This window comes from Porites lutea, chromosome 2, assembly GCF_958299795.1.
Source record: "Porites lutea chromosome 2, jaPorLute2.1, whole genome shotgun sequence".
Lineage (NCBI taxonomy): Eukaryota > Metazoa > Cnidaria > Anthozoa > Scleractinia > Poritidae > Porites > Porites lutea.
The window spans coordinates 30,551,498-30,611,497 of record NC_133202.1 but is presented as its reverse complement, the minus strand read 5'-3'; the positions used below and the strand labels follow the sequence as shown (position 1 = coordinate 30,611,497).

Below are 60,000 nucleotides of genomic sequence, written 5' to 3'. Positions count from 1 at the left end.
GAGTAAATATCAAGTTTACAGATATTTGTGTCAGTTTTGCTCCCCATAGTAAATTTGGTGTTTAGATTCAAATTTGCCGCCATTTTGTTCTCTGTGTAAAAATCGAACGTCAAACATGAATGTTTGCTTGATATTTTCTGGCATAGCAAAGTTACTGTGTAAATGTATGGTTACTAGAGGCGTAAATTTAAGCAAAATATGATCAAAGAACTATCTTTACGACCACTTTAACCAACGTTTGCACATTTAGCAAACTTCACAGTGTTATTTCACGCAAGTTTTGATTTTCCATTGCCCCGTTTCAATCACCATCACATTCTCCTCAAAGTTTATCATATTACAGCTGGTTATTTCGGGTAACGCTATCCCCCCTTTTTTTTCGTTTAGCGTCGAATGCGTTTCCTGATGTTGGGTCGGTGGCTCGGAAAAAAACTAAATATCACAAGAAGTCTCGGAATAGGAGGCCCTGGTACCCCAGGAGGACGTAAAACGTTACCATTTACAATTTGGGTGAACAAAATGCACAATATGTGAAAGGTTTGCACCCAGGAGTCATTTCAATAGTAGATTGCAGAGTTTCATCGTCCGGGTGAATGTAGTCCTGAATGCACTTTTCTCTTCTCCATCGCAAGATCAGCCGCCATGTTTGTTGTTTCCCAGGCTTCCACGTGACTTTGGCACGCGCGATTTGATTTACATTGTCACGTGCGGCTTTTGAACCAATAAAATAGTGTAAAATAAACTTTCGTTGAATAGTTCAAATTCACGCGGACTTCACAAGCAATACAGCGTTGCAAACGAGTAGTTTTGTTATTTTCGGATAATAGAAAGCCTGTCTTTCTATTCAGCTGTTCTATTACGATTTATACCTTTGTTATTTTCGAGAGACAGTGATCAGTTGCGATATTCTTCAAATAACGCCTGTTTCCAAGTCAACAACTCAGCCGGATTGCAGAAAGGTATGTTCTTCTTGATATCGTGGTTCGTTTACTTACTGTGGTTTTCTAATAACTTTGCGTAAGCTTAAAACCTCAAAGATAAATCTTAAAATTTAAGATGCATGCACAGATATGCCATTGATTGATTCCTTTTTTGTTTACTGCAGAAATAACTGTACTCTTTGTTGCGTATCGTCTTCATTAATGGAATAATCTTAAGTAGCCAGATCTTGAGCTGTGCAGGCAAACATTTCTTTTACACCAATATAAGTCGGTGATGTGACCTTAGCATGTCCATAATTCAGTAATTTGGCTTGTTGTACAGCTGAGTTAATATGTTAGATCTTTGGGGTTACTGTACTTTTCAGGTGACAGCACTTGACAAAGCCGTGGTCACTATAATTTATTATTTAATATTCTACTACATTTCAAATGACAAATGATTTTCCTTCTGAAATTTTTACAGTCAAAAACTCTTGTTTTACATCTATACATAATTATGGTTCAGTGATATTGTGAAATCTTACTTTGGTCCATTTTGCAAGTGACGGCATAAGTTTGCCAGATCTTGAAGCATATGTGTCATTCTGAGTGACCATTGTATTTATTGTTCCACATTTAAATGACAAATGATTCTTATTTCATAAATTGTACCATCCAAAACTCTTATGGTTTATACATATGGTTCAGTGATACTGTGAGATCTTAATTTTGGTTCATTTTGCGAGTGACGGCATTTGCCAGATCTTGAAGCCTACAGTATGTGTCATTCTGAGTGACCACCGTATTATTTTTCCACATTTAAATGACAAGTGATTCTTCTTTCATAAATTGTACCATCCAAAACTCTCATGGTTTATACATATGGTTCAGTGATATAGTGAGATCTTAATTTTGGTTCATTTTGTGAGTGACAGCACTTGCCAGATCTTGAAGCCTATGTGTCCCTCTGGGTGACCACCGTATTATTGTTCCACATTTAAATGACAATTGATTCTTCTTTCATAAATTGTACCATCCAAAACTCTTATGGTTTATACATATAGTTCAGTGATATTGTGAGATCTTGATTTTGGTTCATTTTGCACGTGACAGCGTATGCCAGATCTTGAAGCCTATGTATCATTCTGAGTGAGCACCGTATTATTGTCCCACATTTAAATGACAAGTGGTTTTTCTTTCATAAATTGTACCATCCAAAACTCTTATGGTTTATACATAAAGTTCAGTGATATTGTGAGATCTTAATTTTGGTTCATTTTGGGAGTGACGGCATTTTTTTCATTTTGCGAGTGAAGCCTATGTGTCATTCTGAGTGACCACTGTATTATTGTTCCACATTTAAATGACAAGTGATTCTTCTTTCATAAATTGTACCATCCAAAACTCTTATGGTGTATACATATGGTTCAGTGATATTGTGAGATCTTAATTTTGGTTCATTTTGCGAGTGACAGCATATGCCAGATCTTGAAGCCTACGTGTCCTTCTGAGTGACCACCATATTTTTGTTCCACATTTAAATGACAATTGGTTCTTCTTTCATAAATTGTACCATCCAAAACTCTTATGGTTTTTACATATGGTTCAGTGACATTGGGAGATCTTAATTTTGGTTCATTTTGCGAGTGACGGCGTATGCCAGATCTTGAAGCCTGTGTCATTCTGAGTGACCACCGTATTATTGTTCCACATTTCAATGATAAGTGATTCTTCCTTCATAAATTGTACAATCCAAAACTTTTATGGTTTATACATTATGGTTCAGTGATATTGTGAGATCTTAATTTTGGCTCATTTTGAGAGTGACGGCATACGCCAGATCTTGAAGCCTATGTGTCATTCTGAGTGACCACCGTATTATTGTTCCACATTTAAATGACAAGTGATTCTTCTTTCATAAATTGTACCATCCAAAACTCTTATGGTTTATACATATGGTTCAGTGACATTGTGAGATCTGAATTTTGGTTCATTTTGCGAGTGACGGCGTATGCCAGATCTTGAAGCCTGTGTCATTCTGAGTAACCACCGTATTATTGTTCCACATTTCAATGACAAGTAATTCTTCTTTCATAAATTGTACCATCCAAAACTGTTATGGTTTAGACATTATGGTTCAGTGATATTGTGAGATCTTAATTTTGGCTCATTTTGCGAGTGACGGCATACGCCAGATCTTGAAGCCTATGTGTCATTCTGAGTGACCACCGTATTATTGTTCCACATTTAAATGACAAGTGATTCTTCTTTCATAAATTGTACCATCCAAAACTCTTATGGTTTATACATATGGTTCAGTGATATTGTGAGATCTTAATTTTGGTTCATTTTGCGAGTGACAGCATATGCCAGATCTTGAAGCCTATGTGTCATTCTGAGTGACCACCGTATTATTGTTCCACATTTAAATGACAAGTGATTCTTCTTTCATAAATTGTACCATCCAAAACTCTTATGGTTTATACATATGGTTCAGTGATATTGTGAGATCTTAATTTTGGTTCATTTTGCGAGTGACAGCATATGCCAGATCTTGAAGCCTATGTGTCATTCTGAGTGACCACTGTATTATTGTTCCACATTTAAATGACAAGTGATTCTTCTTTCATAAATTGTACCATCCAAAACTCATATGGTTTATAAATATGGTTCAGTGATATTGTAAGATCTTTATTTTGGCTCATTTTGCAAATGACGGCACTTGCCAGATCTTGAAGCATAAGTGTCATTCCAAGTGACCACTGTATTACTGTTCCACACTTTAAATGACAATACCTCATTATTTATACCTTTTGTACAGCTCAATGATGTTGAGGGATCTTTGTTAGTTCATTTTGCGAGTAAATGCTTTGGCTTTATCATGCCAAATAACCACAATTAATTAATTATTGTTCTAAGCAACATGTGGGTTGCCTTAATGTTACGTTTCTCAGGTTCTGACCGGTTTTATGGTTTATGTGTACAGTTGAGTCATGGCTGTGCTCTGTTAGAGCCTGGTGACCTGTGGGACACTATCAGTTCTGCTCTTGAATGACAGGGGAATTAATTTATTTCAGTTTTTATTTACACTTAAAAGAGTCTTAATGAAACAAATGCAGATTCAACAGAAAGAGGCATTTCTGCTCTCTACTTTAACACCTGTTCCAAAAAACATATTATATATTTAATGAAAAAGTTAGTAGGAATAAAATGCAGGAAATTTTTCTCACAAGTATCCTCAAACTGTTCCTTTGATTAAGAGAGTGTTTTCAGCTTTTAGCATTGTGTCATTGTTCTGCAACCCAATCATTTACACTGAGAAGGAGCAGTACATGCTTTTTTACCAACTGTGGGTTACTTGTTGGCTGCTAAATCATGGCTCTTCATCTTTCTTTCAGAAAAAAAATTGAAGGGCCAATATGCTCTGAGGGAGTCAACTAGCAGCAGTTAGTCAGACAAGGACAAGTACCTCGCATGTATGTCCGTTGCATATATGTCACCAGAGGCGTCTTTGTCTGAAACAGCTGTATCAGAGTGGCATGAAGGTAATTCATCAGGTTCAGATGAGGACCTCCCAAACAGGGAAAATCTCTGTGTAAGGCCACTTTCCTGGCAGAGCATTGACGTTAATGGTTTAATGGCCCAGTTCGACCGCAAAGTTACATGGTGTCAAAGCCAATGAAGTGAAAATAATGGTAATAGAGCACACAGTGAGACCAGCATCAAACCAAGGAGCACCAGATGATGCTCCTGAGTTTGCTCTGGCACCCACCATTCACAATAGAAAAATGAACTTGATCATAAGCATAACACAGATAATTTTTTGAAGAACATTCAGAAAAGAAGACATTTTAGATAAAAATGTACAAAATAATAGTAACACTCAAGTTGAAGTTGACATGCATCATGATTCAGTTCCTTTTCAGTTAAGTTCCTAGAACCATATTTACTCAGTAGACAATTGCACAATTGTTTGAGTTTTGATGAAGACCTACAATGTAGTAAGTGAATATCCTTTGACACCCATGGGAAGGAGCCACGTTGAAACTAGGTAAATTACCAAATCTCAAAGTGATTTGTCGCAATCCAATGAAGATCTTGCCTGTGTTGCAGACACTCTAAACCTTCTGTATAGAGCATGCCGTCTGAGAGTTAGTGCACAATATCATGTTTGAATCCCATAAAGTCACAAAGACATGCATGTATATCAGCGTTTTGTGATTGGCTAGGTTCTTATGCTGTTTGTGATTAGTCCGATTTGAAATTAATTGTTGACACAAAGTCACATAATCTCAATGACCTTTGTATGGTATGGTGGAGCCACAAACTTTCCCTTACCAGACAAATGTCTGCAAAATTTGCCATCTTTGCAGAGCTGTCCATGTTAGTTTGCACCGAATTACTCTGTAACTTGGCAACTTTACTGAATTTTAAAAACCTTCCTTCTAGTAGCCTGTAAATGCAGCTGTATTTTCAGTTGTCGTGTCCATTCACCCAACATATGTAATTGGAGATACATCTGCATCCACTTTCCGCAGTGGTGATAGATCCTAGGGCTACCCTAAGCACTGCCTTAAAAAGTGCCACTCCGAGGACTAAATCTAGCCAATACACCCCATGGTAGAGTAATTACTGGACTCCAAATGCCATGATCCTATTTTGTTCTTGGCATATTTTATGAAAAAAGAGTGCAATTATGTTTTATGCAAAAAAAAATAGTGTGTGTGATAACAGTTTTTTGATAAGCCTGGCTTAAATTTTAATCACCTGCATGCCAATAATAATAATGATGATGATGAATTAAAGAAGTTCTACAGAGCTTTCATAGTGTATAGATTGTGTGTAGCCACGAGAGACTGCGAGTTTTTCGTGTTCTTTATTTTTTCATGTTTTGCGTTGCGTAAAGTTAGTTTAATTAGTGCCTTTGTTATCGTGCTTGGAGTAGTCTTTTGTTAGCCTTTTTTCATATGCGTATTCTTTCTGTATTCTAGTCTCGGCGTTGCGTTACGTAATCGTTATTGTCAATTTTTGTAAGTTCGTTAGGTTCATTATTTTCAGTCCAGTTTAGTATAAAGTTTTATTTTTTGTTCATGTAAATCAGTCGCTTAATTGTATCCGGAGTTGCCGTACAGATCTTGTAAGTATAGTTTTCCTGTAATTTTTGCTCGTTTTCTTAGTCATTTGTTGTACCTTAAGTTATCGTTTTTGTAAGGCTTTCGGTCCGCGTTTATTAATTCTGTATTTTCTTTTTTGCTGTAATTGTTCTAGTGAATCGAGAAGTAAAAGTCGTATTCAAAGTGTACGAGAGTGTTTTCTACATGCATTCAAAGATCTGTTAGTGGATGTCATGTGTTCCGGAGTTGATCGGGAGTGGCAAAGAAGACGCCGTTTTCATTCTGAAGATGCTTTAGACAGTCTGCGACTGAAAAATTCAAGAGCTGGGTACTTGTCGAGAATAACCAAGTTGTACCGAGAAACTGAAGAACTCTTAAATGACTCAAAGAATGTCAATGAAGTTTCGGAGAAATTATTGGACATTGACGAAGCCTTTGCTCGCTTCGAGAAGGCGCATTACGATTACATTGCCACTTTATCTGGAAACTTAGAAGAATGGGAAGGCGAAGCACGTTATTTTAAAGAACATTGCAACCGAAAGATGAATTTTGAATCAAGAATTGAACAATGGATTCATAGCGTAAAGGTGCCAGTTGTAACTCACGAAGATATAGACACACAGCCTGAAGATGTCGTCAGCACCGCGCATTTATCTATTAGACAGCTGAAGGCCAAGCAAGCGTTAGCTCATTTAAAGCTGAAACAGTTAACGCAAAAGCAAGAATTATTACGTCAGGAGGAAGAGACTAAATTAAAGTTAGAAGTCTTGGAGGCACAGTATGAAGTCCAAAAAACAGATCTGCAAGTTAAGTTGTTGCAAGATGAAGATATCAATTACCCTAATCTTACGGAGGTGTTTAAAGAGCTGAATCCGTTTGATAAAGAAGTTGAAGGACGAGCTACAGGCGGCTATATGCAGGAAGACCCTGAGCCCAGAGGCGGACAGAAATCAATTCAATCCAAACGTTCACAGTCACAGTTGAATCCCAATGCGCTAGAATTCAAAGGTCTACTAGACAGAACCAGCACAGCCTCCTCTGTTTCAGAAAACGAATATATTTTGCCTGAAGAACTTATAGGCAAGATGGCGTTAACCATAAAGCAGGGGTTTGCGTTGCCGAAGAAGGAGTTGGCAATCTTTGATGGTGATCCCCTCGAGTACTGGAATTTTATTAAATCGTTTGAAACAAGCATCGTCTCTAATGCAGCTAGCGAAAGCGAGAAGCTGATGTACCTTCTTCAGTACACATCGGGTGTAGCAAAGGACACGATCAAATGTTGTTTGTACAAGGATCCTTCCCTAGGATATCAAGCTGCAAGAAAGCTACTTGAAGAACGGTTCGGACATCCCTTCAGAATTGCCTCGCAGTACGTGACCAAGCTAACAGAAGGTCCTCCTCTGAAGCCTTCAGATCGTACAGGATTATTAGCATTTGCTGACCAGTTAAAGGATTGCGAAAATACACTTGAATCTATTGGCTACCTGGATGAAATCAATAGTGCCGACAACCTAAGAAGAATTGTTCAGAGGCTGCCGTTTCATCTCAGGACTAAATTTGTGGAAGTAGCAGATCAAATCCAGGAAGCAGGTCAAAGAACGAACATTAGTCACATTGCAGAATTTGTCAAAATCAAGGCGAGAGCTGCAAATAACCCTGTGTTTGGTTGCGTGATAGACGACGCACGAGGCAGATCGGATAGTCAGAGACGTAAGCCTAATCCTAAAAGAGCTACATTGCCCGATGAGCGCGGTAACGCATTCAGTACTCAAGAGATCGATTTCAGAGAAGGACGGTTGAGTTCACCTGGTCACAAAGAAGCCCCTTCTACGAGATATGCAGTCTGCCCGGTATGCAATGCAGCTCACCCCTTAGCGAAATGCAAGGTTTTTATAGAGAAGAATTTCGGAGAACGTCTACAAGTGATGAGGAAAGCTCAGTTATGCCATAATTGCTTCAAGTACGGCCACATTGCAGTGGGATGCTTAGCAAGGAGTACATGTGAAGTCCAAGGTTGTAAGAGACGACACCATACTTTACTTCACCCTCCGCCCTCACAGCAATCAGTTGAAGAGAGAACGAGAGTCTCGGTTGAACAAGGAACCCAAGTAAGCAGTGGCACGCCGTTATCAAGTGGACAGACAAACAGTACCTCAACAGGAGGGGGAAAGGTTTGCCTGAGGGTGGTCCCTGTGAAAGTCCGAAGTCGCGATGCAGACAAGGTAGTGGAAACGTACGCACTTCTAGACAGCGGTTCAGATATCTCCTTATGCGACAAGACGCTAGCGAGGGAGCTTGGAGTTCAAGGGCAAGAAAAAACATTCTCCCTGACAACTCAAGAAAGAGAAGACAGCCCAAGAGTTGGTCGTGAGATCAGCCTAACTGTGGAGTCACTTGATGGTACTGACAAGGTTGAAATTAAAAGACTATGGACTGTTGATAGACTGAACGCCTCACGCCGAAGTATCCCATCAGAGCAAGATACAAGACAGTGGCCTCACCTTGAAGACATAAAGTTACAAAGTATTAGCGAGAAAGAAGTCCGATTAATCGTAGGCACTAACGCACCAGAGGCCTTCTGGGTATTAGAAGAAAGGCGTGGTAATAGAGGAGAGCCATATGCCATTCGAACACCTCTTGGTTGGACACTCATGGGCCCAGTGGGACGCATCGATTGCCGAGAACGCCATCTGAATGTTAACTTTGTTCGCTTAGTGGAGTCCGCGAGAAAAGATTGTCTCATGCAGCAAGTCGAAAGGTTCTGGGCCATAGAGAATTACGGCTTGGCGGCTGACTCTAACGTGTGCATGTCAGTGGAAGACAAGAAAGCTCTTGCAATCATGGAACGATCTGTGAAACTTGATCAAGGTCATTATCAAGTGGCGCTTCCCTGGAGACAGTACCCACCATTCCTGCCTTATAATCGGCCCATGGCAGAACAAAGGCTTCAAGTACTGAAGAGAAGGTTTCTACAAGATGAGAAACTCTTTGAAAGTTACAAGACCACCATGGAGGAGTACATTGCTAAGGGACACGCAAGAAAGGTACCGTGTAACGAGGTTCATGTAGACGACAAGCGGCCGCTGTGGTATTTACCTCACCACCCTGTGCTCAACAAGCCTGGAAAAACCAGAGTAGTCTTCGACTGTGCAGCCAAGTACGGAGGAACATCTCTTAACGATCAGCTTCTTACTGGACCGGACTTGACCAATTCTATAGTTGGCGTGTTGATGAGATTCCGGGAAGAACGAGTCGCGTTATTAGCTGACATCGAGTGCATGTTCCATCAAGTTAGAGTACCACCAGACGACCAAGACACGTTTAGATTCCTCTGGTGGCCGGATGGTGACTTGAATCAGCAACCAGTCGATCATCGTATGGAAGTTCATTTGTTTGGTGCAACGTCGTCACCGAGTTGTTGCAACTTCGCTTTGAAAAGGACAGCAGAAGATAACAAAGGCGAATTCCCGGAAGAAGTGGTCAGGACAGTCAAAAGAAACTTTTACGTCGATGACTGCCTCAAGTCGGTTAAATCTGCAAAAAACGGTGTGGAATTTGTGCATCAGCTAAGAAGCATTCTGTCCAAAGGAGGATTTCGATTAACCAAATGGTTGAGTAACAGTTCAGAGGTCTTGGACTGCATTCCGCGAGTTGAGAGAGCCCCGTCAGTACTTGACCTTGACCTGGACAAAGTAAACCCACCGATTCAACGGACGCTGGGGCTCAAGTGGGATTTAGAGAAAGACGAGTTTACTTTCAAGGTTACCCTAAGAGACAGACCAAATACCCGTCGGGGAATACTCAGCATGATGAGCTCCGTTTATGATCCACTTGGGTTGGTCGCTCCAGTTGTTCTAACGGCAAAGAAGTTGTTGCAAGATCTTTGTAAAAAGAAAATTGGATGGGACGACCCAATCAGTGATGAAGATGGTGAAAGATGGGAGAAATGGAAGAGTCAATTACCCAGTCTCTCTCGGATCTCTCTTGGAAGATGCATTAAGCCGTTGTACTTTGGAGACTTGAAATTTGCCGAGTTGCACAACTTCGCAGACGCGTCGCAGATAGCATATGGAGCGGTCTCGTATCTCAGAATGGTAGACGTTGAAGATAGAATCCATTGCACATTTCTTATTGGAAAATCTCGCCTAGCACACCTGAAACCTATGACTGTACCGAGATTGGAACTGTCCGCGGCAGTCTTAGCTGTTCAGTTAGACAAGTCTGTTCGAGAGGAATTGGACGTTCCGATTACACAATCAACATATTGGTCAGACTCCACCTGCGTGTTGCAGTACATCAGAAATCAGTCGAAGAGATTTCACACGTTTGTTGCAAACAGACTCTCAGTTATTCACGAGAACTCAGCCCCCCACCAGTGGAGACACATAAGTTCCGATCTCAACCCGGCTGATGAAGTTAGTAGAGGTCTCACAGTAGAAGAGATGTGTGCAAACAGCAAGTGGCTAAATGGTCCTCAGTTTCTAACCAGGAGAGATGAATTTTGGCCTCGTGATCCTACACTTCATGAACCGGAGTTATCCGATGACGATCCAGAGATCAAACGTGCTCAGTCTAACAGCCAATCATCGTCTGGCCATCAAAGTGGAGATGTTCTTTCAAGTTTGATCGAGCGCCATTCATCATGGGAAAGATTAAAGAGGGCAGTGGCCTGGTTACATAGATTTAGAACGTGGTTCATTGAGCGATACAGTCAAAGTCCGATCAGTTCCAAAGTTAAGAGTAGTGTAAATAGAAGAGTCCTGTCGGTAGACGAAATGAAAGAAGCTGAAAAGGAGATTATCAAGCACACACAGAGAATTTCATTTCCCGAAGTCATCCAGGCCTTGCAAAGGATTGGTTCATTACAGCACTCGCGTCAGGCAACTTCAGAGCTGAAGAACCTAAAGATGGCTGGGCATATACGCAAACTTCATCCGTTGCTGGACGAGATGGGAATTCTAAGAGTTGGAGGACGACTGGAAAACGCTCTAATCGACTACGATGCAAAGCATCCAATCATTCTGCCTTACCGAGATCACGTGACAGACTTAATCATCTCGCAGCATCATCAGAAAGCCGGTCATCTGGGTCAAGAGTACGTTTTGTCCAGCCTGCGCCACCAGTATTGGGTTATTAAAGGACGATCAGCTGTGCGTCGTGTGATCAGCGGCTGTTTTCTGTGCAAGAAACTTGGTGCCGTGCGTGGGGAACAGCTGATGGGTGATCTTCCAAAGGAAAGACTGATGTCCGAAGAACCGCCGTTTACTCATGTGGGGGTGGATTATTTTGGTCCTATTTATGTGCGCCAAGGACGTTCAAACGTGAAACGTTATGGTTGCCTTTTCACCTGCCTTGCTGTTAGAGCCGTCCACATCGAAGTTGTACATTCCCTTGACACCGACGGCTTTATAAACGCCTTGCGAAGATTTGTCAGTTTGAGGGGATGTCCAACTACCATCTTCAGTGACAATGGCACAAACTTTCGTGCAGGGGAGAAAGAGCTCCGAGAGTCGTTAAGTGAATGGAATCAAACAACGATTTATGACTTTCTTCGCCAGAAAAAGATCATCTGGAAATTTAATCCCCCTGGAGCATCACATATGGGTGGAGCGTGGGAAAGGATCATTAGATCAATTCGTAAAATCCTTAAAGCCTTGCTGGGACAACAACTCGTCACTGATGAAATGCTGCGAACCCTCATGGCGGAAGTTGCAGGTATTTTGAACAGCCGACCTTTGACACCAGTGAGTAGCGACCCTAAGGACCTAGAACCTCTCACGCCGAATCATCTGCTGTTATTGAGATCGAACCCAAGTTTGCCCGTTGGGTCCTTTGGCAAGGAAGATAGTTACAGCAAGCGCCGATGGCGACAGGTGCAGTACATCTCAGACGTATTCTGGAAGCGCTGGCTAAAGGAGTATTTGCCAACCCTACAAGAAAGAGCAAAGTGGATGAAGCCTCGTCGTAGCTTGGAGATCGGAGATCTAGTATTGATTGCAGATGAAAATGTCCATCGCGGAAAATGGCCGTTAGGCAAAGTTGTTGATGTCTTTCGCGGAAAAGACGGATATGTCAGATCAGCAAAGGTTAAGACGAGTCTAACCGTTCTTACAAGGCCAGTAACAAAGTTATGCTTCCTTGAAGGACAGAGAGCGTCACATTGAATTTAGAAAAAAAAAAACGAACCCCTTTTTTTTTCTCCAGAAGCTGTGATAAAGGAATTTATTTCATCACTACTAAGAATTCTATTTAAGGATCGCGGACTTACGCTCGTGCCTAGGTAGTGACTCTATTAATGAACTGTAAAGAGACTTGGATAGTTCATTGGGGCGGGCATGTAGCCACGAGAGACTGCGAGTTTTTCGTGTTCTTTATTTTTTCATGTTTTGCGTTGCGTAAAGTTAGTTTAATTAGTGCCTTTGTTATCGCACTTGGAGTAGTCTTTTGTTAGCCTTTTTTCATATGCGTATTCTTTCTGTATTCTAGTCTCGGCGTTGCGTTACGTAATCGTTATTGTCAATTTTTGTAAGTTCGTTAGGTTCATTATTTTCAGTCCAGTTTAGTATAAAGTTTTATTTTTTGTTCATGTAAATCAGTCGCTTAATTGTATCCGGAGTTGCCGTACAGATCTTGTAAGTATAGTTTTCCTGTAATTTTTGCTCGTTTTCTTAGTCATTTGTTGTACCTTAAGTTATCGTTTTTGTAAGGCTTTCGGTCCGCGTTTATTAATTCTGTATTTTCTTTTTTGCTGTAATTGTTCTAGTGAATCGAGAAGTAAAAGTCGTATTCAAAGTGTACGAGAGTGTTTTCTACATTGTGTTTGGATAATTTTGATGTTTAATCAGTCCAATACTGCAAGCAAAACAGCTGATCATGTGAATCAGAAAAAAATTGCTCAAATTTTTAGCAAATAATTTGATTTTAGTAAAAAAAAATAAATGTAATAAGTTATTTATGGTCATATAATAATACAAAAGTTTCACCAAATCATATTATTTACAGTGATATAATAATAATAATAATAATAATAATAATAATAATAATAACAATAATAATAATACAAGTATTTAACCAAATCAGTGGAGAGCAGATTTGTTTTCATAACTTGAAATGCTTTTGGCTACCTATAGGATGAGAGTAAAATTGGGGTGTCATTTCATGCTAGTTTTAGAAGTTTAGCAGTAAATGAAGCACCTGTAAAATAAAATACATGTCCATGCTGAAAAGATGACTAAATTAACCTTATAAGGGTTTACTGCTGGGTAAAAATATATCGAAGTTGTACCCAAATCATAGAAATGCACAGAGCTTTCGCATAGTAACACATTTTATTTACAAGAAATATTTTTATATAACTGATTTGGTTAAAAATGAATCATACAGATGTATCTCCGCTTGGGGTAAGTGAATAGCACTAGGTACACTATATAATATTATTCACTGCCTATTTTGGGTAGTGGATAATATTTATCAGATGAAAACAAGTTCTTATAAATAATAATTAGAGGAATATCGCTTATCATAATAATTTGAGGCTAATTTTATTTCCTGTGGTTGATGTTCTGTCCATTAGTAAGGATGTCACATCTACATTGGGAGTGATGTGTACGTGTTGTCATCGTATAACCATTTGAATCTAGAAAGAGTATATTTGAAGTATACCACTCAAATGGAGTTACGTTTTACCCGTACCAACCTTAGATAATTATGAACCAGCTAGTGTTGACTTGCACTTTCAAACCCAATGTACATTCTTATACACTTGTGAATTTAGATAGTTTCACATTGTATGTGCTTTTTATTTAAAGGCATATATTTTGTGGTACATGCAGTGCCCTGCAGAGGCCAATGGAACTTTCTTTTAATTTATCTTGCTTTTTATTGTACAGTGTATATTAAAGATAATAAAGTCATTTTACTCTTGAAATTTTGTTTGGTGTCTAAATTGTTTGTAAGTCATTTATGGTACCAAATAAAAATAAGAAACATGTGGATAATGGTGTTTTGATCAAATTTTCTATCTTGAGCGAAAGTGTAAAAAAGTGATATTTTAATCAACTTTGTTTACCTTACATAAAGTATGGAAAACTGCTATCATGGCAATATTTGCCATCCTGAGCAAAAATACAGAAGAACTGATCAACTTTGCTACAATGGGGAAAAGTATGGGAAACTACTGTTTTGATCATATCTGCCATCCTGAGCAAAATTGAGAATAAAGTGGTATTTGGCCAAATTTGCTACCCTGAGCAAAACAGTGGCAAACGCCTATTTTGATCATATTTTCCACACTGAGCGAAGATACGGAAGAAGTGATAATTTGACCTCATTTACTACAATGGGCGATACACAAATAAGGTGAATTTTTGCTCAGATTTACTATCCTGGGCAAAACTGTTGAAAAATGAGTTTTGGTCACTTTTGCTACATTGAGCAAAAATGTGGGAAATTACTACTTTGACCGAATTTGCTATAAAGAGCAAAAGCATTCAAAAATTCATCTTCGATTGCTTTTGCCCATTTGGGCAAAAACCTGACAAATGTCAGTTTTGCTATCAAGTTTGACACCCCTGTAAATGCCTTGATAAAGTAAAGGTTATCCTTGTTTTTACACACGGGGCAAATTTGAGGCAAATTCGGCATTTACCACCTTTGCCACTAAAGCAAAATTATGGCAAAGTAGGTCCAATGTCATGTGGCAAAATTGAGCAAAATTAAGCAAATGTGGCATTTGCAGATGATTTGCTCCAAATTTGCTATAGAGGTAAATCCGTTTTTTCGTCCAGTGTTATAAATTAAGCAATTTCACCTTTTTCTACACATCTCTCCTCTATACGAATAATCAATTAGAAGGAATGTCTTGATTAAGCTTTATTTTTCTTTTCTTTAATTTTATTGTAATCTTGCTCATGCAGTCACATTGCTTGATTTATCTATAATATCAACACCTACACTGATATAACTGGAACAGTCAAGCAAGACCTTTTTCCTTTTGGCCTGAGAGGTAAGGAATCTGCTCTAAAGTTCAGCACGTATATGTACCTGTTCTCTTTCGTCTTCTTTTTGTCTCATCACAAAAATAAATAGAGGTTTTTAGAGCCTGTTTAAAAAACCCTGAACACCACAGGTATTCCTGACAAATTAACTGCCAGGTACCAAACAGTGCATCAGTAAAAGGCGATTCAATCCTGATTTTTTTTAAATGAAACAGAAATATTGACTCAGGGCCTATAAAAATTTGGACTTATTTTCAATGCAGTTACTGATAAATTAGAGATCAATGTTTAAATTGCAATTGAATGTATTTTTTCTCATGATAGGACCAACACGCAGAAGAGCTTCAGGTTCAGACGAAGTTGCAAATTGCTGGTATCTCTTGCAGTCTACAAGTGACCAAACGTGCATGCTGCCATTTTTGAACCATTCCTTTGAAGAGGTAATATTGCTAACAAAGGAAGGCTTATTCACCTAATTTTCTTAACAGTTCAAATCAAAATAACAATAGACAAATATTAACCATAATTTACTTACTCCCTTACTCTCCCTTTGTTATTTATTACAGTTAGCTGGCAGGCACATGAAGACTGCAAGGGAATGATTGTTATCCTGATAAACAAAAAGAAAAGGATTGATGAGAAGAGAAGAGATTTGTTGAAAGCCCTTATGGTCACTCTGCTGTCTTATGAGCTTATTAATAAAAAAGCCAATCAAAGAAAGACTATCGTCAACTCGTGGGTACGTTGTTTAGAAAATAATCAATTAGTTATCACCTCTGGTTTTCCCACAGTGAATTTTAGGAAATGATAGAAATTCATATTATGAATATACTATCCTTGTTCTGGAAACACAATACTTTTCTTGCTGTTTATTGCACTTTAGTAACAGTTATTTAAGCATATATTTAAAAACAAAAAAAAAACAGCAAAACAAATAAGCAAACAAGACAAAACAAAAAAGAAAAAAAAAGGAAGAAGGGAAAAGATGGTTCTTAGCAGGATTAGAACCCGGTACCTTCAGTGTGACCCGACCTCACATAGCCACTACGCCATTGAGGATGGTCACATGATTTGGCGAAAAGTCTCAAATTTAATGCCTTTTCCATGGAACTTCCGCCGGCAAACAACCGGGGCAAACGATCGAGCCATAAAAACGACTCGAAGCAATGGGATGAAATTAAGGCTAATTGAAACCAGGCAATCAGGCTACTGACAGTAAAAAACAATGTAAACGCATTTCATGGCAATGAAAGAACATATGCGGTACAAAGCTGACACAACTCCTCCGCGAAGTAGGACGCACAACATTAGCTTATGTTTTCTTATCTCGATTTCCGCTGTTATTTTAAAAAGGAAATGCTCAAACTCACATCCATTTCCCCCCGTGATCCTGGGGAGTCCTTAAGAAGAAGAAGAAGAAGAAGTGCCTTTATTTACCATACATTTCACCAGTCCGTATTTTATACCCAGTCCGCAGTCCGTAGTCCGCAGTCCGTGTTTTATACTGGCCACCATAAATTCATTCATACACATAACCTACTACAGTATTACAAGGTAGGAGATCAAGCCAGCGTCGTTGAAGGAGTCGAAGAGCAAATGCTCATCTTCTTGTCAAGTTTAACGCCTGGATGGGTCAAAGGCTTTTGAATCGTACTAATTTGAAAGATTCCTTCCTGTCGTAAATTTGGGAAGACCTCTATCCTAACCGTGCTGTAGCGCACGGTGCACGCTCGCACCGAGGAATTTGATGCTACCGAACTTCGGCGAGCGCGTGCTTCTTTGGAAACGATAGATCTTCGCACTCTCGAGTTCGGACCCGATTAATTACGAAGTGCGTCTACTACGAGTGAGTGAGTGACTCATTTGCATATCTCAGTCCCTGCAATAACTCGTGGTACGCTCGCGCGTACCCACGAGTTAAAAACGGTTACAAGACCTGATAGTTGGCTGAATGTGACTTTTTTTTACCTTTTCTTGCAGGAACAAATGTGCAATTTCGAGCTCGATTCAAGCCCAACAGGTGAGGGAGGTTTAAAAGTACATCAGTAGAAATGCACTCACAATTTAATTGTACTACTCACTGATACATTGTTGATTTCACATCGGGATAACTCTTAATAATTCACCTCTTAAGTTTATACAAAACCCTTTTGATTTTAAAGCAACATAAAATAGGCTGAATGTTGTTTTGCTTTGTTTATTATTTCTTAACAAGGTAAGGCAGATGAGACGCCAGAGAATAATGCGCCCGACCAAAGAAGGCTGCAAAGTTATAGCGCAGGATGTGGTTCAGGGCCGCCCAACAATGTCCCGCATATTCAGTGAAACTGTCTTCTATCAGGTACAAAACAAGCAATAATATTGTAAAAAGAGTTCGTAGATCACGTGGGTAGAACCCCTGCCCGGCGTTTGGGAGATCATAGGTTTGAATCCTGTAAGGGACTCAGATTTTTCTTTGTCCCACGCTAATGAGATGCTGATCATTTCATTTTCACAGTATTGTTATACTTTTCAATAGGCAACATCTCGAGTAAAAGACAGCATTTTCTTTAAGTTTTGAAATCGATGAAGTGTTTTAATAAAATAGCCATTTAAGAGCACCGAAAGCATCATATCCGTAACTGGATACCGAAAAAGCCATTCATTTCCCTAATAACTTGCAGTATGTGTTGAGAGAGGCAGCGAAAATAGTAAGTCTGTGGAAAACTGCACCCCTCTTAAATACCCCACAAGTCCATGGAAACGTTTATTTTGAAGGTACAGGTTAAAGCAAGTAAAACTAGTTAAAATGTTTTTTATCCAAGAACTGAAACCGACGCTTAACAAACAGTGCGATTCAATTCGCGCCAAATTATTTCTTTAGAGTAGTTCTTGTTAACATTGTTTTATTTCCATTGTTTTTTGACTTTATAAATATTTTTAGCACTTTTTACATTTTTACATATTTTATCACATTTTAGCGTTCACCACATTTATTCACCACTTATTTATGCTAATTTAGAGAACTTTTATACTCTTGAAAATGACCTCGGAGAGGTCGAAACGTCGTGATTTCTTATCGCTAATATTTATCTCAAAATCGATTTCTAAGAAACTACTTATTAATCACCATCTTCTACTTATAATAACACAAAAACATCTCATGTATTTATTGCACACATAAGATCATATGTATACATGTATATTGCACTACCATTACTACACGACATTATAATAATGTTGATTGCTACACTTTGCCACTTACCTGTTCAGTTAACAGTGTATACACATGTAGCGTTGGTCTATTTTGCAGGTGGTAACAGCAGCATGTTACTTTTCTTTTAATTGGAAAGTATATATAGATACATGCTAATAGCATCAGTAAAGCAGGATGTAATTAAAATTAGTTTTACCACAGGTCACAAATGCACTACCACAGCTCATTCTGCTTGACTTGCTACAAGTCGACCTCTTGGCGGGCAGAATGAGCCTTTTTAGGCCGTGAAGTGGCTGACCGAGCGACAAAGTCGTGAGAGGTCGACTTGTCTCATTTGAGGGATTTACATATGCTTACATGTAAGTTTTCTGCCAAACATGGGGAGTGGCTTGACTGGCCTTTGGGGTTTCAGGTTGCATTTGCTAGTCTCAGACTTAATTAGCAGAATGTAGTATTTCCACTACAAAAAAACAATTGAACCCATGTGCCGTTCTCCAACATCAAAAGAGCAAATTTACGTACTTTGTGTTAAAGTCGTCACAAACAAAGATTTTAAGTCAATGAAACGGAAATGCGCGCTTCAGATCTTGATACTGGCGAGTAAAAAAATCACTGCAAGGAATTGAAAGGGCTCTGTTTGTAGCACATGATCTTCTTTCTAATCGACTGACAGTTTGATTGCGGTGCTGTTATGCAGTGATGCAACAACACTATTCTCACTGGGGCCATCTCGTACAAACGCCCCAAATCCCTTCGGGATCCAAGGATAAAAATTCCCGCACGCTCATAGTCTCCTGGGTGTTCTGTTTCACACAGGTTTCGTATAAATAGGCCTGTTTTGGCCTGTTTAACTGTCTTTTCGTTAAACGTTCGCAAGTCGTTAGCTTGGCGTTCTTTTTCTCTTGCCCGGTCATCGCTGCCCCATCTTCGAAGATTATCTTCGTTTTTCGTCCTCCATGCCGGACCTAGTCCCTGTTGTTCCTGCGGATGGGGCTGTTGCAGCTGTTGACCCTCCAGCCGATGCTGCTGGTGACAACAACGCACAGAACGCTAACGACAACGTGGTTAGTGTTTTCTCTTGCCCATGTATTCGTTTTCCTTCGCGCGTTTTTCGGGCTAGGCGTTGTTGGTCTTTTAGCTTGGTTCTCACTTCTGTTATTAGTTTTAGTTTTCGCGTTTGTGCGACTAGTTTAGTTTTCACATCTGTGTACAAGTTTACAATTTTCGCGTCTGTGTTACTATTTTCTTTTCAAGTCTGTGTTACAACTTTAGTTTTAGCGTCTGTGTGCAAATTTAGTTCTCGCGTCTGTGTACAACTTTAGTTTTCCGTCTGTGTGGCAAGTTTAGTTTTCGCGTCTGTTACCTATTTAGTTTTCACATCTTTGTGTCAACTTAGTTTTCCGTCCGTGTGACAACTTAAGTTTTCCGTCTGTGTGGCAAGTCTGTGTGACATATTTAATTTTTGCGTCTGTGTTACAACTTGAGTTTTTCCGTCTGTGTGACAAATTTAGTTTTTGCGTCTGTGTGACAAGTTTGGGTTTCGCGTCTGTGTGACAAATTTAGTTTTCGCGTCTGTGTAACAACTTAAGTTTTCCGTCTGTGCGACAAGTCTGTTTGATATATTTAATTTTCGCGTCTGTGTGACCAATTTTGTTTTCCGTCTGTGTGACAAGTCTGTGTGACAAATTTAGTTTTCGCGTCTGTGTGACAAATTTAGTTTTCGCGTCTGTGTGACAAGTTTAGTTTTCCGTCTGTGTTACAAGTTTGGGTTTCGCGTCTGTGTGACAGCCTTAGTTTTCGCGTCTGTGTGACAACTTTTGTTTTCCGTTTGTGTGACAAGTTAGTTTTCGCGTCTGTGACAAATTTAGTTCCCGCGTCTGTGTGTCAACTTTGGTTTCCTGTCCATGCGACAAGTCTGTGTGACAAGTTTAGTTTTTTCCCGTCTGTGTTACAAATTCAGTTTTCCCGTCTGTGTACAAATTGTGTAATCTCCTCTGTGTTACAAACTTAGTTTTCTCGTCTGTGTGTCAGATTTAGTTTTCTCGTCTGTGTGACGAATTTAGTTTTCTCGTCAGTGTGACAAATGTTATGTATCTGGGTGTGATCGGGGTCTGTGTGACCAATTTACTTTTCACTTTTGCGTGTTTTATGATCGGTACTCTCTCTTAAGATTTCGCTCGTTACGATTTCCACCCAGTTCAGATATCGCTTTATACTATCCAATGGTGCAATCGGGAAGGGGAAAAGTCTCACGTTGCAGTCCCTCTCACTCCGCCTTCAATAGCGATCACGGTGAATTTACGATCTTTACGCCAGTTTTCCCATGAGGTTATTTTACTTGTCTCTCCGGTTTTTTTTGTTTTTTTTTAGTATCGTGCTAGGACTTTCAAGAGTTGTCAATAATAAACCTTTTCTTTGAGTTTTGGGGAGAGTTACGTGTTTCTGGTTTATTGTGGTAGTTTGCACTAGCTTTCGGGAGCAGCAGCCGTAGGGCTCGCTTCTTCCCATATCTTATCCTTGCCTGGGGCGTTTGGGAGTAAGGGTTCCCAGTGGGAATTTATTACTATTCTCACTGGGGACATCTCGTACAATACAAACGCCCCAAATCCCTTCGGGATCCAAGGATAAAAATTCCTGCGCGCTCTGTTTCACACAGGTTTCGTATAAATAGGCCTGTTTTGGCCTGTTTAATTGTCTTTTCGTTAAACGTTCGCCAGTCGTTAGCTTGGCGTCCCTCCCTCTTCCCCGCAGCGATGACCATTGTTGCCATCCTTGCTAGCTCCTGCTCCTTTTCGCCTCTGGGCTCGCTTCTTTCCATATCTTATCCTTGCCTGGAGCGTTTGGGAGTGAGGGCTCCCAGTGGGAATTTATTACAAGTGGATTTCAGGAATTTTCATAAGAAGCGAGTACTCTAGTTTCTCTTCAGATTTCAAAATACCCTCTAGCTGTATTAGCAATCATCTCCAATGCAATGGGAATTGCGTTTTGAGACCTGATCTTTGAGCAATCAGTAGAACAATCACCAAGACGATGGCATTGCAATCCTCGCCAAAATGGTCAAAAACAATGAAGCCAGCTCAAAAGTCAGACTTTTCCCAAGTCCAGTTAAAGCAGACACATTATGTAAATATTATGCTTCAATTGCTTCCTCTGTCTGTCACCACGGGAGCATCTACTTTTGCAATGGACAAGTCACGTTTTAATGCACTTAATTACCTGTGAGTGACAACTTTATCCCCAAGGGTCCCAAATAGTTACTTTGATTGGTCTAAGAGCAGTGACCCGTTTTTGGGTCGCTAAAACTGGCGCCAATCAAGTATGAAAAGTCCTTCATCCCGCGCCATATTAAATCCAATAAGGGACTTTTTTGAAAGTCTACTCAACTGCCAGAATGGGAAGAAGAGCATAAGGGAAAGGTTTTCGCAAATGTTGACTTATCGTACGAATCATCTGAAAAATACAAAGTACTGGAAATGATCAGAAAAGGTAGCACAACTCTCTTTGGACGGTGACCAAATTTAGTTATCAGCTCATGTGTTGCTCAGTTTTCAGTCAATTGTGGTTTGTCACTTTGCAACTGTACATTGATGGCTGAATTTGGAATTTAGCGATTTTATTTTATAATGATGCTCAGATCAGCTAGTCAATTTCTCACATTCCAAATTCTAGTCCCTACTAATCCATCGCACTTCTTTATTTGCTGTTCATCGATATTGAAAGAAAAGTCCTGTTCAGTACTTTTTAACAGAAACAGTTAAAATTTGCTAGGATTTGCCATCAGGCCATTCTTCCTGAACCATTAGTTCTACTGTATCGCCTCCCTTAACTTGTGGTCTAGACTTGCATACAAGGCTGCATGATCACTGTCTGTGCCAGCTGTACTTAAGGTACTTTAATGTTTGTTTTCCTAACTTAGAAAATATGGAATAGTTCGATCAACAAGGCACAGTGCTGAAGATCTCCAGTACACAATACAAACACGGCTAAGATCTATGGTCGTCCGAACGTTTCAAAATTTGCTAAACTTAAATTCGTTGTCGCTAAATTTAAATTCGTTGTCGCTAAACTTAAATTCGTTATCGCTATCTTCAATTTGTTGTCGCTAAATTTAAATTCGTTGTCGCTAAATTTAAATTCGTTGTCGCTAAACTTAAATTTGTTGTCGCTATCTTGAATTTGTTGTCGCTAAATTCAAATTCGTGAACATGAAGTCGTTGTCGCTAAATTTTATTTCGTTGTCGCTAACTTGAAGTCGTTGTTGCTAAATTTTATTTCGTTGTCGCTAACTTGAAGTCGTTGTCGCCAAAATTAAACTCGTTGTCACCAACTTCAAGTTGTTGTCGCTAACATTAAATTTTTCATTGCGCTAACATGAAGTCGTTGTCGCGAACTATCAAGGTGCTAAACTTAATTCGTTGTCGCTAACTATGAAGTCGTTGTCGCTAAAATTAAGTGAACTCGGTATCGCTAACTATACCAAGGCGCTAACATTTACTAAGGGAGCGGAGAGAAGGGATTTGAAGGTTCCCGTATGAATCCGAGGAGGCCTAGGAACAAGTCAATTTTTCGTTTTTGGGCTTCCTATGTTTGGGAGCAAACATGGCGGCCTGGGCAGTACTTCGGGCAAGATTGGATAGGGCATGATAGTTCTTCCCACGTGCTTTTTCCAAAATGGCGGACGAGGCCATAGTTAACAAGGTATGAACTTCATATGATGAAAGCCTTTCTTTTATAAACATACATTGATTTGATTTTACAACAAACATTTTTTTCTTACATTTTTCCCTCTTCTCCAGGGATGCAACATTCTTAAGGCGAATGGTATCGCTAACAATATTGTCCATTCCATTCGCAATGAGAAGGTAAGTTGTTCTCCAGTGTCATTGCAGTGTTTGCAGCAAAATACAAATTTATTATTGGACTTGCTGTTAGTGGAATTTGTTTTTGGTGTCCAGTGTCATAAATTAAATTGTTTCTGTGCTATCTAGGTAACACTGTCCATGATATGTCGCGGAGAATTAACAGATGACGACTTGAAGCGACTGGGGGCAAATACAATTGGGGATCGGCTGAATATCAAAAGAATAAGTAGAGAAGCTTCGCATATGTTTATATATCAAACTATTTAGGCTCATACATAAGACAAAAATTAATTTACGAGAGCATTTGCTTGACATTTTTCAGGTTTATGACATGGCTCTTCTGGGGTACCAAGGAGAAGGGAATGAGGGCAGGGAAGGGGTGGGGGCGGGGGGGCTTTTAAGCACCCTCGATGATAAGAGGCCGTTGAATAATAGGTAATTGGGCAGAATAGTTCATCCATATGATGCATTTAGGCTTCCCTTCCTCTCCCCTTTCTTTTTCCTGTATTAAATTTGCAATTTGCATTATTTTAGGCAATGTCTGCATCATGTAGCATAACAGTTTAAGCAATCTTTTTTAAAATATTGTTATTACTGGTTGTACAAGAAATGGACAGCATGCTGTACCAAGTTAAGTTCAACACTGAAATCATTTTCTATGGTCTGCAGAGGATGTTGTCCAGGAGGAGCTGAGGAGGGTTTTTTTTAGCCCTACACAGTCTAGTACATCAATTGCATCGTCTGTCACATCAGCAAGAAATATCCTTGCATCTTTGCAGTCCAGTCAATCTACTGTGAATCCAAATATGCATTCCTCTACCAATGTAGCATCTGTCCAGCCACAGTTCAATGCTCAGACAGATAAGTTAAACCGAAAAAGAGCTGGCTCAAAAAGAAGTTTTTACAAGGGCAAAATGCCACAAGTACAAGTAAAAGAAGAGCTTAGAAGATTGGTAGCACTGGAATACCCAGGAGCAGATGTCCCAGAAGTTGACCAATTCAAAGATGAGATGGTGGTCTTTGATGGTCTAGTCAGATATAGCACGGTTGATCCAGAGAATGCCATCAGAGAAAGAATCACTGCAAAGTTAAGAGAGCGAAGGGTTTCACATATTGATTTGTCACAATGTGATAAAAATGATTTTGAATTTGTGAAAGTGGTTAACAAAAAAGTTCGTGTTCCAGATGGAGATGAGATGTTCAATGCTCGTACTTTGGGAGGTATTTACAAACATGGAGCATTGTATGTTAGGATGACAAAAGATTTTTCTTCTACTGTCAAAGAGGTAAGATATGTTTGCATGACCTATATGTTTTACTGTAGAATCAATTGGTTCCACATCGTACCTTTACCAAGTTACAAGCTTAGGTATCTGTTAACAGAAGTTTGTTGAGAAGTTGCTTCATATTTCTGTTTTTACTACTAGCATTTTCAGTCTAAATACCATACTAGCGAGTCCTACATTGAATCATTGCCATTTGTGTGACAAAATAGCACATTATCTGATCCCATAGCGCATGGACTGCTTTCTTATTGCTCATAGTCTTCATTTAGCGTACATGATAATAAAGTCAGACTGGCTTTGCACAGCCCAAGATATACATGTAAACTTCGTTTCATGGTTAGTGGAAACCATGCATGATAATAACCAAGTTAGAAACAACAATAAGTTTAGTTTACATAATTTACATTTTTTGTCTTCTATAACCTGCACTAAATGAATCTTGGAATTGTGGTAGGCATGACAGGACAGAAATACGAAAGGGCAGCTCTTTTCATGATTTAAAGATTTAACTTGAAGTGATTTTCCAAACTTTGAAGCGTATCATTTGTCTCTATTGTTATCCTAACTATTGAAAAAAATTCTGTTGAATTGAATTAAAGCTGCTTGGACATATTCATGAAAATGTCAGATTTTTTGCTGATCAAAATAGCACCTCCCCCAAAGTACAAGGCCGTATTTCTCAAAGTCGCATTCAATGAAAAAAAGTCATTTAATATTGTTCTTTGGCCCCAAAAGAGCATATTTACAAAATTTTGAGCTTATATATGCAAAGGTGTCCTTATTTGGAGAGGCAAAACATTCTCTGTCCTGTCCGTAGATCTTACATTTTTGCATCCACAGAAATAAGGAAGTACACAACAAAGGCAATTTTAGCTTGTCCCTGTTTAACCATAGTTAATACTGGGAGTTCATGCCATAATGCAAACTGTGCTTTAATCATGCAGGAAGCTGAGTTAATCCATGTAAGTGACAATGAAAGTGTCATTGGAGATGAAGACTTGATGAAATCAGCTTTTGCCCCAAATTCAAGCAGTGGTACTGAACAACCTAGTTGCAGTGCAAGCTCTGCAAGTTCTTCAGGTGTTGGGTTGATTGACAGGCTGAAGGAAATGTTTCCAGATGTCGAAAACTCCATTTTAACTAGTGTTGCCCAGGTATCATCTTCACTTGATGAGGCAGTTGAATAAATTTTGGGAGCACAAAGAGCACAAAGAAGTGCCTACCAAGTTGACGTGAACATACAAGAAACAGAAGGCAAGATGGGATCTTACATAGAAATAAAGTCCTGTGTGAGATCCTTAAGTACTCCTATGTAATTAGATCCTAATTAGGATCCTGTTCTCATGATCTTTTTTAGGATCTTATTCCTAAACAGGATCCAACTGGGTCCTTGGTGTAGAATTTGAACAGGTATAGCAACTCTGCTGATTGTCAATGACTGGTGCCAGGAAGGCCGATCATGTCAAGTTGATTTTGAAGTGCTTGCACTGGCTGCCAATTAAAGCCATGTAAGTAAGATTCTTCCATAGAGTTACATAGTGCTCAATTCTTTATTTCCAATATACAGAATGGAACTGCTTGTTCAATATAAACCTCTATATTGAGATGATGATGATATATATGATGATTTTCATTGTTTCTTGGCTAATATCCATAAATTATGATATCATATGTTTTATAGTCAAGAGTACTACACTTACTAGTAGAGAAATTGATGATGCATTTTTTGACTTTTTACAACACTATAATGTTTCAGAGAACAATACATTCTCGGAAATACATGAGAATCTTACGAGGCAAGTCAATGGCAAGATAGTCAGGCTGACAGTCACTGAGGAAACAGCTGTTGAAGATGCTCTGGCCTACTATAAACACCCTGATTTTGATGTAAGGTGCCCAATACGAATCACATTTGAGAAGCAGTCAGCAGTAGATACAGGTGGCCCAAGAAGACAATTTTATTCTATGGTATTTAGTGCTCTGGAAGATTCCCAGCAATATAAGCTGTTTGAGGGACCACCAGGGTGACTAATGCCAGTGTATTCCGCAAGTCATGTTTTTTCGAGGCTGCCGAAAATACTTGGCAAGATGTTGGCACACTCTATAGTTCAGTGTGGGGTGGGCATGCCAGTATTTTCGCCAGTATTGTACTGGTATATCATTTCAGGTGATGTGTCAAGGTCATTATCATATGCAAACCCAGAGGACATCAGGGATGAAGGTGCAGTAAGCGTAATTGACAAGGTTTGTCATTAAAAGGGAATGCTCTGTATTTTACTGGGATATTTTTAGTTTTTTCCCTGGAAAGTTGACATTCAAAGCAGCTTCTTTTCTAAAGGTCTAATCCTTTTTAGCCTTATTTAGTATATAGGCTGGTTGAGCAGCATAGATCCCATCTTTATGCAAGCAGAGAGTGGGAATTTGATAAAATCCTTTTAAAATATTCGAAAAGCTCAGGGGCTGGAGAAGGTTTAAAGAAAAAAAATTGTCAACTAAATAGCAGGATTACTTATCTAATTCCCAACCCCAGGGCACATGTTTGCTATTGAATCCCCATATTTTGCCCCCTATTTTTTCTTTGATAGCAGTCCCACAAGTCATTCAATTAAAGTGCAAGAGCTAACCCATGTGTATGCTGATGATTTCTCGGACTCTCTCATAGAATTCAATGCCATAGTTATTAGCTGGCTGAAGAGGATTGATCTGAGCTATTTGATCCAGTTGTTGCTGAGTCAAATCATCTAGTTCTGTAGGTGGGAATTCCACATCTAATAGGTCAAACTCATTTGATTCTGGGCCATCGGGGTCTATTCCAAAGAATTCTATATTGACATCTTGGTTGTCGCTGGTATAGAAATCTTGCACAGCTGTTTCTCTGGCATGTTCTGATGACAGGATACCATTGGTCCAGATCATTAATGGTGTCCAATGATGTTCTGTACGCAGGCTGTGGTTGTTGTAAGCATCTTGAAACTGTTTAAGAGCTTTGTTGATTAATGGTACAAAAACGAAGTGCAATGCATATAGGTCGGTATCTAGTTCACAATCCAGCAGTCCATTATCTTCAAGAAAATAAAAGAGAGAATAGTATAGTTGTAACACATGAGAAAATACATCTCTCCACAGCCTCTCAATCCTTTGAATGTGTACACTCGTTCCTGTGATGTGACTTCCTCGATTAAGCCCCCGATTTTCAATCATGAATTTGGCCACATCAATGTTTTCTCTTCCACGGTCAGAGCGAACCCGTGATGGAACTCCATATTTGGCAATGGCTTCTTGAAATAAAGTGAAGACAGTATCTGCCTGGTTATTTGTACTACAATGGAGATAAGTAATGAGCCTTGAAAAGCCATCAATCCCGCCATGTACTACAATCCTCCATCTGATTAGGCTGTGGTGGCCATCAATGTGCCACAAAGCATTTGGGCCAGGAACACTATATGAACGCCGTTGTATAACCCTCATTCGCCTCATGCACACGTTAATAGGATCCACTCTAATCATGGATAATCGAGCCCTTTCCCGTTGGACAATGATTCCTAGTCTTTTGAGGTGACCCCTTAGTAAGGTCAAACCTGAGTTAGGATACGCTGCAACCATATCACGCATGATTGCATCGAGCTCCTCATCACTTATTTCGGAATATTGTTGACTACAGGTAAGACCTAATTGATGACATCTACGCCATAGCGTTGACCTTGAGATACACAGCATGACAGATATTGCATCCCAAGTAAAGCCAATGTTGCGTAGGCATTCAATCTGTTCTCCACTCACATTTAACTGGGGCCGTCCTACCTTTCCTTGTGTCTCTTCCTCATCAGGGGCAACACGATTATTAACAGTATGGGACACAGAACAATAGTGATTTGTTCTCCAAGCACGATTCTGCCAACTTTCGAGGAAAACTAACAAGTGCTGGTATAAAGACGACAAAGCTGTATAGTTACTTGTTGATCGGTGCATCAGTTGATTCGTGGTATCACTCGCACACTGGAGGCGACTTATCATGCTGTCAATGACATCAGGATTTTGGGTTTCACTGAGTCTTTCCATATCATTTAGTAATGATTCGATCGAACCGATAAATACATTTGTGGCCGCCATGCTTGCTCCCAAACATAGGAAGCCCAAAAACGAAAAATTGACTTGTTCCTAGGCCTCCTCGCTTTCATACGGGAACCTTCAAATCCCTTCTCTCCACTCCCTTAGTAAATTTTGGCGCCTTGGTATAGTTAGCAATACCGAGTTCACTTAATTTTAGTGACAACGACTTCATAGTTAGCGACAACGAATTAAGTTTAGCGCCTTGATAGTTAGCGACAACGACTTCATGTTAGCGACAACGAAAAATTTAATGTTAGCGACAACAACTTGAAGTTGGTGACAACGAGTTTAATTTTAGCAACAACGACTTCAAGTTAGCGACAACGAAATAAAATTTAGCAACAACGACTTCAAGTTAGCGACAACGAAATAAAATTTAGCGACAACGACTTCATGTTAGCGACAACGAATTTGAATTTAGCGACAACGAATTTAAGTTTAGCGACAACGAATTTAAATTTAGCGACAACGAATTTACATTTAGCGACAACGAATTCAAGATAGCGACAACGAATTTAAGTTTAGCGACAACGAATTTAAATTTAGCGACAACGAATTTAAGTTTAGCAAATTTTGAAACGTTCGGACGACCATAGATCTTAGCCGTGTTTGTATTGTGTACTGGAGATCTTCAGCACTGTGCCTTGTTGATCGAACTATTCCATATTTTCTAAGTTAGGAAAACAAACATTGAAAGTACCTTAAGTACAGCTGGCACAGACAGTGATCATGCAGCCTTGTATGCAAGTCTAGACTTAAGCGAGGCGATACAGTAGTACTAATGGTTCAGGAAGAATGGCCTGATGGCAAATCCTAGCAAATTTCAACTGTTTCTGTTAAAAAGTACTGAACAGGACTTTTCTTTCAATATGGATGAACAGCAAATAAAGAAGTGCGATGGATTAGTAGGGACTAGAATTTGGAATGTGAGAAATTGACTAGCTGATCTGAGCATCATTATAAACGAAATAAAATTTAGCGACAACGAAACAAAATTTAGTGACAACGACTTCAAGTTAGCGACAATGAATTTGAATTTAGCGACAACGAATTCAAGATAACGACAACGAATTTAAGTTAAGCGACAACGAATTTAAATTTAGCGACAACGAATTCAAGATAGCGTCAACGAATTTAAGTTTAGCGAATTTTGAAACGTTCGGATCACCATAAAGATCGTCTAGCAACAGCTGGACAAAACTGCCACTTGTGAATTTCAGCAATAGTCCAGCAGATTGGTGCAGAGTTTTAGCTGAATTGTGGGATTTATGGGGAAAGCATCAAATTTGGCACAGGTAGAGATACATTAGGTTATTAATTTTAGCTATGGACCCACCTGGGATCCGCCCCCTAATTTGCATAATTTAAGGTAGAAGTTTGGCCCCCTTGGTTGAGTCTGTTTCGAAACGTGCATGTTAGTGTGTCAGGGTATTGTATATGAGAAGCAATAATGCTCACACGACAATTGATAGCCAAAAAGGTTTCCACAGCAAGAAATAGGGCATAAGAGGATTATTTTGGCTGCTATGAAGTACTTCATATTGGCTCAGCACGCTCAAAAGCTGTTGTATGTGAATATCAAATATATTGCTAATTTCTTATTTCGCAGTGATGACAAACGGTTCAAAGGTTTGATAACTTCACCTTTCTAAGATCATTTTCAGTTATGAAAAATTAATACACATGCGGTAGGCAAATAATAAAATGTGGAAATGCTAAAAACACAGTAAGCTTTGGCTAAGAAGATTCAGTAGATCTGTTCATTAACTTGTGGAGAAAGAAGTATCACTATGATGTTTGGAGGGTTGCATACTGACCTTGCCGAGGCGATCTCAAGGCATTGGGGCGCAGGATTGAGAGTGGTGGTTGGACAAGCTATTTAATTAGTGCAAGCTGGCATAACAACCCCTGGAACAGACGACTCCTTTCTCATGCAAGGCATCACAAGCTTCACTCACCTGACACGCCCAGGAGATTACTACTTGTGCTTTGTACATATTGATGGATAAGGTGTATAAGAAGTACTTGAAAAGCATCTCTGAAAGAGAAGGACAAAAAACGTTCACAGTGGAGTGGCACAAGCAGACAGAGCTCTTTAGTCCTTAGTTACACCAGTGTTCTCTCACCCTTCACTTTGAGCTTACCACATTGATATTTGTAAGGTCTCTCTGAGAGGGAAACTTAGAACTATGTTAAGAGTACTTTCTGTTTTTTGCATTAAGCTGCACAAACGTAGCCTGTGAGCGCATCTGGTGTTTTCGGCTCTAGTTTCTAGTTTCACCTGCCAATAGAAACCGTAAATACGTCTGCAGTTCGCAGGCTACGCATAACGGCGCATCCACATAATCAGGACATGGAATACCTGAATACCAAATTTTCAGATGTGGCTACACAATTCAGGAAAGGCCATTTTGTCTGGGACAAGACAAACCGGGCATTTTCCGCACTATCCATCGACCAAACCCATAAGCAAAATAATAAGGCTGTTAGAGGAGTGGTGGTGTTATTTGCCTCACGGAGATCCCAACGCTGTTTTGGATGGTGCCAGGGCAAGAAATGTCTAGAATAGACCTTGTCACGGTTTTCAGCGTCATTTTGACGAGTAGGCAAACGCATGAGAAATTACAGTGATTGTATGAGAATCTAATGTCGAATAATTTCCATAGAATGGCTGTTCTGAAAAAAAATATGATTTGTAAACTAAAGCTTCACTCCTAAGGATTAGAAGACCTAGAGCCACTTTTTAAAATTTTCTATACATCTGTCTGTAAGAAAGTCCTGGGAAAATTACAGACAAATATATGGAAAATCTAAAGCAAGCCTGTGGAGAAATCTAAGCACAGGTACGCCCCCAAATTGTTTTAGGACAATCCTTTGCTTTGTAGCTTTAGTTTACAATTGATATTTTTTTCAGAACAGCCGTTTTACGGAAATTATTCAACATTAGATTCTCATACAAACACTGTAATTTTTTACACGTTTGCCTACTCGTCAAGATGGCGTCGAAGAGCAAGGAGGAGTGCAAAGCTCCTTTCAAAGCAGGTCCAATCTTTTTGCAATGTAATTAGAGAAAAGGGTAACCCTTCCTTATACCAGATTAGAAATTTTCTTCTCTTAGATACGCGGGACATTATGGATGCCACAATTGTGAAAACAGTGAGAACTGTAAAGGAACTAAGCAATAAGCAATTTCAGGAGTTTTGCACGACTAAGCTTAATCAGCAATAACTCGATGTTACAAGAGAAACGAGATGTAGTTCTTTAATAGTCCTTAGGTTCAGAAGAGATAACCAACGATTCGATGAAAATAACATCAATAAAGATCAACGGTTTCCTGTTTCACACCTCTACATCTCATGTCAAGTTAGCAAGGCGACTTAGCTTCCTTTCTCAAGACAACCAGAGATGCCTTATCTTCTTGATCATGTCTCAGTATGGAAACTTAAGATCAGGAAACAAGTCAAATTTGCTATTCTGCCAAAAGAGGTTGTGTACTGTTTAAGTGTAAAAGCCTTCCATCGATATTCTGTTGCTATAAGGGGCAGCCATTATGCTTAAACCCACTGGAACAATACTACGTAGCCAAGGAGCTTGAGAGTGCCAAGAGAGTAGTTGTGGTGTGAGACAGATATCTCCCAGAGAGTCTAAAGGATTCCTGGAAACTTAGAATTACTTTCTTTACAGTGGGTAAGAACAAAGTGGAGCTCTTCCATTACCTGGATCAGCGGTTATCACAATTCAAATTTCCATGGACAGGTAGTAACTACCAAAGACGAACCAGTGCTCTTTAACAATGAAAAAAATGACATCATCAACCCTCCTCTTCATGTGGGCATGAAGAGTCTGACATGAGGCTTTTATTGCATGCGGCTGATGCTGTCAACCGAAGCATTGGTACGTACATACACAGTTGAAACAGATGTTGTGATCGCAGTAGCAGCATTGCATCAGATTAACTTTCTTTACTGTGGGCTGCACCAAACACTGGGAAATAATTTAAAAGGTACTTGTCAGTTTACGATATTTGCTAGCGTTTCAGTTTAGTTAAGTCTCAAGTACTGCTCGCTAGGCATTCCCTGGGTGTGACCAAACATCCTTGTTTGCACACCATGGAAAGAAGATAGTGAAAAGACAAACTCTGTTAAAGTTATGAGCGATGCACCAACGCTGCAGGGGTCTGTGAACAGATACCTACTGTGAAACGCTATGTTACGATTATTCCAGCACTTGTAGAGATATCTTTAATCCAAAGGGAGAATAAATGGAAGGATGATGCCTTGCCTCTGCACACAGCGATGCTCATACCAAGTTGGACATTGCTGGGGCAAAGAATTGGTGCCATCATATCCTCTCCCACGTTCAAGTGAATGTGGGTGGGTGTGGAGTACAAGTCAAGTTTGGGAACTACATTTTATGACCCATTCGAAAGCATCACAGAGCTGCCATGAGTTGTTAAAGCGTGAAATGCAAGTGACTATGGGCTGCACCAGAAGATGTAAATGTGTAAGAGCCGAACTGCCGAGCACAGCTTTGTGTAATAATTGTAGAAGTCTTTTTTGTAGTGATAAAGATGAGTCAACAAGGTCCTAAATGAAGATATCTAAGTTGACAAAACACATCAGATCGGTAGATAAAGTCGTTGCATCTTAAAATTACTTCAATGTAACCTTCTTATCAAGATTACCAAGACAAACAACATGCAACACAAACAAAAAGGAAATAAGCGTTAACATTTTTTTTTGTCTTTAGAACCAACATGGAGTGGACTGAACAAAATGACAATTGTCTTTGTCAGGAGATTCTTGTTCTTGAATAATTCAAGGCAAAGAAAGGAAGCAATATCGCAAGGGGCCAAATTTGGGATAAAACAGCGAACAATCTGAACAGCCTTCAATATCCCCAGAGTGACGAAGTGATCTGTCAGAGAACGATATACGCTTTTGAGCGACAAATTTAGAGCAAAAATCCTAGATGAAGAAAAGGCAACTGGAATAGATAGAGATTTAAGTGACGTTGAAAAAGCACTTGAGGAGATAGAAGAAAAAGAAGCTGAGGTTGAAGAAAGCACAAAAATGCAAAAAGGGGTCGATAGTCCCAAAACAACGGAAATGAGAAACAGAGCTGTAGAGAACATAGGCGGGACACAGAAAAGACAAAGGAAAGATGAGGTGGAGAATGAAACTGCAGAAAAGAACAAAACGTCGAAGAAGTGGAGGTGACTGTGGCATATTTGCGAGACAAAAACGACCTCACGCAGAAATGGAAAGTGAAAGAAATGCAGCTACAGAGGCAGCGACTAGAGGATGAGAGTAAGAAGGAGGGGCATTCCAAAAAGCAACATCAGGATTTGATGCAGGTCATGCTGCAGCAAACTAAAGAGCAACAAGAACACTGCTCACTGAAGATGTTAAGAATTTAGCATTAGCCTGTAAGAAATCATGTGACCTTGATCCACGTCCATCTTCTATACTGTCTATACATCTGGACCATCGACTCCCTGTCATCACAAAGATGACTAATTTATCACTTAAGACTGTTCGCTTTGCTGATGAGTGGAAAAAACGCCTTGATGCATCGATTGCTTAACAAACCTGGACTCGAACTGGTAAACAATAGTTTCTGCCCAATTAGCAACTTACAGTTAACTTCTAAGCTTACAGAGAAAGTGGTTGCTACCCAGTTTTAGACCCACGTACTGACCAATGGCTTGTTCCCAGAAATGCAGAGTGTGTACCGTGAGCATCTTTCCACTGAGACGGCATTACTGAAAGTCAAGAATGATATTCTTATGAATATGGATAATGGTCATGTGACACTCCTAGTTCTTTTGGATCTCAGCGCCGCCTTTGTTACTGTGGACTATGACATTCTTATTCATAGACTTCAGTCACTGCTCGGCCTACGTGGGTCAGCTCCTCAATGGTTTTGATCCTATCTGAGAGGTCGATCGCAACAAGTTACAATTAATGGTGCTCTTTCCAAAACGTTTGGCCGAGAATGTGGGGGGCCTTAGGGTTCATGCCTTGGTCCCCTGCTTTTTACTATCTATGCTGGCCAACTTTTCATTATTATTAAATACTTCCTGCCCTCTGCACACTTGTACACAGAAGATACTCAATTATGCTTGTCATTTCACGCAGTAAAGATTACGTGTGAAGCCGAAGCGATAAATGTTATGGAGAAATCCATCGCTGATGGTCGTTCATGGATAATTAATGATAAGTTGATGTTGGATGATGATAAGACTGAGTTTTTGGTGATCGGCACGAGCAAGCAGCTATCTAAAGTGTCTGTTAGCAGTATTACAGTTGGCAACATTTATGCAATTCCCGTATACTCAGCAAAAAATCTGGGCTCCTAGTTCGACTTGCACATGGATAAGGCAACCAATATAACAAAGCCCTGTGGTAGTGCATTCTTTTATTTCTATAATATCCGACACATACGGAAATACCTGACAGTGAATGTACCGAGAAACTGATTCATGCATTTATAACCAGTAGGTTAGACTATAGAAACAGTCTCCTCTATGGAGTTCCCGACCATCACATGTAAAAACTCCAATGTGTCACGAATGCCAGTGCGTGATTGACCTTCTGCGCACCTAAACACTGTCATATTATGCCGCTCCTTCAGCAACTTGTTAAGGCCGGGAAACCATCAATCGTATAATCAACAACACAAGTTTATTTGGAGGAATTATTCGATCCGAATAATTCCTCCAAATAAACTTGTATTGTTGATTATACGATTGATGGTTTCCCGGCGTTAACATCCATATTGTGTCGATTGTCCAACGCTGCATTTCATTCGATTTCTTGGCTAACCTGAGGTCCCAAGGAGTTTGACATCATGGCAGAATTACCAAAGGCAAAGGTCACTAGCTGTGCTGCCAAAGCGTCACTGACTAGGGCTGGAAAATCACTTCGCAGCATGATAGAAAGTAAGCATCCAGCATCCGAGCAAAGCTCATCGTGAAGCATGAAGATGTTACTCAGCTGATCGAAACTGATGAGGAACTTGCGAAGGAAGAAGAATGGCTTGAAGAGACCCTAGAGATGTTTCTTAGATTAGAAATTCATACAAAGGAGTATATTGATCAATGCATAGCCACAGGAAAGAAAAGTAACGAAAGTGTTGATGTAGTTTTAAATAGTAACTCAGTTATGTCTGCACACGAGGGCAATGGCAAGTCCCTCAACCACAGTGGTATATCCGGAATGCGGTTGAGTGGACAAAACAGCATTAACCCCTCCCTGAACAATGGTTCGGTTATTGAAAACAGTGCAAATGATGATGCTATTCCAAGTGGAGCATGTGGTTTTAAAATGGAAAAGCCGAAAATGCCGAAGTTCTGTGGAGATGTGAGGGAGTACGCGATTTTCAGGGCCGATTTTAAACACGCCATTGAATCACGATACAGTAAACAGAACGCAAGCACGTTTCTCCGAACGTGTCTTCACAGCAAGCCACTGGAATTGATTAAAGGAATCGGGTCAGATTACGACCCAGCATGGGAGTATCTAGACTCCATATACGGTGACGCAAGATTCGTCTCGGACACAGTCATGTAAGATATCGTGAAATTTAAATCACTCCGCGATGGTGAAGACGCCCGATTTTGTGACTTGGTTCACCTCATAAAGCGCTGCTACAGCACACTGAAAGAGATCGGACTGCCAAGTGATTTGGATAACAGCCATATGTTATCTTTAATTGAACAAAAGATGTGTGCTGACGACAGAAAGGTATGGTCACATGATCTGGAGAAGACAAAACAGCCCACTACGCTTAACCAGCTGATGACATGGCTGACAGTAGAAATGAAGTCGCGCATGCGAGCAACCGTGCCCCTCAGGACTAGCAATGGATCCTTTTCAGTCCACAACGTAAACAAAGTAAACGATGACAGGAATAAAGCTCCCCATAACAAGTGTTGGTTGTGCAAGAGTCCAACTCATTGGCCAGATCAGAGTCAGAAATTCGCAGCCCTAAATGCCGACGACCACCTCAAAGCCATGAGGGACAACCACGCCTGTTTTAGCTGCCTCAAATAAGCGGGAAGGGATCATAGGATTTCAAACTGTAGTCGAAGAAAACAATGTACAGAAAAGGAGAATGGTGTTCAATGTTCATGGTACCATCATCCATTGCTACGTAAGAGCACAGACCTACGGGTGAGCATATCTTCAGTTACCGACAATCAGGATGCCCTGCTCCCTGTTATCATTACAGACATATGTGGAAAAGAAGGACTTTACAAGCATGGGAATATACTTCTCGACTTAGGAGCGCAGATTAGCTTGATCCATATGGAAACCGCAGAGAGCCCCTGGTTTGGAAGGGAAGTGTTTCCATTATGATAACGAAAAGTTGGTGGTGAAGAGCAAGAAATGAAGACAAAGGAGTTCAAAGTGCAAGTAATGTCACCAAGCAACAAAAGAGGTTTCCTCATAAAGGCCTCGGGAAATCGCACAACCAGCGATGATGTAGCGCCAATCACAAGAACAGATGTTACAGAACTTGCACGACTGACAGGGGAAAAGATTCACCGGGGTACAGGACCAGTAGATCTTCTTATTGGAATAGACCATGCACGCCTGCACACTAATGAGACGAAGCAATCGGGACATCTTGTAGCCAGAAGCTCACTTCTCGGATGAGTAGTCTTCGGGGCCATGTCAGGAAAGATTCAGCAGGCCAGTAGTGTCCTTCTGGTCAGTTAGAGCACTCCAGTTGACCTCTCCAATTTTTGGACCACGGAAGCCATGGGCGTAGCCGTGAAGCCATGTATTTGTTCAGCAGACAAGTTAACTCGGTTAGAGCGAGAAGAAACAAGAATAATTCAGAGCTTGTGCGAGAAAATGGGAAATCAATGGGTGATTGCATACCTGTGGAAAGCAGACCCAAAGCTTCTGCCCGACAACAGGTCTCAAGCGATCAAGAAATTGCAAAGCAACTGCACGAGAGATGAGGCGAGAACATGTTTCAAGCAATAGGGGCATCGTGAATGCTACCGGGGTAGCCCACTCCCAAATCAAGAAATTTAAAAGACACATCAGCAACTCCTTGGATCACGATAGAATAATCTTGCTTTCGATTGAAGTATTCAATCCGTTCGTTGACAGGCACTGTTTTAAATGCCATATGAGTACCTTCAATTGCTCTTACCACTTGCAGGAACGGGGACTTGTTGGTGAACAAGCGAATGCTTTGTAGCACCTTTTGCTCAGTCGCTGGAGATTTAATAAATTCTGTGGCCCGTTTGGCAATTGCTTCACAAAAATCGTGTTATCGTGTTACACCTTCCAATGCCAAATTGCAGCTCACTCGATCAAAACATGTCTTCAGCAGCTAGGCGCCATAACGCTACCAACACTCGCTTGTTTACATGGATACATTGGCACAATCTCGTGCCTCTCTTCGTCAAATCTGGGCCAACCACTCGAACAATGTACTCAAACGTATGCCTTGATATCCTGAAATTTTCTTTCCACCAATCTTCCACGAAATCTCCTTGCAAAAGGCTCGCAAACCAGAAATGATTTCGCGGCCATGCCCACGCACGTCTAGCTCATCTGGTATTTTTTAAAGCAATTTAGAGTAAAACCATCCGTTTTCACCTCGACCACTTGAGGTGTTGTAACATCAACATCTTACGAAATCTTGACGTTTCTGTTTGCGGCTCTTGAATTGAGAAATAAAAAGCAATGGCCATGAAAGCGACCACTTTACTTCTTGAACTTCCCGCCAGTTCGATTTCATGACGTAGATAATGCAGATAGCGGGAGTGTTGACAGATCAACTTGAGTTATTTGAGCTAGTGTAAACACTGGACGAATGTACCAAGGTTAAGTAACTTGACCTTAGTAAATTTTTACCTTGGTAAAAGCTTAAATGTAACACGACAAAAGGCATGGAATGGAGATTCACAATCCCGGCAGCCCCACACCAGAATGGTTGTGCTGAAGCACTGGTGAAAAGCTGCAAGATTGGTCTTAAAAAGACAATGGGAAATCACATCCTCACGCCATTTGAATTGTACACATGCATGTTGGAAATCACTAATTTAGTCAACCAACGTCCAGTTGGTCGAGTCCTAAATGATCTGGATGATGGAGCTTATCTATGCCCTAATGATATGCTGTTGGACAGAGCGTCACCACAAGTTCCCCAAGGACCCTTTCGTGAGACAAGGAACCCCAGGAAGAGAGTTGAATACGTCTAGAAGATTGTAGATTCCTTTTGGAGACGCTGGACCAGAGACGTATTTCCTTTATTAGTACCACGTAAGAAGTGGAACACAAGAAGACGCAACGTTCAAATAGATGACTTTGTTATGGTAGCTGAGCCAAATACAGTGAGAGTCAAATGGATCATCGGAAGAATAGTAGAAGTGCATCCCAGACAGGACGGGAGAGTAAGAAACGTCAAGGTAAAGACTCCTTCTGGTGAGTACTCATTAGACCAATTACAAAGATTGCAGTGATACAGCCAGCCAAAGGCTTTGACCAGTAAAAGAATGAAGAAATATAGTCCTTCATCGGGATGGAGAAAATGTTACTGTGACAAAACATTGATGATTGACAATGATTGCAAACAATTTGATTGACACTTTAATCGTTTTATATATTAGGTTTCAGTTCAGTTCTTACACGTGTTTCACTAGAAGTACACGCAGTCTTCAGTTTGCTAACCAAAGTTAAAAATTGTGTCGATTGTCCAACGGTCCGAAAGGCATTATACGATCGTACTTTGATCAACAAGATAACAGTTAGAATGGGTTCAGTAACCAGTGACTGGAAGACCGTATTGAAGGGATGTCCTCAGCGTTCGACTTTCGGTCCAGTTATGTGGAATACCTTCCAAAATGATCTACCCATGCAAGTCATGGAGGCAAGTATCTCCATGTACGCTGAGATTATCAAATCTACGTGGCTGGTGACTCGAGTAAGGGAGTGGAAAACAAACTTCTAGAAGATAGAGAAAGGATGACAAGATGGTATGCGGATAATCTACTGTAAGTGAACTGTGATAAATTTCAAAGCTTGATGTTAGGGCATGGGGATACTGATAGAATAATTAACATTACTTTAGGAGGAGAACATATAGAGCAATCCCGAACATTTAAAATACTGGGTGTAAATCTTGATGAGAAATTAAACTTTATTCTTCACATAAGAGACATATGTAGTAGGGTTAGTAAGCAAGCTGGGATTTTGAATATATTGAAAAACCTTACACCATCCTGTGCAAAATTGCAACTGTACAAATCAGCTATAATACCCCATCTGATATATTGCCACTTAGTGTGGCACTTTTCTCGCGCATCTGAATGATGAAAACTAGAAAGACTACAAGAAGGCCTTTAAGGGCAGTGTTTGATAATACTTCGAATACATACCATACACTACCTCAGAAAGCTAAGTTAACTACATTATATAATAGAAGGCTACAAAATATACTTATCTTAAGGTTTAAAGTGAAAAATGGGATAACGCCAAAGTAGATAACAGATCTATTCCAAGTTCACTGTGACAGGGATAGAAGATTAACTTAAGAAACTCCGATTTTGGGCTGCCCCATTACAATACAGTCACGAATGGGAAACACTCCATCAGATACTTGGGGTCATCGCTGTGGATGAAACTAAATAAAAAGAAAGGGCGATCAAGTCTCTGTCAACTTTCAGGACTATGATACGCAAAAAGAACATAAGTTGCAGTTCCACTAGAGCTTTTGCCCACGGGAAAGTAGGACTTTGCCCAAGGGGAGTACATGTTTTGTGTGTGACGTATAAAAAAACAGAGAAAGTACCCACGGGAAATCACTAGGGATACATCAAAGAGAACAAAAGAATAACCCATGACACTCCCGGAGCCAAGTCGTATGGTTTATCTATGGTTTATCTAACCACAAGAGTAGTTCAACCAATCGGGTGGAAGAAAATTGTAAATAACGGAAACCGCAGTACATGCTGCGCTGAATTCGCGGCAGATACCCTGTCGCGTACCTAATTCAAGACACGCGGCAACAAGCATGGCGAACTTTCAAGGTTCACAGTGAGTATATTTTACATGTCTTTGCTCCAAATACCCTAATTATCCGAGTTCCTTTAGTGCGGCATGGTTTTGTAATTGTTTTTTTTTGGTTTTTGACAGTAACTTTAGACCAGAAGATGGTAATCAAGATGCGCCATTGTATAACGGTTATTTATTTCAGAGAGGTCGAGAGCAACAGAGAAATCCACAACCACAACCACAACCAGCGTACCCTCCGTATCCTTATTATTTAACTGGAACCCCAAGAATACCTTTACAGTACGTTCCTGAGCGGGCTCCGCGATCTTGTAGTCCAATGCCTGGATGTTCGGAGCCATCAGCCGATTTTCTCTTCGAAGAAATAAATAAACGTTTTCTTAACGGTATACAAAACTACAAAAGCAATTGCTCAAGTTATAGTTTTCAGTTTTATAGATAAAATGCAGGATATAGGTATAAACAAAGGCACTGAGCGTGAATTTTAAACCATTTTATACACAATACGACAGAGGAATGTTTACGTTTTTTTATTGATAGATTTAAGTTTTACAAGGAAATTTCATGTGACATTATACTGACTCACATCATTTTTAATTGCTGCCATTAGGTATGGCCATGTTACAGTTTTGCGTCAGTTATAGTACTGAATATTCACGAAAAAGTTGAAAGCTTGTATGATTATTATTAAACCTGTAAATTCAGAAATATAACTTTTAATAATAATAGAGTTTTATAGTCAAACGTTGTGGTTAAATGGGGAGTAAAGCGTAATCAAAGGAAGTATTTAAAATGTCCAAAGCGTGTTTATTCTTCGAGTGGAAATTCTAAAAGACAAACAACAGAAACAAAGTCTAAAAAAGGGCTCCTGTCCAAGCAGTTTTTTCCGGCGAATGTTTATCAAGTGTTTACTTTGGAAGGCCTTACACTAGTGTACATACCTAATTTACGGAACCGAAGGCATTACAGAAAAAGAAACCAAATTATTGATTTGCTACAAATTCAATTACAGCCAGTCGAACATCGCTTGCAGCCTGGCTGGGAACTCCATTGTCATCATCACTATCATCGTCAACATCTCCATCGAATTTGTCCCCTCGAATAATGCAAATGTTGTGAAGTAAACAGCATGTTATGATCGTGTGTGGGGGTCTCCAATGATCCTCGTCCAAGCACTTGAGTAGTGCTCACCGTCTACCCTTTAACAAGCCAAACGCATACTCAGATACTATTCGTGCTTTAGAGAGTTCTTTATGAAACTTTTTCTGATCTCGGTTTAGTGCGCCATTATCTTTGATCACAGGTAGAAGCCAGGTCTTCAATGGGTACGCTGAGTCTCCCACCACAAGGGGGAGCATTCGAGAATCATGCAGACTCCCGGGAAACCCAGTGGCAACAGATAAAAAGAGTCCCGAGGAGTCAACAATTCCTTGCACTAAATAACTGTAAAAATGTTTCTGGTTAAAGTACTTCTCATGATTCTCTTTTGGTGCTTTTATAGGAATGTGACTTCTGTCAATCGCAGCAACAACATTCCGATCATCAGTCCACATGAGCGATAGCACTCACCAGTCACTAAGCGCCACAAGCTCACAGCCACTCGCTTTTCAACCGGAACAGCGTCACGCATTCTAGTGTTTTGTCGCACTATTGCTGGCCCTACCAGCCTACAGATATACTCAAAAGTAACCCGAGACACTCGCAAATTTTCCTTCCACCGGTGATCGAGAACTCTGTTGTTTAAAAGTTCCTGGAACCAGTTCTGGGGACAAGGAAATATCCAAGCATGTCTTGGCCTGCGAGCAACTTGCAGACGACGGTTTCTGTAGAACAAATACAGCATCTGGAGTGATTGTAGAAATTGTACTCGCAGACGCCTTCTATGCATTCGTCTTAGAATGAAGTTTTGGATCGCTAAATCAACCAGATATTGCCGTATAAGAAGCAGAAGAACGACTGCAAGGAGACCATACGTTTCGCGGTTTGCTATGTCCATGATGCATTAAATTTCCCGCCAAACACTACCAGGTCAAAAGTTGACCTTGGGTAATTATTTGCAGTGTAACCGGAAAATATCACCTAACCGGAAACCCAAGCCGATCCCAACCCAAGCCAATTATCCACTGGAAAACCTCGAACAGAAGGTATGTGTAACCGCAACTATAGCTGCTGTTGTAGACGGATGTGGGAGAGACTAACTTATGTTCACCTTAGTCCTATAAACTTTTGGGTGTGAAGATTTGCCTCATCTTCAAATAGGGGACAAACTTAGCTGTAAGAGAATGCCTTTTTTTAAATAATCACAGTTTCTCGAGTTAAGAGTACCTGAGGTTATTTTTTCTGAATAAGAATATTCTGCTGGGAAACGTTTCAAATAAACACAAACAAATTCAGTAATTCTAAAAAAAAGAAAACATAACACTTGCGATTGTAATAAACCTCTTTAGCTGGTAAGTTGTGTTGACCCTTTGTCTTTTATAAATTATGAGTTCATAAACACATGAATAAGACAAAATTTGAAAAAAAAAGATATGAGGAGTATTATCACATGACCTGTATTGGGAAAACAAAACATACAAGCTAAAGAGGTCTATTATGAGTGTGTATGAAAAGGGATCTCTAATTTTTGAGGTAGCCGCATGCAGACACTTTAAACCTTGTTTATGGCATCTGCCAATTAGAGAACAATATCATTTTCGAATCCTGCAGAGTCGCAAGGACATATGTGAGCATCTTTGATTGGCTAGAAAGCTGCTAGTTTATTACACACTTTGTGATTATGTCCAGTTCGATTTGCATATTTGCATCTGAATGCTTTGAAATTGATTTATCTTCGATATTTGCATGTGAATACCTGATCATGAATAACTTATGTCCAAATCGTTAGTTTACAGCTGTCTATATTTGCGTGACGTAGAAAAGAGTTACAAATGGGTAAACTTGGAAAGATGTGAGAAGAATTTTGACTCGCCTGCCGAAATCGAAAGCCTCGAGATCTCGCACCTTGACAGCAAGTACATATGCAGACAGTGTGTTGTGAAACTAAAAAAAACGTTGTGGACAAATAGTTTAAGTAGAATCTGTGTTAAAAAGTATCTGTGACAAATCAAAGAGAAAAGGAGAAGAGTCATTAGGGAGCGACATGGTTTCATCAGCAAAAAGGGCAAGAACCGTGAAGCCTGATAGTTTTCCTCTGCAGTCGTCTGCTGTTCATTCAGCTTCAGTTACAAGAGCTGGAGACGTCCAGATTAACCAGTTCAATCGAGTAAATCACAAGCCTTGAGCAGCTGCAATTTCTGTTTCTGTGTCATCAAAGAAAAATATGACCCGGTTATCTTAGAGAAGGGGACAAAACATGGCTGCAGAAACTGCATCAATAGACCGAAGAGGCATAGAACCGTTAACACTCACCTGGAAGACCTCAAAAGAGAACTTAGGAAAGTTGCAAATCAAAACGTTAGCAAGAACAAATCCCAAGTAACAGCGCTTGTGTATGAACTACAATCGACTGCGACAATTGAAAACGAGTTGATAGATTGTACGGCAGAAAAAAGGAAGAAAGTTGAAGTTACTGTGATTGCCAAATGGCCATCAAAGGAGGAAAGAAAAAATCTTCCTGAAGATGTTACGTCTTTAGGTAAAACGCTTGTTCAGGGCACCAACAAGTAAATTGCTAATGCTGTCTGGAAAAGTGAAAAAAATTAAAAAGAAATTATGCAGCCAGTGAGAAAAAAGGTCGAGCGAGAGTGTACACATTTATGCTCCAAGAAGAATCCTAGTTGTTTGAGAAAGACAGACAAAGGACTGGATTATGGAGAAACTCTGTTCAGAGGTAGAGGACAGGGCACCAATGCTACACACCGTTTTTTCAGCTGCTGCTATCAATAGAAGAAGTAGAGCTAAAACTGTAACTCAAGCTGCTAGATTTGGTGCTGTTGGGATGGCTGCTGCTGTGTGCCTCAGAAACCAATCGAGATACATGATTGCAGTGCAGTTTCTGATCACTAATATCCCACATCATTCAAACTGGCTGGTATGTACTAAGATTTTTAATTCTAGCATGTTTTGCAGCCTGTCACGTTGTAATAGATGCTTTGCATAATTCCAACTTCCGGTTTCCGGTTGCACGAAAGCGAGGCTTAGGATGTATCTTTGACCACGCTGTACTGTGATAACTGACACAACTAGAAGGTCTGTAAGTACTGGTAGACTTCTTAGGATAAACCTAAACTTTGCAAGCTTAGCGTCATATAGAATTGACGAGCTTAACTTTTGGCTGAAATGTTGGGGAAAGCAGCGTGCATTCAAAGGTAAGTCCATCATGTCTATCAATAGTGAAGAAGAATTTAGACGAGGTAAGGTGTAAACTTGCTGACAAACCACTCTACTGTTGTTGATTGATTAAATACTCAATGTGAGGCTAAATTTAGTCCGTGAAAATTACATAACAGATCTGCGTGGGCGTTCTTTACTTCATTTATACCTTTCTTTTCTCATAATATTTACAATTTTCCAACGTATTTAATGTATAATGGGACTCATTTTTAACAGGAAATTACAAGACCTTCTCCTCAGATGTGGAGCGTCCTTGGACTAAAGGTTTGGATGGATTACCTTTGTTCACTCTTAGAGAAATAGAGGCGTTTTTAAAGACTCTGGAAAAACGGCTAAGTTGGATAAGAAAACTGAACAACTGTTACATGACAATTTCCATGAAGATAACGTTTTTTTATGTTCGAGCCATTTGTGGAGCTAGCTACAGAAAGGAAAATCACAAACTATGCTTTACAATAAAAAGTCATCTTCAGCTGTTAAATATGCTTACTGTACCTGTAGAGCTGGCAAAGGAGGTTGGTGTAATCATGTTTATGCACTAATGAAGGTCATTGCCAAATGTTCTTTGGAAGAATCGAAGTGCATCCCTGAGCTTCTACCCTGTACTTTACAACATCTAGCTGGACAGTGCCACAAAAGCGGCAACAGAATATCTCTAAATCTTCAGTTGTGGACACCACAGTAAAAAAAAGCCAGAATCCATGGGAGTTGCGTGTAATTTGCCAGAGCAGAACATCTGAAACAACTTAATTTTGATTCATTAAGTCCGTGTCAAATTGAACTGGCAAAGGTTAATCCCATGATCCCTTTTGTGAATTCCTTCCGCAAGGAAAAAGATACTCTTGCAATTGATTATAAGGAAACAAAGTATGGTAGATACCCATCTTTTTCACCACTTTCACAACAATTACCGATTTATGGAGAAAATTTTCAAGTGTATTACTCGGTTGACCCAACGATAGGTCAAGGAACCGTTTGATTTCATTCAGGAATATCCTTCCTTTCCTCACGAGGAAGTCCCGGTTTACTATGAAATTGGTCAACATCAATTAAAAGATGAGGAACTCCTTTGTCTTTGATGATTTGGATTTATCCGCTACAGACTCCTGATCTTTACAGAGAGACACAAGAGACCAAGCGAATTCTCCTATTTGGATGGAGCAGCAAAAAAACAGGGCGACTGCTTCCAAGTTTTATGAAGTTTACAGTTGGAAGAGAGGGAAAGAAAGGCATGCAGAAAACTTTGCTTCGGGGGGCTCAACTCCATCAACATTTGTGCAAAGAAAATTTGACCATGATAAAATGTACAAGTCAGTTTTTTGGAGAATATACCTTGAGTGTTTTGCTTCACTTGGACAGGATGTGAACGTTTTGCCCTGTGGATTAGTGGTAAATGTTACTAGTAGATGGTTAGGCTGCTCACCTGATGCGAAATTACTGTTCCCCAATAAAGTTGGTATTGGAGAGTCCAAATGCACGAATGATCAAAGAGACAGTGACCTCATGGATGTGGCACAGGCCAATAAAAATTTTTACTTTGAAGCTTTAGGAAATAGTTTGCATTTAAACCAAGAACACCCGTACTATTTCAAGTTCAATGTCAGCCAGCATTAACCAGTCAGCTATGTTCAATGACTGTTGTTTATCACGTAGAAGTCTTTATATTGAACGTTTTACTCTTAATGAACAATTCTGGAAAGATGCCCTTACAAAGGTTAACAACAATTATTTTTCCTTCATCCTTCTAAAGATAGTTGGTAATTAAGAGTGTGAAATTATCTTCAGCAACACCCCTTAGAATAAGGTTGCATAATAGAATACTGTATGGATAATTGCTATGTTACTGTCACCAAAAACAAAACAAAAACAGATTTTAAGAATGAAACACATTTTAAGAATAATACTACCCCATGAACTGTAACTCACTGTTATAAACTTTAACCCTGCATATATTTTTCTTAACACATTGATATTGTTTAGCAATAATTACATTTTGGTTACTGTAGAAAGATAAAAGAGGTACACTTAAGTCTGACGCCTCCACTTAGATTCCACCACAGTTTGGTGCTCAGGTCACTAGTGATTTACTTATTTTGCATTTGCCACACAGAATAAACATTACAGAAAGAAAATGAAAAATATATATATATATATACTATTACTAACATTGCACAATTTACAGGACAGGAAAAGCTATAAAAAAGAGTTCAAAATTAAATGTAATATTAAGTGACTTAACTTTTGTAATAGACAGAGTGGCGAGGAAGCCCAGTGGAAGCTAAATAGCTTGTAGAAATTGGGCTCCTCATACTTGATTATGATTTAATGTAAGCTGCCATATCATGGTCAGGCGAGTTTAAATTATAGCTCTCTCGATGAGGTATTTTTGTTAATGAAGTCTTGAAACTAGAGTAACTTGTCAGTTCTGTAAGATTATGGGGAAGGGAGTTCCATAGATGGAGGATTATGAACTGTTTAATGTTTGTTCTGCAGAAATAAGGTTGGTAGTTATTAGCATTTCGAGTATTATAGGTGTATACTTGGCGATTAGTAACAAATGTTGTGTTAAACGCACGAGGAAGGAGGTTATTATGATGTGAGTACATAAAACATGCAACAAAGAACGCATTAATGTTAAAAATGTCAAGGAATTTAATAGTCCGAAAAAGAGGTCCAGTCCGGGCAAGATGTTCAGCTCCACAAATGATTCTGACGATGCGTTTCTGTAGGTAGAGAATCCTATTCAAATTGGGTGGATACGTTGAGCACCATGCAATGTTACAATAGTAATGATACGGGTAAACCAATGTATAGCATAAGGATGAGAACGGTTCCCCGGTTGAGAACATACTGAAGTAAACTGGACAAACTGCGTCCTGTTTGTCAAATAGCTAGAGAGCCAATTAAAAGAATGCCCACTAATACCGTAGTGATCGAGCTTATTGAGCAAAATATGATGATCAGTAGTGTCAAAAGCTTTTGAAATGTCCACGAAAACTCCAGCAGTCGACTCTGTTATCCATGGCAGAAGCAATATTATTAACCAACTGAATCAATGCCATATACGTAGAATGATTTCTACAAAATCCAAATCCGATTCATGCAGATGATTGGATAGTGAAACAATGTCAATGCTGCAACTGTCCACAACTGATTAATAGATCCATGCAGAGACAGTGGAATTGTTCTGCCTAAAAGTCGAAACTTTTTCACCTTATTGATAAAACGTTCCACATGTATTCTGTTGGCAGCTATTTTCTGGTTAATAACAGTTTCCTTAGCTTCAAATTGATTCCTGGATAGAAGAAAAATTGGCAAGTTAAGCCTCACCCCAATTTTGTCAGTAACAACTCTTATGTTAAATCCTTCATCCGTCATTATTTCATCACCATCATCAAACATGTTTGGGTGAAGAAGACCACTTCTTTCCACTATCTCTCGGTCAGATAAACACCCATAATAAAGCTGGGAAACAAGAGACACTTCTAGCAGCAGTAATTCCTACAACGGCATAAAAGGTCTTCCTAACCGTATAGTCAGAATACATGTTCCCTTTTAGTTCCTAGTGATGTTGGAGCTTCACAGAAGTCAGTGTAGTCTATGATAACACGTGTTTTAGGGAAACTGTCTTTCAAGGTTTGGGGCATAGTTTGATCGACTTGTTCCCTTGTCGGCCATATTGGAATTGCTGACACACGAAGGTAAATAAACTTCACCCAACTGACAAATATTCGGCTGACTGTACTTTTGTCAATCCTAAACAACCACCCCAGATGTTCCATGTAGAAGTCTCTCCGTAACCTCATCAGAGTTAAGAGAAACTGCTCTCTGCCACTGAGCCGTCGCTTACATCTACGAACTGCGTGAGCATTGGGAGCTCACACAAGCTTGACATTCTCACCATTCATACCAGGTTTTAACAAACACTGCGATAAACACTGCATAGTTGGGGAAACCAGTATAATGCCTACATTTTTCATCAGCGGCCAGATTATTCACAGAAAAAATTGGACTTTTGTCCTTATTACTATTAGAACTTTAAGTTTCTCAGCTAACTCATTATTGAGTATACACAGAGCTTTTGACGCTAAAATACGAAGTGAATCAACGTTCACATTTCCCACCTGTAATATCTCTGGCATCGTTGACAATTTTTTGACTGAGTGATCCTGGTTCCAGCTTTTAAGCCGTGACTTGTTTACATTTAGTGATGTTTTTCGTTGTTGTGGAACTTTTCTTTTCTTTTCGTTTATTCATTTTAATGGGACTGCTCCTTTCCTTAAAGTTAACCGTCTCCCCCCTGGAACACGCAATATGTCATCTGTTCAAAAATGGATGTTGCAAACCACAGTTGCCTTGGTTATACAGAAACCGTCGTTCCCCGACTTTCTCGCCACACGGTTTTCCCAAATTCAACAAACCTTTTCATTCTTTGGAAATGTAAAATATCTAAAGCGTGTTTTTTTCCTTTTTGCAACGTACATTCTATTGGAGCAACCAGAATATGAGCACTCTTTTCCTTGACTTTGTTTCTTCGTGCCTTCCTCCATCTTAAAACACTTAACCCTTGCGAAATGAATTCCCAGAGTTCTGGGAATTCCTAGGAATTCCAATTTATTCCAAGACATGCAAATGAGCAAAGATAAAAAACCTTGGAATATTTGTGAATACTTGGGAATGGGTTAAAACACCAGTGGGAATTTTTGGGAATTCCTAGGAATTCCCAATAATTCCAAGTTTGAAGGATACTGTCTTTGGAACTTATGGGAATTATTGGGAATTGCTAAAACACCAATGAGAATTTGTGGGAATTCCTAGAAATTCTCAATAATTCCAAGTCATTGTTAACTTGGAAACACTGGCTTAATTTTTAGGAAAAACGATAACTGTTCAAAGGTAATAAAAAGCGTAAAAAATTTTAATAATCATTTCTTTAATTGCCTATAACAACAAGGATTTCTTGACATTAACCAGCATCTATATACAACATTTATTGCGACTTAAATCCTTAAAAAAAATTATCAACAATAAGCACGATTAACTGAAAGCTTATTCAAAGTGCCACTTCTCGTACCTGAGCTTTCCAAACATGTCCACAACACGTTTTTCATCGCGGCTTTGCCTAATAAAAGGTCATCGCTTCTTGAAAAAACAATACGAAATTTTCCTCCCGCTGCTTATACCTCAAAAGCTTTGGAACATTTTATTTAGCTCTGAAAACGACCGCTTTTTCAACTTGATCATCATCGAGCAAAATCATCCGCCATGTTTGAGCTATACTGGTTACCAGTCTCCCCACTAAGTGAACTGCGTCATCACGTGCGCCTTTTGAACCAATGGAAAAGTGTGAAATGAAGTTCCGTTTGGTGAGTTCAAATTCACGCGGACTTTCATTAGCAAGAGCACAACTATTTTGCATCCAAAACTGACGTTATTTTAAACGCGGATTGTTCATTTATTTTGTTGTTGACACATGAAACGTGCTTCCAGTCATGTCCCAGAACGATAAGTCAGCTGGATTGTGAAAGGTAAAGGTACGTTCCTGCTTCGTAATGTGTCTTCTGATGGTAACCACGTACTCGAATAATGAAGCTGGACATCACAAAGTGAAATTATAGATCGTTCCGATATATGAACACGAAACTTCAAGATAGCATGGAAAACCATTTATTGGTTCCTTTTTGTTTACTGGAGACATAACTGTAGTCGTTGTTGCAAATGGTTGATGGAATTCTACGTGAAAAAGCTAATACTCGATCAGATTCTGGCGGATTTAATACAGTAGAACCTCGATAACTCAAACTCGGATAACTCGAATTCCCCGCTAAGTCGAACTAAATTTGCTTTCTCTTGATCACGATTTCACTGAAATTTACCCCGATAACTCGAATTCCCCACTTAAAATCGAACTATTTTTTCGTTTCCCTTTAGAGTTCGAGTCACCGCCGGGGTTCTACCGTAGTCATGGACAAGTATGTTTAAACGCCATGTACTACAAGTATTTTAGTTTCCAGTTCATTATTTTGTTCTCAGTTTGAGACCTGAATTAAAAGAGCGGCTTAATAAGGGCTTAGCAGATAAGCTTGCTGGAAGCAAGTTGGCCTGACTTTTTCTTTTTTTACATATATGTTTCTGCTGTGAAATTAATTAAATCAAGACTCTTTTGCTGTATTATTCCAGTTACAAATGTCTCCCACAAGTTTTCAATAATGACTCAAGAACAATTTATATCTCAGGACTTTAATTGTTTTATTCAATTTTTTAAAAAACAAAACATGTACCATAAGATAGATGTGATTTTGAACATTATTATCATAAACTTGTTTAAATGCAATTTCCATGTTTTCTCCAGTTGGTAATTAATCATTAAATTTGCGTATACTTTACTATCCTGGCATTGGATGTTGATTGATGACATGATGTTAAACCTGTAAACTCCTAGAATTCCTAGGAATTACTAGGAATTTCTGGGAAATTCTAAGAATTTTTTGTTCTTTAAAATCTTGTAGGTTGGAATTCCTAGGAATTCCAAGTCTAGTTTCATTTCCATTTGGAATTTCCGGGAATTTCTAGGAATTTAGAACCAGAACTTTTTAAACTGACTGGGAATTCCTAGGAATTCCTAGGAATTCCAAGTCCGAATTTACCGTGAAAATTCACACCTATGATTCCTAGGAATTCTTAGGAATTCCTAGGATTTTTTTGCTAGGAATTCCTAGGAATTCCAAAAGTTATTTCGCAAGGGTATACATCTTAAGCCTCGTTTTCATTCAAACTGGGAACCGGAAGTCGGAATTATGCAAAGCGTCTATCACCACTTTTAAATTTATTTATCATGTATGGATCAGGACTAGCTGTATTCTTACGACATGCATAATCAACATACCGTAAAATTCCGAAAATAAGCCCCGAGGCTTATATTTTTCAAAGGCCCTTTTTGAGGGGCTTATTTTTGGAGGGGCTTATATTCGGAGAAGAAATTTGTGTTTCAAAATCGATTGGACTAGCCTTATAGTTAAAAGGAAATTGACCGCTTTTGCTTTATTTTAGTTTGTATTTGAGGGCAATTTCCAAATACAAGCCGGGGCGATTTAACAGAGGGTTTTTTGCATTACGAGGAGGACATATTTGGAGGGGCTTATTTTAGAAATTTTACGGTAGTTTTTTAATTTTTTTGCTAAAATATTTACCTAATTAAAGAAATATTTCTGTCCAGGCCTTATCGCGTTAAACTTAATTGCTATGTATTACAACTATATGCAATGAGTACAAAACAGATTATCTGCAAGGTCTGTCTATGTAATCTCATCATAAGTGTTGTCCTTCAGCATGATTAAAAATAAAACTATCATTCCTTTGAGGGCGTTAAACTTCTTGTTAACAAATGGATAAATAGATCCAAGCTTTCACCAATTGACAGTGTTCATTGGTGAAAGTTTCGATCTCAATTTTTGTTTTTTAAACAGTAGGGCCACACTATAAAGGATATTTTTTCTTCTGCTCATGTGGTTTGGGTAAAAACTATCTATGTGATAGCAAGCGATAGTATACATTGTGTTCAACAGGATTTATTAGCAAGGCTGAGCACTCTGAGGATTACAACTAGCCATACCTACCTGTGAAGCTGGATGAATGTGACAAGGACCATGACAAGCCTCTCTGTGAAGTAGTTGCCAAGCAAAGCGAGTATATGGCCAGTGTGCATGACCATCCATCCGCAGAAAATGAAGATCAGCCCTCAGAGAAATCAAACAAGTCCAAGTGCCACACCCCAGACTTTGGGCGCAAGATGGTCCTTGACAACCTGGATTACACCCAGGAGGTCTACTGGATGACGGAAGACCATCAAAACACTGATTGCTATCATGTCACTGCAATGTCAACCGCGAATAGGGTGCCTGGTACAAGGTTAAGCACCGAAACACCACAGTCTGGATTGCTGGAAATGGAGAACGGAAATTGTCTCCCATCTGCCCTTGATAATGCTAAGCAGGGAGATAACTATGTCAAGTTTGTGGAGAGAATCATAGTCAACAACATTCTGTGTCTTGGATATCTGGCCAGTGAGTGTACCAACCACATTCCCCATCAGTATAGCAGTGAGATGATAAAGAAAACTGATACAGTAAGTATGGACAGTAATGTATGATGGCAGACTCTGACAATGAGCAAATAGAAATTCCAATGGGTTGGGAGTGGATTATTGCGTTCTCGTACCTCGAACGCAACCCCTAACTTCTGTTGGGTGTTCTGTGCAATGAAAAAGCGAGGTTTTCTGAGATTGCATTTGTGTCGACATAGATTTGCCTCGCTTTGAGGCCCTTGCTTATGTTTTGCCTCACTTTGACATGCTAACTCACGTGGTGATTCGTGTGTCCTCGGCCTTCATCTTTCAAACGTGTTTGCTGAGGTCTGTTATTCTGTCTTCGTGAAGCAGTCATCTTTCAAAGCTTGCTGAGGATGCTAGTCTGTCTTTATGCATAAAGCCTTCATCTTTTAAAATTTTGCCGAATTTTCGTAAAGCGTGCATATTTCAAGAGTTTGCTGAAGATCTACTATCGCTCTGCGTTTGCTGACTCTTCGAAAGTGTTCAACCCCCTGAGTAAAATTTTACTTTCGATTAAGGCTTCATATTTTTCAGCATGGTTCGTCACTGTCATTCGAAAATTTGGGCGACTCCTGGTGTATGCACCAAACCAGGTTGTTTAGCCGTTGTCCGTTGTGCCACAAAGTAAATCTACTGAGTTGTACAGCTTGGCGGCCATTGTGCCAACAAGTAAATCTACAAGTTGTGTAGTTCGGTGGATGTTGCGCCACAAAGTAAATCTACCGAGATGTGAAGCTTGGCGGCACCATTTCATCATGACTTGTGATATTTTCAACATCAGACAAAAGAACATTTTAGCTCTATGTTATTTATTCGGAAAAACTTATAAACCAGCCCACAGTAGCACCACTCAAGTCATTGAAACCAACACACTCGACCAAATTACTGGAAAAGTTACTGATGTAAGCTGCACATACATTCCACTGAACGCTTTAATGATTCCCTTGAAACGTGTCAAATTGGGAGGTGTAGTGTAAGTGAGCCAGTGTTCAAACACCGATTCATTGTGCCCCAGCGTTCACCACAAAAGAGTGGTCTTGGGTCTTTAATACCAACACAAGTTAAGAACACTTGCTAGTAACGGTTTCATTTTATAGTAAATTTCAGTAATTCTGTACATGTGGAATTCCCAATAAATAAAATTCATGATTACATCTAAAATGTTGTCAACTCTTTGCTTTTTAACAATACCTGGGCCGGGTTGTTCAAAGCTGGGTTAAGAAAACCCACGCTTAGTGGGAAATTTGAATTCAGATGTGGAAGCGTAAAAAGTAAATTCAGTTTAATTCAGTTTGTCAAAAATTTGATAATTGGATGCTCTTAAAAATAACAGAGAAAATTATCTGAAGAAGAGTTTTTAAACAAAAGAAAAAGAAACCCGGGTTAAGCACTAATCGGCCTTCGAACAACTGTGCCCAGTAGAACATCTATTGCACCAGTTTAAATAGGGGTTTCGCTGTACGCAACCCTTATGTTCAAAATAAGCCGAAACCATATTTATCTATCGCAAGAACCATCCACCCTTCCCCTCAACAGCTACCTGTACGCCTAACAAACATATCGAACACACTCTCCTTAGCCCTGATTACTCCTAGTCTTCAAGGGGAATAATAATTGAAGTCCAAAGTAGCTGGTGGTCTTTAACACCCTACAAGTGTGATCAGATGCCCTCCTTTACTGAAACACAGGGTTTTCCCTACATTTCTGGAGTATAAGCACTGCTAGCCAAGAAAAATGTTATCAACATGGTTTGGTTTCTTTCCGGGAAATCAGATTTAGTGTCGTAACTGTTACTGTGAGCTATAGTTTCTCAAATTTTCCGCGATACATTAAGAACATTTGGAAAAAAAAATCTCTCTAAAATAGCCACCATTTCAGCTGGTCTTCTCACCCCATCATTGGCAGACTGTGCTGTGTCTAGAATGAGGCTAAAGGGAGAATAATTATTCATTTCAACAGGTCTTCTTTGGTATGATCTACGAGAATAAAAATGATGCTGATGGTATCTTGCGTGTTCTCCCGGAGCTGCATCAATATGTCCTGTTTGATGGAGGTTTGAGGGGTTGTTGGAGATCAGCTCAGTGTGGAGAGGGGAGTTAATGGGCATTGTTCCCTGGCAAATGGCTTCACCCCTGAAGAGAGGCTGGAGGGCCTGCATTTTGAGATCACAGACTGGCATGGAGGCCATAAGTTCACTGAGGTTGGTAGATATCATTATTGTATGAATTTCTACTACAGTCAGTTTATTCTTAGATGTTTCCATGGTACTTATTGGCTTGCTACTGACAGTCGTTTTCACAATAAAACCATTTATTGTGGTAAGCATGTGGCTGCGCTGGAAATTGGAACCATATGTTTTTTCTTCAAGTAGGAGAGACTAAGTCTGTGGCTTCAGTACAAATCGATGCTCTTTATAATTCTTCAAATTGGCGAGGCTGTTGCTAATGCATCGTCAATTTCTTTCAAAACTATATCTCACACAAGATAAATTAGCTACTCTCAAAAGGTACCAAAAGCAATGATGTTGAGAAATGATTTATTTTACTAGAGCCATCTCATACTGCCCGAATACTATTATTTTTAGGTTGCTTTTTCAAATCTGTATAATGGAGCATCTGCTGGTGACAAATGCAAAATGTATAGTGATAGAGATCTTGCCAACAGAAGGAACATGAAAGGGAATGTCACAGCTGCTGCCAATAACCGCCGCAGGTTTCTCCAGCTGGAGGTTGAGACACGAGTAATTGCTGCAGCCACGGAAATCTTTCGCATGAGTAGCTTGGATGATCAAAACGCTACCAAGAATGCCCCTTCCAATTTCACAGATGCAGCAGATGTTGCCAAAACGAGCTACCTGAGGCGTATAGCATCACTTGTTGTTGACACTTAAGTCATTGATCCACAATGCAATCTAGATATCCCGCAGTCAGTCCAAATAGTATAACACGAGCAAAGTGCAAGACAGCAAGAAATAACAGTACTCAGGGAAGGAAGAAGGAGATTCAAGTGCACGGCTCCTGATTGTAACAAGAATTTTGCTCATGAAGGAAAACTCAGGAGAGATCATGAAGCAAAACACAACCCTCCTGTGCACGTGATTATTGACCAAATTCCAGCCAGACTGTTTGTCCTGGACACACCTATTGATGATGATGACAGAGATGACACGCTGTCTTATCAGGAAGCTCTCCTTGATTATGGCATGATTGTTATAAACTTCTGGGATGCTATTTCTGAGGGCAGCCCACCACCTTATCTGGAACCAGTTTACAAAGAGCAGGGCTGACGCAGGGGGCAACATTGCCCTGGGCCTTGATCTTGAATTTAAAAACAAGATGGTGAAACAGTCTATAAAGAAACTTGGCGTTAGTGCCACCTGGCAAGTCATCAGACAGGATATGCCACTCCCTTAACATGACTGCCAACTTAAAGTCTCGCTTTCACAGCACCATGTCTGTCTTCAAGAGGTCTGGACGACATGACAATCAATCAACCAAAGGTGATCTTGCCAAGATTGTAAGGGAACTTGGGACCCATCAAGCATTTCGTCATAGTGCAGGCAGAAAGTATGTTTGTTATGCAAGGCAAAAGCCAAGCATATTATGCGGGTTTGACATGCAGAAACTGTTTACCTGGATTGATGAGCACAAACTGCACATCATTCTGCATAGACGTACTCTTTGCTTTTGATTTTTATGCGTACATTCTAGGTAGCAAGGGTGAAATAATCGTTTATATAAATGGGAAGACCAAATTAATTTTATTACAATTTATCATGTACACCTGATTGCATTAATGCAAAAACAAAACCAAAAAAAGGCTATAGGATTTAATAAGCCATGTAAATTATGTCTTGATATTTGAAAATCCTGAGAACACTATTTGAAAACACTACAGTGGTACCTCGTTATAACGAATCTCTGTAGAAGAATGTCCTTGGTATAATTTTTTTTAGTATATACTAAAACAGTGGATAGTGTTTTTCGCGCGCTCTGATTGGCTACTCAATCAGTGAATATCCCGCACTATTCACTGATTCACCTCCAGTTCCTCGGAGCGAGCGACGCCAAACTCGTGTAAGTTGCAAGCAAAATGCCTTCCCGGTTTGCAGCCGTAAACAAACAAAGAAATTTCACAACTAATCAAGCAATCTGTTTCCGAAATACACGAAGAAGGTGACGAAGTTCGGATTGGAAGTTTTAACAGGTAAAGCTTTGTCTTTTTGACACGAATTTATCGATAAAACCGGTGAAAAAGTTTTTTGTTTACAAATGCAAATGAAGCTTAAGTTTTGCTTACTTTATTTGGTTGAGTTGTTCATAAATAAGCATAAAACTAAATTTAATAATCTTTTTTTCGATGGCTAGTCGTGGATATTTACCTCACTGCTTCGCAGTTCGGTAAATATCCCCCGACTAACCACCTCCACTTCGGTGAATAATTGTTATTTACCCCAGCAATATTTAAATATATATGAATTAGAACCCTGGTATAATGAAACCTCATTACAGCAAACAAATTTTGGCAGACCATTGGCCCTACGCTATGTCGAACTTCTACTGTATCATACTTTATTTTGATGTCAATTGAGGGTAATAATATTGGCCACTGTAAGTGCTCTGCTTCATCTTTTTGTCAAACTAGAGTTAAGGATGATGCCTAAGTCACTCCTATACTTTTTTCCAATTGTCATTTGTTTCATTGCTTTTTTTAATGTTGTTGCAATTAGGTGCTTATGTGCCATCTCAAATGTTCCTTCTTAACTGGGAACAGAATAATAGTAGACTGGAAAATGAACACCCAGGAATGTCTTGGGGTTTTTGCATGCAGCCAGGGGGGGAGGGGGTGGGGGTTAAATTACCTGTCCTTTATAAAGTTCTGTTGCTCCATAAATGATTGAAACTGCAACCAATAAAGTAACTAATGAGCAACAAATTTTTAAGTATAATTTGAATTTATATTTATATTTTTATATATATAAAATATATTTCTATATTTTTTTTATATTTAATTTATCAAAGCACTTTTAGAAGTCACTGCATTTATTATAGTCTCAATCTTACGTAAATAATATTTCATAATTATTGCAGTACATGTACTCCTTGGGAGCACCATCAAATATTTTTTGTATACTCCTTGTTTTATTTATATTTGTCTATTTCTTCAACTAAAAAGGCAAGTGGGCTTTATCTTATGTAAATAGATATTTAACTGCATTACATTCACAAGCTCCTGATGAGCAACAACCAATATTTTTGTAACATTCCTTGTTTTAGGATATGTCTGTTTCTTCCACTGAAAAGGCAAGAGGGCTTACAATCCCAATCTTATGTAAATAAATATTTCATTGCATTACATGAGCTCCTTGGGAGCATCATTTTTGTTATGTTCCTGGCTTTAATATATATCTATAAATAAATTTTAATTAGTTACCTATGTACCTTGTGTGTTTCCAGTAGATATAGGTTAGCTTTAAAATAGACAAAATGTAAACCGGGTTTTGTGATTCCAAAATGTATCTTGAGACGAGTAAAAAAATGTTTTCTTCTAGCCTTCTACAGTAGGCCCTTAACCAAGTCACTCAAGGCATATTACATTTTCCATGCACTGGAATGCAATGTAATGTAAACAAAAGTGTACTGCATTTTCCATTGTTGGGGGGAGGTTGCAAAGGGGTCAACTAAAGTGGTGGCGTTAAGGAACCCATCGCTACGTAGGACCTACTTTCGTAAATTTTGGAAAAAAAGTAAAGGGGGAGACTCCTCAGTCCCCTGGCTCTGCCATCATCATCAACACAACTCATATCATCATTTGCCGACCAGCAAGGTGATTTTTTCAACCAGCTGTCATGCCAAGGGTCCATTTTTGATATCTTTCATCGTTCTCCCAATTTCGAAGATCACTAAACATGGTATAGTCACACTGGCTCTCCCCAGTCGTACTTTCTTGATGGATCTTACAGTACATATGGATATCAGGGCAAACCCTGGCCCTGAAACTGTTATTAGTGCGAGAAATGCAACTGGAAGCAAGTTATTAAATTCAAATGTTCCCGCAGTTGGAACAATAGAATATTCAAGGAGCGATTTATTGAAGGTTAAGTCCAAATATATTATATCTGAAGATCTTTATCGTGTCTTAAAGACTAACGACATATTGAGAACAAGGGGAAAGCGCTGTGGCTTGGCAGTTCAAGGCAATATCTACAAGATCCCTGTCCGTTTGACCTTTTGTGATTCAGTTGATACCAGCTAGGCTCTTACCGATAGTGCTAGCACTTTTTTTGGCATTATTTGGCTTCGCGAGCATTTTTTTTTACATTTTATCCCAAAAAGCACTGCTAGCATTATTTTGGATTTTTGACTGATTATTTGTATAATTTTGAGTTAAAAAGCACAATCTGACTTTGTTTATGTCGTCAAAAGCCGCATTTTGCCCTCACTTTAGTCAAAGGAGCCAAGGAGGCGTGGGGAATAGGTTTGATAGATCAGCGGTTGCCCTCTAGAAACCCAGTCCACACTCGTTCCAAGATGGCGTCATCCACGTTGTCATCGAGGAGCAATGGAAGTCAGCCAGCCAAGGCAGAGAGAGCTCGAGAGCGTACTCTGCCATTTTGTTGTTGAAAAATGTAACTGAAAATCTGAAAATATAGTATTCTATGTTTAAAAAAATCGGGAAAAGGTGAGCATTTTTATGTAACCCACGAGCACTTTTTTAAAAAATTAGCATTATTTTAACACTTTTTGGCAAAAAACAAGCAATGCTTTAAGCATTTAATGCTTTTTTACGAGCACTGTTGGTAAGAGCCTAATACCACCAACAAGCGAGTGAATTTGCATAATCTTCAGCAAGTTTCTCAGATAGAGGAATACAGAATTCCCACAAGAATAACTACAAACTAAAACAAAGCAGGACAGTATTCTTGGTCTGCTTTCGGACGTCTATCTCGATCCAATCATTCAAATTTAACTACCATTCCACGATCGCCACTTGCAATTTCTGCTGATCAACAGGTGAAGCCTGTCGCCCTCTGTCT

At 39.5% G+C, this 60,000-nt stretch overlaps 1 protein-coding gene and 1 pseudogene across 1 annotated transcript; both read left to right on the top strand.

The window, feature by feature from the left end:
* The first annotated feature begins 6,267 nt into the window (after positions 1-6,267).
* Positions 6,268-12,198, top strand: LOC140926035 (uncharacterized). Its single transcript, XM_073375845.1, has one exon. The coding sequence runs from the start codon at positions 6,268-6,270 to the stop codon at positions 12,196-12,198; it is 5,931 nt and encodes a 1,976-aa protein (XP_073231946.1).
* A 23,608-nt stretch (positions 12,199-35,806) lies between these two features.
* Positions 35,807-36,847, top strand: LOC140926034 (uncharacterized; annotated as a pseudogene).
* Positions 36,848-60,000: the final 23,153 nt, after the last annotated feature.

What these genes read in the sequence shown, in the direction of transcription:
- LOC140926035 (XM_073375845.1), top strand. Translation starts at nt 6,268, where the DNA reads ATGTGTTCCGGAGTTGATCGGGAGTGGCAAAGAAGACGCCGTTTTCAT.